The sequence below is a fragment of the Pinus tabuliformis genome, chromosome 5_2 (genome assembly GCF_031772625.1).
Source record: "Pinus tabuliformis cultivar Carrire ecotype Pingquan chromosome 5_2, CPIR1, whole genome shotgun sequence".
In the NCBI taxonomy this organism is placed as follows: domain Eukaryota; kingdom Viridiplantae; phylum Streptophyta; class Pinopsida; order Pinales; family Pinaceae; genus Pinus; species Pinus tabuliformis.
The window spans coordinates 224,784,467-224,856,555 of record NC_142306.1 but is presented as its reverse complement, the minus strand read 5'-3'; the positions used below and the strand labels follow the sequence as shown (position 1 = coordinate 224,856,555).

The window sequence follows — 72,089 nt, the reverse complement described above, 5'->3', positions numbered from 1 at the left end:
GATACCACTGCCTTGGAGCCTGTTTTAAACCATACAAGCTCTTCTTCAACCTGCACACAAGTTTCTCCTTCCCTTTCACCTCATATCCTTGTGGTTGCTGCATATATATCTCTTCCTCCAAATCCCCATGGAGAAAAGCTGTCTTTACATCTAACTGCTCAAGATGCAAATCTTCAGCTGCTACAAGACTTAAAATAGTTCTGATTGAAGTCATTTTAACAACAGGAGAAAATATTTCATCAAAATCAATACCTTTCTTCTGTGCAAACCCCTTCACCACAAGTCTAGCTTTGTACCTTTGCTTTCCTCCATCTTCTTCCTTCAGCCTGTAAACCCATTTATTCTTCAATGTAGTTTTTCCTGCAGGCAACCTGACTAAATCCCAAGTCTGGTTATGCATTAAGGAGTCCATCTCTTCTTCCATGGCTACCTCCCACTTCTTCTTGTTTTCAACCTGCATTGCTTCTTCATAACATTCAGGTTCACCGGAATCAGTCAACAATAAATAATATAATGAAGGAGAGTATCGTTCAAGAGGTCTACCTATCCTGGTAGATCTTCTAACACCACTTTCAGGTGTTTGGGGTGCCTGTTGCTGTTGTGGTGGTTGTTGTTGTTGTGGTTGTTGATTATTATTATTTTCAGGCACCTTTACTTTTTCAGTGATTTCATCAAGGACTGCGTATTCCTTGTTTTCCTTTTCCTGTTTCTTTTCCTGCAACTGATTCTTATACAAGACCTTTTCATTGAATATTACATCTCTGCTCCTAATGATTTTGTGATTTTCGTAATCATATAAGCGATAGCCAAAATCATTAACACCATATCCAATAAAGGTACATTTCTTTGACTTTGCCTCAAGCTTTGTTCTATTTTCTTTATCAATATGGACAAAGGCCTCACAACCAAAAGGCTTTAAAATAGAGTAGTTTACCTTTTTACGTGTCCATGCTTCCTCTGGAACACCACCATCCAAGGAACTTGAAGGCCCTATGTTTATTAGATAAACAGCAGTATCTACAGCATCTGCCCAAAACTGTAAAGGCAATCCTGCATGCAATCTCATGCACCTTGCACGCTCCATGATTGTTCTATTCATCCTTTCTGACACACCATTTTCTTGTGGTGTTCTTGGAACTGTCTTCTCTCTGCGAATTCCATGCTCTGAACAGTACCTATCAAACTCTTTGCTGCAATATTCACCTCCATTGTCTGATCTAAGACACTTCAATTTCTTTCCTGTCTCAATCTCAACCAAAGCTTTCCATTTCTTGAAAGTATCAAATACATCAGATTTATTCTTAATACAATAAATCCAAGTTTTTCTAGTTGCATCATCGATAAAAGTAACATAATAACGAGAGCCACCAAGAGATGATACCTGAGCAGGTCCCCATACGTCTGTATGCACAAGCTCTAATTTTTCGTTCATCTTTTCTTTCCCAACTCTGAGAAATCTGACTCTCTTCTGTTTTCCATAAATGCAGTTCTCACAGAAGTCCAAATCAACATTCTTCAAACCCGGCAACAAATTCCTTGAGTGAAGAATCTTCATCCCCTTTTCACTCATGTGTCCGAGCCTATGATGCCATAATGCTGCATCTGCTCCTCTGGAAGTTAAAGCATTAACAGAGTTAGAAATACCATTGCATAAATACAATGTACCAACTTTTTCACCTTTTGCTATTACCAGGGCTCCTTTTGTGACCTTCCAAGCTTTATCTGTGAAAGTTGTCACACAACCTTCACTGCCTAACTGCCCTGTTGAAATCAGATTTTTCTTTAGATCTGGAACATGCCTTACCTCCTTTAGTAGCCATTGGTTTCCATTCTGCTGTTTTACAAGAACCTTACCCATTCCAACAGTTTTACAGGGTTTGTCATCACCCAGACGAACTTGTCCAAAATCTCCTTGAACATAGTCATAAAAGTATTTCTTTTCAGGTGTGGCATGGAATGAAGCCCCTGAATCTACCACCCAGGAATCAGTAATATTTTCAAAAGAAATAATCAAAGCATCTTGTAACACCTCACCTGTCACATTTGCTTCATGATTGTTTTCTTGCTGTGCATCTCCTTCTTTTCCCTTCCGAGATCTACAGTCTTTCTTTAGGTGTCCTTTCTTTCCACATTTCCAGCACACTATCCCCTATCTGGACTTGGATCTGCCTTTCCTTGATTTACTGCGATATCCTGAGCTCTTTCCTCTTTCCATTTTTCTTCCTCTAGACTCTGCACTCAAAGCATTTCCCGATGTCTCACCGGAGCTTTTCCGTCGCATTTCCTCGCTAAGGATAGCACCGACAACATCATCAAACTTTAAAGTACTAGATCCAGAAACGGAGTTACTAATGGCCATTACCAAACCATTCCAGCTTTCTGGTAACGAGCATAAGAATAACAGAGCTCTAACTTCATCATCAAAGTTTACCCCTACAAAACTTAACTGAGTTGTAACTGTATTAAAATCATTTAAATGGTTTGCAACAGATCCACCTTCCGACATATTCATATTAAATAACCGTTTCATAAGAAATACCTTGTTCGAGGCTGAGGGTTTTTCATATAGTTTCGACAACGTCTGCATCAAACCCTCTGTCGTGGTTTCCTTCGAAATGTTGAAGGCCACTGACGCAGCAAGGCACAACCGTATTGTTCCGAGTGCCTTTCTACCGAGAAGGTTCCATTCTTCGTCTTTCATACCCGTCGGCATCTTTGTTTTTCCGCCCAATGGTAGGTATAGATCTTTCTGATATAGATAATCTTCCATCTGCATCTTCCACAGCGAGAAGTTTTGGCCGTTAAATTTCTCGACCCTAAACTTACCATCTTCCGCCATTGCTCCCACTCGAACTAGGAACCCTTCTTTCCTGCGAGTTTATCAGCCAAATAGACCTTCGGCTCTGATACCAGTTGTTAGAAAATTATATATTACGGAGCAATGGAACACATGAAAATATTACAGAAATATAAACACAGAAAACGCACAAAACAAGAGAGACACAGATATACGTGGTTCACCCAGTTTGGGCTACGTCCACCCCGAACAGCCAGTCCTTCCTTTTTATTATCCCGCAAAATGAAGAGATACAACCTACAGCAAAACCGCTGTAATATCCTCTGTTTTCTCTCACAGTCTCACCTCTATGTTTCTCGCTCACCGAATACACATCTATATCACAGCCTCAAATACAATGCCCTCATATAAAGAGAGGGGTTGCCTTCTAGGGCAAAAAACCCTAAACTAAACATAAGTTCTATCGTCAGATCATCCACCTAATGAACGGCCCAGATTGACTAGAAATTACTATACTTTTACAAGGCAATTTTACAGCTGCTTTTAGCTTCGGGGGCGCTGCCCCGAAACCCCCCCCTGGACCCCCCACGGCAGCGATCATTTTACGGGCGGCGCTGCCGTCCCATTTTGAACTGGGGTCCAATATGTCGGTACTATAGAAGATAATCAGGCTCCACACCCAACAAGTAGTCTAGAACGTGTACATACATCGGAGTTTGCTGTTCCATTTGAGTTTGCTGTTCCATTTGAGTTTGTTGTTCCAATTTATACGATTGACGTTTCCTGTTTATGATAGTTTGCTGTTCCATTTAATTACTTCTGTTCCATTTGATTACTGCAGTTCCATTTCAGAATTGCTGTTCCATTTTACTTTCGCTCATCTGCCTTTATTGCTTTTGCGTGATAGTAGGCCTAAGGCTGTCGTGAGCCCAGCAAGACGCTGCCTAGCTCCCAGACCTATAAGTCCATGCTTTGGTTTTCTTTCTTTATCACTTTCTAAAGGGAAGGGTTATTGTTTCCGTACCCTTGACTGATCAACTGCTTTGTGTGATTTTATCTTTTGAGTTGGTTTAGTTACAGCTTAGTGTTTGTTTCCTTTCAAATCATTAGAACGCTATACTACCGAGCATTACTTGGACAAAACAGCCTCGGATTGAGTTACTCCTTGAAAGAACAAAACGATCCCGGATTGACTTAATAATGTGGAATAATTGGTGGTGTGAGAGACCCTAGTTATCGCTCTACATCAATCTCTTATTTCATGGCTTGCTCCCAGTTCTTCCTGGTTTCTACCTGCACTACTTCTTCATAACATTTTGGTTCACCAGAATCAGTCAATAATACATAATATAATGAAGGAGAGTATCGTTCAAGGGGTCTAGTTATCCTAGTAGATCTTCTAACACCACTTTCAGGTGTTTGAGGTGCTTGTTGCTGTTGTGGTTGTTGTTCTAGGTGTTGATCATTATGATTTTCAGGCACCATCACTTTTCTTGTGCTATCGTCAAGCACTATGTATTCTATATTTTCTTTTTCCTATTTCTTTTCCTGCAACTGATTCTTATACAAGACCTTTTCATTAAATATTACATCTATGCTCCTAATGATTTTGTGATTTTCATAATCATATAAGAAATAACCAAAATCATTAACACCATATCGAATAAAGGTACATTTTTTTTTATTTTTCCTCAAGATTTGTTCTATTTTCTTTATTAATGTGGATAAAGGCTTCACAACCAAGGAACTTGAAGGTCCTCTGTTTATTAGATAAATAGTAGTGTCTACAACATCTGCCCAAAATTGTAAATGCAATCCTGCATGCAATCTCATTCACCTTGCATGCTCCACGATTGTCCTCTTCATCCTTTCTGACACACCATTTTCTTGTGGTGTTACTGGAACTGTCTTCTCTCTTCAAATTCCATTCTCTAAGTAGTACTAATCAAACTCTTTGCTGCAATATTCACCTCCATTGTCTGATCTGAGACACTTCAACCGTTTACCTGTTTCATTTTCAACCAAAGCTTTCCATTTCTTGAAAGTATCAAATACATTAGACTTATTTTGAATACAATAAATCTAGGTTTTTTTGGTTGCATCATCAATAAAAGTGACATAATAACGAGAGCCACCAAGAGATGATACATGAGCAGGTCCCCATACATCTATATTCACAAGCTCTAAGTTTTCGCTCTTCTTTTCTTTCCCGACACTAAGGAATCTAACTCTCTTATGTTTTCCATAAACACAATTTTCACAGAATTTTAAATCAACATGCTTCAAACCTAGCAACAAATTTCTTGAGTGAAGAATCTACATCCCCTTCTCACTCATGCATCCTAGCTTATGATGCCACAATGTCGTATCTTCTCTTATAGAGGCTAAAGCATTAACAGAGTTAGAAATACCATTGCATAAATACAATGTACCAACCTTTCCTCCTTTCGCTATTACCAGGGATCCTTTAGTGACCTTCCAGGTTTTGTCTGTAAAAGTAGTTACAGAACCTTCACCTCCCAACTGCCTTGTTGAAATCAGATTTTTCTTCAGATCTAGAACATGCCTTACCTCCTTGAATAGCCATTGATTCCCATTTTGTTGTTTTATGAAAATTGTACCCATTCTAATGATTTTACAGGGTTTATCATCACCCAATCGAACCTGTCCAAAATCTCTTTGAACATAGTCATGAAAATGTTTCTTATCAGGTGTGACATGGAATGAGGCCCTTGAATCTACAACCAGGCATCAATAATATTTTCTAATGAAAGAATCAATGCATCTTGCAGCACATCACCTGTTACATTTGCTTCATGATTGTTTTCTTGTTGCGCATCTCCTTCTTTTCCCTTCCGAGACTTGCAATCTTTCTTCAAGTGTCCTTTCTTCCCGCATTTCCAGCACACTATACCCAATCTAGACTTGGATCTGCCTTTTCTTGCCTTACTGCGATATCCAGAGATCTTTCCTCTTTCCATTTTTCTCTTCCCCTAGTCTCTGTAGTCAAGGCATTACCTGATGTCTCACAGGATCTTTTCCGTCGCATTTCCTCGCTAAGGATTGCACCGACAACATCATCAAACTTTAAAGTACTAGATCCAGAGACAGAGTTACTAATGGCCAGAGCTAAATCATTCCAACTTTTTGGCAATGAGCATAGAAATAACAGAGCCCTAACTTCATCATTAAAATTTACTCCTACAAAAATTAACTGACTTGTAATTGTATTAAAATCATTTAAATGGTTTGCAACAAATCCACCGTTTGACATCTTCATATTAAGTAAACGCTTCATAAGAAATACCTTATTTGAGGACGAGGGTTTTTCATATAGTTTAGCCAATACCGAAATTAAACCCCTTGTTGTCATTTCCTTTGAAATATTAAATGCTACCGACACCACTAGGCATAGGTGTATTGTTCCAAGTGCCTTTTTGTTAAGAAGATCCCATTGTGTGTCTGTCATACTACTCAAATTCTTTGTCTTTCCACTCAATGGTAGGTATAGATCTCCCTGATACAGATAATCTTCCATCTGCATCGTCCATAGCTGGTAGTTTTGGCCATTCAATTTTTTGACCCTAAACTTACCATCTTCTGCCATTGCTCCCACTCGAACTAGGAACCCTTCTCTCCTACGAGTTTATCAGCCAAATAGACCTTCAACTTTGACACCAGTTGTTAGAAAATTATATATTACGGAGCAATGGAACACATAAAATATTGCAGAAATATAAATACAGAAAACTCATAAAACAAGAGAGACATAGATATACGTGGTTCATCCAGTTTGGGCTATGTCCACGGAGAAACAACCAGTCCTTCTTTTATTATATTATCTAGCAAACTAAAGAGATACAACCTACAGCAGATCCGCTGTAACACCCTCTTCACTCTCAGTCTCCTCTCTCTTCCTCACTCAGAATACAGATATTCAAATATACATAAACGTAATACAATTACCTCATATATAGCAAGGGGTTGCCTTCTAGGGCAAAAAACCCTAAATTAAACATAACCTCTACCGTCAGATCATCTGCCTAATGAGCGGCCCAGATTGACTAGAAATTACTATACTATTACAAGGCAATTTTACATCTATTTTTAGCTTCGGGGGCACTGCCCTCGAGCCCCCGCCGGGGGACTGCAGACCCCCAACCCCCTAGCCAGGGGGGATCACCCCCCCCGGACCCCTGTGGGGGGGACAAGTCCCCCCCGCACCCTACCAACATGGAGGGGTGTACAATGTTCCTGGGGTATACATCTGACTGAAATCTTTGAATACAGAAGATAAATGACGCTCCACACCCAACATAAGCCTCCTAGTCCAAAGCTGGCCCCAAGGCTTGCACCCAACTCAGACCTCATCTACCCCAACCAGGCATCCTGTATGGTACTCAATGACTTCAGGCATCTCGCAAGGTTGGCCCACTCCCTCCATAACTCACTAAGGTGCACAACCCCAGGCATCAATGTCCTTACATCCCCACTAGACTTCGGCATCCCAATCCAATAACAGGCACCTAGCTTAGAACATCAGGCACTTGGCCTCCTCAAGATGGTCCCATAGCCATTCAATAGCTCTCCATCAAGAGCTACACAAGACAAAGGAACCACTGGCATATGTAGTGTTGATTGAGTTTGTCCCCAACACATATGGTGTTTCTTATTCTCCCTCGTGCTTATGGGCTCGCACGAGATCATCAAAGAAACTATCCCTCTCAGCCCATTTGTGGAGTCCTATCAATCATCACACCTCAACATGCAACCAATGGATTAGCTATACCATCATAGTATCATAGAAAATAATCCACATGCCAAGTCTTGCATGTCATCATGAGAACATTCATCATTGTTAATCGCAACATTATGAATAATAATGAACTGCATGCTCATGCATGTCATAAATGTGTACACAACTATCACATGCTTCACCTCATGAAATACCATCATAAGTTATAACATCAACATATTTGCATCAAGGACATATCATGACTTCACATAATAAATGAACCACATCTCAATAAACCTCATATTATAACATCATAATTCCTATGCCAAGTTATGCATATCATATCCATCATGAGTATTCAACATTAAATACCTATCATCACGTAGCAAATGAATATGTCAATATACCTCGACATAACATCCTAATGCCTATCCATATCATCATCATCATAAGGATACATAATCACTATTGTAACAATTATAAGAACCACATGTGCATCGTTATCCTCATACCATCATATCATGAAACCTCATCCAACATTATACTCAACAACATTATTTTGACATAATAGTTAAACAAAACCTTAACTGAAATCATAGTGTATGATTTAGATGTATCAATAAAATTTAAACAATAAAACGTGATTTAGACATTTCACAAAAGTATCTATCTAAGCTAAGTTATACAATCCTTTGATTCACCACACAATTTAATAAAAAGGATAAGGAAAATCACGATGAATAGCATATCCATCCTCCATCTTCCGAGGTAGCTGACCTAGGGCTATATTGGTCCCATTGAACCTTGATTAGTTTAGCATATTATCAATTTAGTATGTTCCTTCATATTAGATGGTCTCTTCTTTTATCTTTAGTATACATTCAAACTTCCAATTAGATTCTATCAATAACTACATACATTCCAAATATTATTACTAACTATATTCAAGATGTCACTCAATGATTATAAATCAACCATGAAATTCATAAAATTCACAAGTTCACAATTTGTCAACTATCAATAATCAATGTATATAAAATATTCCAAAAATAATTTATCAAATTTCTCTTTACAATCATATATTTAATTAACTCACTTATAATATCACATAAAATAATTTAAATTTTGTATCAACCATTTTATTAATCCAGAATTATATGTAGCCATATATAATATTTATTAATATAAAATAATTTCTTATTTTTATATGCCTATTTCAAAAAAAATAATAGTAAAATAGACTAAACTCAACACATTTACATATATTATAAAAACTAACACTTTCAGCCTCATGGGTAGGCACTATCTTGGATATCACCCCTGGAATCGTCAAATCCTAGAGAAATTGAGAGGCAACCAATTTGTCCTTTTATGAACATGTCTGATGTTAGGAAAATTTTGTCTGATGTGAGACCATATTTATATAGAACAATTACTCTGGATTTAGAGTGAAAGGTAGAGATTGTACCAGCTAATAAGAGTGACTAATTCACATTTTGAACGTATTCTTAAATTGAAAATAACAGTGAATCCTATCCGTGGTGATGCCATTTCTTGCATGCGAAAGGTAAAGTTGTAGGGTAACCAATTGAATAGTCCATATCAAAGGCATAATTGACGATAGAACGTAACTAGGAACAATATCGCTACAAAAAAGAGCAAAAAGTTTTTGAAAAAAATAAATAAATATTTTTCTTATTTGGACTCCAAAAGTTGCCTTAAAGTTTTACAATATTATATCAAAGCTACAGGTTTAACATAATGGAACTTGTTTCTCCTTCCCAAAACCTTGACTCCAATGCGATTCTTCCATCATTGAGTGCAACATTACATGCAGAAAGGTATGAAAGGAAGTAGGTAGGTGACTTGATCAGGTTTTACATTATTTGCCTTGTAACATGGCAAATATTTAGCAATAAAGATAGGTAAGAAGAGATAACATTTCTGGTCTTAATGAAATGTGAAGAAACTACTAGCAAAGACCATTGTACCCATATTTTTTTATACAATGTTTTTCAAAAACAGATCATTGCTGAATTTTCCTAGTCTTTTCAGAAGGAGCTAAGTTAAGGAATCACACCATTGACAAACAGTGCCTTGGTATTCACCACTTTTAGCAATATGGACTAAATTTTCAGAAGCAACTCAGCCAACCTGAAAATTAGATACTTTCTCAGGCTAAGAGATTGAATATGCTTGTGGAATAGATGTAAGTTGAAAAGAAAACCCAGAAATGCCAACAACAAATTTATTTCCTGGTGGAACATTACACTGCCCACCGGGGTTTCATTCTCGATGCGGTCTGGCCCACCTAAATGCCATGAGTTTCAAAGGGATGAGATCAGAAGTCCAACTCCCAGGCAATTGGCAGAATGGCTGCCCCACTTAAATGGCATGAATTTCTAAAAGATGAGACCAGACATGCAAGTTCCGGGCAATTTCCGCACAACGGCAACCCAGAGACCTGGCACCTATGCCAAATCAACACCACACTCGTGTCATGCAGTCCCTCGGGACAAATTTCTAGAATCAAATATACCCTCATATGAAAACAAGATCAGGGAAACTCCTAGAGCTCAGCTATGGGAAAATTTGTAGCGCAACTTGTAGAGCCACATTATGTGAGTGATAAGTCACAACTAGAGTCAAAAGCTTCAAATCATAGCCACACTAGAAAGTTTTCTTTGTCACAGACCAGTGATGAAACAATTAGGATAGAATCATTAGGATGTGACTGTAATTTATTTATTTTAGTTAAATCATTTAGATCGAAGTTTTCTACATTAAAATATAGGGCCTAAGAGTTGAACATAGGCTCTGATACCATATGTAACAACCCAGAAATAAAAACATATAATTAACTAGATTAATCATGCGTTTTATAGTTAACACACAATTTATTAACTAATTAACATCAAATTTGAGAAGTATGAGTAGAGACAACTTACTTGTGGCGAAGATGTTTCTCATTTGTGATTGCTAGTTGAATTCTGCTAACTACAACAAACTCTTGGGGACGACTGTCCACCCAACTGTAGGCTCAATTGCACAAAATCTTGCTACCACTGGCTACCCTCGAGCCCTCAATCAACATACTACTGCCAGAGAAACCTTTATCTCATAACACTATTCTCCCAAGAGAATGGATGATGGAATCATGGGATGATGGAATCCTCTCATCTTCCTTACCATCTATTAAATATAGCAAACCTTCGAAGGGGAACCACATATACACACTCCATGTGTCAACATGCAACTTTATTTCTTTCTTGTTTTATTCTTTTGTTTTTGCTTTTTGATAACTTTACTAATTTTTACTGCTTTCTTTTTTTATTTCTATTTTTATTTATTTAGAGCGTTAGTATTGTTATTTATTATTTTATTATTACTTATTATTTATTTACTATTACTAAATTTTATTTTATTGTTTATTATTTATTTTCTTGTATTTTAATATTATATTATATTATTTATTATTTATTATTAAGGGACATTACAATCTCAAGTTACATTAAGCATGGACTAATGATACTGATAAAAAAAAACATATCACCATCCTTGAACACATCCATTTTGAAGAGCAACTTGTAGAAGCATTGTTGGCAAAAGTAAAATTTCACAGATCACAAATTGCAGTGCTCAATATATATGCATCAAGACATGCCAATTTGACCAATATTTTGAATGTCATTGCAAAAGCTTTATGCCACTTAGATCTAAATGATATCATAATTATATTGGGGGACTTCAATATTGATATGGTACATTGCAATCTTAAAACAAAAGAGCTAGAAAGCTACATGAAGAACTACAATCTTCATTTTCTTATTATCAAAACTAATAACATGCATATATCATTCATTGACCATGTCTGGGAAAATCTAACTAATATAAAATATACAATTTCATATTAGATACATATTGGTCTAATCATGACACAATATCTCTTGTCCTTCATCTATGATATACACATGAAACACTTTACAAATTTGCAAACTTTGATACTTTTGAAATATGTCATTATCTTTGCCATTTCTGTTTTACTAAAGCATATTGGCATCTTTTATCTGTAATAAACCAAATAATAAGACCATATATATTATGCATCCTATTGTACATTTACATATATGACTTCATATATTCTTGAATGCAGATTGTCCCAATGAAACCCTTTTCAATTAAACAAAACAAGCACCCTATTGTAAAATTTATACATATGACTTCATATATTCTTGAATGCAGATTGTACCAATAAAACCCTTTTCAATTAAACAAAATGGACGAGAAAAAAGAACAAAAACATGGAACATGAAGCAAGAAAGTATATTCTTCTTTCTTTTTCTTTTATATGGTTTTTATGTTCTTGTTCACCTTTTACTTTTATATGTTTTTTTAAATTGAACTAAATATATGCTATTATTATATAGCATAGCATAACTCCTGAAAAAGGAAACGAGAAAACAAGTCAAGAAGAATAAAAATTGTTTGACGACACCAAAGAATAGGCCGAGAAAGAACCTACCGAAGAGTATGCCCATAAGTATCTCCATCATTTCTTTTATTTCAATTTTACTTGTCACAAATTACTTACACTGATCGAGTTAAAATATTTTGTATAACTAATTAGATACAAATAATTTTTAAACGTGACATATGTTTTCGTATTTGGAAAATCAAACTTGAAATAGGTTCATGTTCTGTAATTGCAATAGGATAGAAATGACTGAAGAGATAGATAGCATAAGCCAAATAGAAAATTCAAGCCAACCACTTGTTTTAAAAAGGTATGTCTACGAAAACTATATATATATATATATATATGGTAATTTGTATTTACAATATTAATGCTTATTATATATGCATTCTGTTTTTACATATGTATAATTAAATGTATATAAACTAGAAAATGTTGGAGAAATGAAGAAAGCACCACTAGTCAGTCCTCTGAGACAACACAACAACAAGATATGTACAAGAATATTTTGTATAACTAATTAGATACAAATAGTTTTTAAACATTACATATGTTTTTGTATTTGGAAAATCAAACTCAAAATATGTTCGTATTTTGTAATTTCAACAGGATAGAAACGACTAAAGAGATAGAAAGCATAAGCCAAATAGACAATGCAAGCCAATCACTTTTTTTAGAAAGGTATGTCTATGAAAACTATACAGATATGCTAATTTGTATTTACAATATTAATGCTTACTATATATGCATTTTGTTTTTACATATGTAGAATTAAATGTATATAAATTAGAAAATGTTGGAGAATTGAAGAAAGCACTAGTAGTAAGTCCTCTGAGACAACCCAGCAACAATATATGTACAAGTTAGTTATCATAAAATAATATCCAGATCATATTGAAATACACAATTACTTTTTTTAGTTCAACTGAAACAAAAACAATGAAAGTTGATTCACAATTATCTGAAATGATACATTAAAAAGTTATGCATATGAAATGCAACATTGTAATCTATTTATAATTATACAGTTTATAGAAAAACATAGCATTGTAGAAATGTTTATAGAAGTATCTAACTAAGCATTTTTTATAGGTAAATGTAGATACTCCTAGTTAAAGTATCAATTGAAGACTTGAACAGTCATAGAATTGGACAGTTATTTGTTGGAGACATAATGGTTGTGTATAGGACATTTGTGGATAAAGTAAACAAAGTGGGTCAAATAGTATGTGCCGATTTGACAGATGCTAAAGGAATGATTCCTATAACATTAACTGTACCTGCACATTTAGTTAAGTGACATGAACAAAAAAATTTGCAAGACAACAGCATATCAATTACAAATTTCATAATATTGCCTAAAACTATTTATGATCGTGGTGACTGTGACAAAATAATTTTGCTCAATGAATCAAGCATCATAGAAACTTTGCCTAATGTTTGCATAGAATATTCTTTCATGCTAGATACAACCATTAAGAATTTTGCAAACAAAAAATAAATGTACCCAATTGGTACAATTTATGAAGCCATTACACTTGGCAAACGGGTTGGATTGCATTACATATTCCATATCAAAGATGGAGATTCTGAAAATGACAATGAAACACTATGCATTTGCATATTACTTATTCATAATTTTTAATAGATAACATGCATTACTTCATTATATAATTATTGTAATTTGTCTCTTGCAGTTGCAATTGCTCGACACATATGAACAATATTTTATTTCAATGGAACAACAATTGCAATAAGGAGAGTTCCCCCTATTCTTTTCAAGAATATAACAAAAATGACAGATGCAAAAGAAAAAATATTTAGAACAACAAAGTCAACATTCACAACTGAACTTAATACAGATGCATTAAAGAATCTCAGACAACTAACTACATCTATTTATGGTGTAAGTATAACAATCATGATCTTTTTACTAACTTTGTATTTCATATGTAATAATGTACATTAACATTTGAATAAACAAGTTGAAGTTATCGTGATGGCAGCAAATTCATATTCAACTCCTTTTGAACCTGTTTGTGCTGTTGTTAACTCTCCAATCAGTTCATCCATACTGGTACAATCTATTGCTCACAATGTAATAATGATTACCCTTTAGTTTATAAGCATTTTATAAATGCTCTAATAGAATCTATTACAAATAACATTGTGCATTGCATTATCACACAACCTTTACTACATGAGTTACTTCCTCCTTTAAAACCAATGTCGTATGAATCATATATAGAACGAGAAGTTGCCACTATATACATGTTAAGTGACGTCAAAATTCACAACAAGTTCAATTAAATGTCGGCTACAAACAGAAGGTACATGAACATATGCCTTAACATCTTTTCTTTCTTCAATTCATAATGTTATCATTTTTTTAATTAATTATTTGTTACAAAGATCACAAAAACTAGCAACATGGCAACTATTAGAATCCAATAGCTTGTTCAATGCCATTGATTGCCTTCACGTACACAACAAATGCAAAATTCATGTGAATATATTTCTTCATATTATGGTCTTATTCTAATAGAACCATTTAACTTGCATTTTCCACTCATTTACGAGGAAAATGTACTTATGGCACAATACCCTTTTACAATTTTTTTTGATTATCATAATGTTCCATAATTTCTGCTGATTATCTAAAAGAATCTGTTTTATTGTTGTCCTACTTCTGCCCATAATTTTTAAAAAGTCTCTCTAACATTATGAAATTCATTGCTCTGGTTTTGAGCATTTAGTGCTCCTTTCTCAGTGTGAAATCCTATATGTTATGAATACTTCTCTTTTATTTCCAAGGATAACAGGATATGCCACTCATGGTGCAATACCAATGGCTTTTGATTATACTATGGCTGCAAGTATCAATGCATGGGCAGCTGCTATATCTATGTATGCAGAAAACCTTATTTGCAACAATCCATTGTATGTCCAACTGAAATGAGAAGCAACCTTGTAATGTTATCTTGTTTCTTGAATATTTGATTTCCTATGAGGCTTTACATTCGTAACATGTCTGGAAAATGTCCAACTAATGTGAGAAGCAACCTTGTAATGTTATCTTATTTCATGAATATTTGATTTCTTATCTTGTAATAGCTGATTCTCTATTCTCAGAGATATCATGCTTCATAATTGAAATTGGTTCTGTGATAAAAGGAGACCCTCATCTTGTTGCTGCTAGTATTTCCATTTGCTTCATGATGTTTATTTTTCATCTTATAATTTATTATCTGCGTTTTATGGGAATTTGTAACTCATGAACTCAGGAGTTCTATGCTATTAGAAATTACTGCCCTATACCCAAGTCAGTGGACACACAGGGTTTCCATTTTGCATTGTCATTTTCATTCAACAAAATCTCCCTCACTTCTCTATTACAGGAAAAATCTGTAAACAACTTCATTGGTATTAGTATTCTCGATTTCTATATGTACATAGGCAATTATGGCTTGGACTTTGAATTGAGAGACTGGAAATCTCTATGGTCCTAGAGATAAGACAATATTTTATTAGTGAGCCGGTAGTTATCATCTTCATTCAGAGGTTTGTAATCTAAACCTTAAAATGATCTTGGTTTGGAAAAAAAATCACTTTAATTGGCATGATACCAACAAGTCTAATAATTTTGAAAGATTATTTAAAATTGTCTCCAAGATATACCAGAAAATCCAGATAGGCTTTTGCCCACAGGATGTGCAACATAACTGCTTTCTAGATTTTCAGTTGAATATCGTTGTGAAGGTAAGTCTTTTATAATGATTTTATGCTTTTGCATTTCTCTCATAATCTATAAATTTCCTTGGTCATGAATTATTTTTTATTTCAGGCAATGCAAGATGCACATATAATTTTAGGTTTATGGGTTTTCAATTGGAAGTGGCACGCTCTACCAAAGGTTGATCAAACTGGTTTATCCCACATCGCTGAGAATGAGTGATAGTGGAGAACATTTGACTCTTCTTGGTTGCTAGTGCCTTGTTAGGATTAACACCTTTTCTTGGTTCCTTAGCAAAAAATTCAGCAACTAATTGTTGAACCTTAGGCACCCTAGTCATTACATCCACCAATAATACTTCATCCAACTTCCTACGAGTCATACCGGCATCCTTCATACAATCCTTACAAGGATGCCTTGTTCTTTGGATCAAATGATTCACAAGCATTTCAATCGACTGAGTCAACTGAATATTTAAATGTTTTGCACCAGAGGCATCTGATGTGATGAAAGGAAGATCCTTCATACAATCCTTACAAGGATGCCTTGTTCTTTGGATCAAATGATTCACAAGCATTTCAATCGACTGAGTCAACTGAATATTTAAATGTTTTGCACCAGAGGCATCTGATGTGATGAAAGGAAGATTAATATCTGTCAAGGTGGTTGAATAAAGCTCAATCTCAGCTTTCTCAGCCACTTCTCGCAACTTCTGCACAACAAGACAATATTTCATTAAATCGCTGCCTTTACCTGCAAGATAGTAAAAGGACTTGAAAAAAGAGACATGTAATTACAAGTTTGGGACCGAAATCAGCATGTGACAATTGAACTACTGCAAAATATTTCATCGTATCTATCTGATTACCTCCCAAACACACCTTTCATCGTATCTATCTTATTACCTCCAAATTGAACTACTGCAAAACCTTTCATCGTTCATCGTATCTATTTCTATGGAATCTACAATTTCCATCTTCTTGTCTGTATAGTGGGTTGAAAGAATCACCTCATTTTTATGGAATCTATAATTTTCATCCTGGAATTTTAGTTATCTGTATAGAAAGTTTACTAACACATGTTTTGGTGTAGTGGTAAAATTTTTCATGATACCAGAGTCCGAAGTTTGATTCCCCCAAGCTACATGTGAGGGGGGTAAAACTGGGTTAATCTATGGGAGTTGGGATATGTACTTCTATATCATCTAAACATATGATTCCTACACCTACCATGAGAATTTCTACATCTGGGAACATGTTGGGAGAATCAAATGTTGCTTCTATCCATGTTGGGGGAAATGATGTTATTGGCAGTACCTATCTTCTTTGGAGTAGTTTTATGTTTGGAGGAAGCCTTTCCCTCGACATTACTTTTCCTTTTGGGGGATAGTATTCCTATAGGAAACCCCCCTATTAGTACCACTATGCCACTGGTGGAATTAATTAAATTTTGGTGCAAGACCTTTGGCATAAAGCCTTTAAGGCTCCTAGATCATTGAAGTAGAACAAAATGTCTTTGACCCAAGACCTGGTGTCTCTGGACAAAGAGCTTTTGTTCATCCTATTGCAGTTTCTAAATGAAAAAAACTACACAGAGGCAGCCCACATGTGAGTCTCTGCATGCTGGCCTTAAATATTTTCTTTCAATCTATTAATCACTTTTGCAAATATTGCGTGTGAATAATGGCCTAATTTTCCTTGGCATGCATAACCTAGGTTGGAGAAAGAAAGAATCCAGTATTTACTTGAACTTGGATTTCTTTAAAAAGGTTTTGATAACCGGAAACTTCGATGAGGTTGTAGCTCATGAACGAGAGCAGAGCAGCACAAGGAAGAACCCTAGGAACGGGGGAGAAAGAATAGAGACATAAAAGTTGGGCTTGGTAAATTTCCGAGCTAGCTGGGTTACTGAGAAATGAACTTAAAATGTTCAAAATTATTAGTGCAAAAGTCTACATAAAGCTTGCAGTTTCATTGATATTAGTATTCTTGATTTCTATCTGTACATACTCAATTGTGGCTTGGACTTTGAATTGAGAGACTCACAAGCTCTATGGTCCTAGAGACAAGACAATATTTTATTAATGAGTGGGTAGTTAGCATCTTCATTCAGAGATTTGTAATCTAAACCTTAAAACAAACTTGGTTTGGAAAAAAAAATCACTTTAATTGGCGAGATACCCTGTCAAGTAATGATTTTGAAAGTTTAATTAAAATTTTCTCTAAGATATACTAGAAAATCCAGATAGGCTTTTTCCCATAGGATGTGCAACATAACTGCTTTCTAGATTTTCAATCGAATATCATTGTGAGGTAAGTCTTTTATAATGATCTATTACTTTTGCATTTTTCTCATAATCTATCAATTTCCTTGGTCGTGAATTCTTTTTGATTTCAGGCAATGCAAGATGCACATATAATTTTAGGTTTTCAAGATATGTAGCACATTGTTTCTAACGACAAATTTGATCCAAAGGCTATCAGCCTTTAGGAAATGCCTCCTTATAGTTTATTTGGGATGTGTCTTTGAGATGAACTGTTTTAATTTGTAACTATGTTATTGTTTTCTCTATATTATAATTTGTTGTAGCATTTCACTACAATTAATATGTATTTTCAATTTTGATCATTATGGTGGCATGTATCTTGGACAATCGTAGACTACAACGTTATATGATTTATTGATATGATCATCTTTCTTCTCTTTTTAAGTTTGACATTTAGGTTTTTCAATTGCATTTTTCAAATTATGCAAAAGCATTATTTAGAGGTCTTGTGCTATTCCTAATTATATTAGACAACACTTTATCATCATTTCCAGGGTCTTATTACTCTGAAACCATTTAGTAATGTATACTGAAAATTATAAAAGTGCTATGATTTATTGATATGATCATATCTAACATGTGTATTTAAATTCTACTTAAGGTTTTTACCTCACATTTTTCAAATTATGTGAAAGCATTTATAAAGGTCTTGTGCTATTGCTGATAATAATAGAAAAGCATTGATCTTCATTTCCAGGAAGTTGTTCTGTAATCATTTAGTTATCAGGCAAGAGACGTGCTGGATGACTTTTGGCCAGAGACATTGTTATCTATTATGAACATTTTGCAAATCCTTTGATTGCCTTGATGGCCATAAATAAATAAATATGAACATTTTACAAATGCTTTGATTGCCTTGATTTCCATAAATAAATAAATATGATTGCCTTGATTGCCATAAAGAAATAAATATTCATTCGCTATAGTGAATGTAAAATGTACTTACTTTCAAATCGGGGGAACTAACCCTGGGTCTCTATGAAGAAAGCTTTATTTTGTTGTCATTTTCATTCAACAGAATCTCCCTCACTTCTCTATTATAGGAAAAAATTGTAAATAGTTTCATTGATATTAGTATTCTCGATTTAGGTCTATACATACGCAATTGTGACTTGGAATTTGAATTGAGAGACTAGCAAGCTCTATGGTCCTGAAGATAAGACAGTATTTTATTAGTGAGGACGTAGTTAGCGTCTTCATTCAGAGGTTTGTAATATAAACCTTAAAATGAACTTGGTTTGGAAAAAAATCACTTTAATTGGCATGATACCCACAAGTGTAATGTTTTTGAAAGTTTAATTAAAATTGTCTCCAAGATATACTAGAAAATCTAGATATACTTTTGTCCACAGGGTGTGCAACATAATTGCTTTCTAGATTTTCAAACGAATATCGTTATGAAGGTAAGTCTTTTATAATGATCTATTGCTTTTGCGTTTCTCTCATAATCTATCAATTTCCTTTGTCATGAATTCTTTTTTATTTCAAGCAATGCAAGATGCACATATAATTTTACGTTTTCAAGATATGTAGCACATTGTTTCTAATGACAAATTTGATCCAAAGGTTGTCATTGTTTAGGAAATGCCTCCTTATATTTTATTTGGGGTGTGTCTTCGAGCTGAATTTGCAGTTTTGATCAGTATGGTGGCATGTATGTTGGACAGGAAAAGAATACGAAGTTATATGATTTATTGATATGATCATCCTTCTTCTCTATTTAAATTTGACATTTAGGGTTTTCCTTGACATTTTTCAAATTATGAGAAAGCATTATTTAGAAGTCTTATGTTATTCCTAATTATATTAGACAACAGTTTATCATCATTTCCAGGGTCACGTTGCTCTACAACCAAACAAGCGAAGGAAAATTTGGTAGGTTGGTTAGGTCTCGTCTTATGAGAAAAATTCAAGTACATAGTAGCTATTTTCTTTCAAAGAAAAGGAAAGGTTCCTTCCTCAAACATAAGGTTTACGGTGTTCTGTGATCTGCACAAAAATAACTTGATTTTAAGAGAATTTCAATGCTTAAAAATCAAATTGCAAAACAATGGCCCGATTCCATGAGTTTCAGTGCTCAGCCAGGGAGTTTACTGGTAGGTACTCAGAGGTTTTGGTTGTTATATTACATATATATTTTTTTCACAAAGTTGACTGACACTTTGGCCTTGGCTTGTCTGGTTTAACAGTTAACAAGGAAGAATTGAAGCACTGGCAGTAGTGCTCTTCCAGGTAATTTTCCCTTTTAGTGTTTCTTTTGTCATTATTATTATTTTGTTAGACTATCAGCTGTTGCCTATTTTCTAGGGCCTTCTCAACATTTCAGTCCTCTATCAGATATACTAAGAATTTTACTTGAACTGCTTTTCCTTGGTAGCTTTACCTTGCTTTCTTTGCATATGGCCCTGAGCCTAGCAAGCCCCAAAAGGGCTCCTTCCACTAGGTTCTACAAACTACAAAAACCATAGAAAAACTAAAGTTTTTGACACCTTTGCTAATTGTCAAAATTTCATCATGCTTTTTGCTAGCTAAGCCATTTTTACATAAAGACATCCATTACCCACTATCTTTCAATCTTTTCAACTAATTTCTTCTTGGTTACAATTAAATCTTCCCAAAAACTCAATTCCATTCACACATAAAACCAATTTGCAAACACCTTGAACTTTTCTATAAATTGGCAAAAGCAATGCCTTGCTTTTCACTTTCCTAGAAGACATCAGTTCCTTCAGCACCTATATATTCACATACATCCCTCTACTTCATATAACATAGCCTCAATCTGAATACCATTTCTGATCAATGTAGTAACAAGCTACATGGAATCCATTAGCATAACCCAAATTACTCAACTCGTAATGTTGTTTCTTTTAGCACTTGTTCTCATGACTCTTATGATTATGGACATCCTAAAAGTAGAAGGACAAAGGAAAAGGAAACCAAGAAATAACCACTAAAAATAACATATCAAACAGTAACCACAACTATCAATCATGGGCAGCATAGGAATCTACAACAAGTCCTCAGCTATTAGACTATCCATCTAGTGCTTCTGCCTCTAAGAGCATCCATTCTAGGTAATAGAAATCCTCAGAAAATTTCTACATAGTCATCAAATTTTACCTTAACACAAGTAATTATCATGCATTGCACATGGGGGCCAGAACTACCAGAAAATCATGTAGAATTAGCTAAAGAGTCTGTAGGTTGGAGATGTTATTACTGTTGGATTTGGTGTAGTTTATGCTGGTCCAAAATTTGTTATTACTTTAATGAATATTGCCTTGAAGCCTATTAAGAAAAATAGTGCATATCCAACTGTTAATCATATGATGTTGTCCACTACAACATCTGATTGAACTTATATCACAATCAACTTAACAATTGCAAGGTTGAACTGTTGCATTTGGTGTACTTTATGTTGCTCAACTTTTAATTGATCTTATATCACAATCAACTTAAGAATGGCCAGGCTGAAAAAAACATGGATCAGATTGTTTACTACAATAGAACTAAGAATTTGAAGCCTATTGGACGCAGCTACTAAACTTGACAATCGATGTCCTTTACTGTTTTTCGGAGCAGTTAATTGGATAGATGAAAGTTAGTGAAGGTAGTTGTAACTTTGAAAAAACATCTAATCTAGTCATTTATGATTGGCAACCAATGAAATTGCAATATAACACCAGGATTTTATTCGCAATTTTCTTCTAATGTCAGATAGGTCATTTTATTTGTGAATTGCTTGGATTGCTGACATTCCAAAATTTTGCCAGTTTGCATATCGAGTTCCGCAAATCTTATCTAAAATAATAGTCATTTGTGATTAGAGGCCAATGCAGCTTAGTTTTGTCAGTCAGCAATTTACATCCCCAATTCTGCAAATCAGATCTAAAGAAACAGTCATGTATGCCCTAAATCGACATCTCCCAACTTCTAAGATAAAACCACCCCCAATATGACATACCAGTTGGTGGATGTCCCTAGACCTTTTTAGCTTTTCAAGAAAGCGTATGGTAGGTCTTCTGATCTGTCTCTAGAATTAAATTTTGTTTCCTTTTTCTATTTGCATCTATACTGATGTTCAAATTGAATTTTGTATGACTCAGGTTTTCTAATCTCTTACAGATTTATGACAATATATAACAAGCTTTTATAAACATAACCCCTTCACGGAGTTCGTTGAAGCAACATCACTTTGCTGAAGCAGTAGCACTCCGTCCATTGTATCGGACAAGGCTCATCATACGCTTACATCTCTGCTTTCCTCCTTTATCAATATGTCCATGAGAACGAAAATTCTACTTTGCAATGAAGAGTCCGATCTTCAGGTACATTTTCTTCCAAGATAATTGTCTTTATCTCACATTATATGTTTAGAAAAATGTAATGCAATGCATGCATGTTCATTGTATATTTCTTGCACTAAACATCTGTCACTAAAATATTTTGTCTTGTGGTATAGCAGTTCCATTACCTGGAATAGAAGCTCTCTCATCAACCCATAAGCAAAACATGGACTGAAACAAAGAACAAGTGAACTATCTTCAAATCTCATGGAGCATCATTGTTGTACGGAGGAAGGAATATGTAGCACTTAAGGATACTCTAAATCTCTTTTTTCTTCTGGTACATGGACTACTTATACTATTTTCTAGTGTAGGTGGAGAAGGTTCATACCTCCCGATATTATGAAAGACAAATCTAAACTATTGCATATGTAAACCATGTGTTTTTGGATTATTGTACAAATTATATTTTTTTTTTTTTTGTATATTCATTGTCATTGATTTTCATTGAATTAACCACTAGCTCAAATTACTAGGCAATACTATTCACTTCAACCTAAATTCCTATATGGCACTGTTCATTAATCAGGCCTTAAAGTTCTTAATTCATGTTTCTAGCACCTCTACTGGCAAGGGCTACCGCTACAAACAGTCACTCCCTTATTTAATATAATGAAAAGTACATCCCTTTGTAATTGGCATTGTGTGGGCGACAAATATTCCAGCATTGGTCGTGATCTTCTAATTACTTTAGAATCTGGTGGTCTCTGTAACAAATTGGATATTATTATGGGTTTGTAAAATCCACGCACCATATATAACACAACAACTTGGAAATTGTTATCAGTTAATATCTATATTGATATTGAGTATGAAGATTGAATGACGAAAAAAATTGATCATAAATTTATTATTTTTATTAGTTTATATATTTATGGATATTTAATGATGAACTATTACTTTTGTAAATATTAATAAATTTATATTTGTATGGAAAAGTGACAATTACATTTGTAATATTGTTATTAGTTTAATTATGCTAGTAAAAACAGAAAAGAAATTTGATCTTACCAATAAGCACATGATAATCATTCTATATCTGTATGGAAAAGTGACAATTACATCTGTAATATTGTTATTATCTTAATTATGTTGGTACAAACAGAAAAGAAAGTTGATCTCATCAATAAGCACACTATTTAAAAACTCGATGAATTGTTTATTGGGAATTTTTCAAATTAATTAAAATATTTGGCAAACCTTTAAAATGTTTCAAAAATTAAATTAAAATAATTTTTATTTCTTTTAAATTAATTTGATATTTTGTAAAATTTATTAATGCTAAAATTAATAAAGTTATTATATGCAAATTTAAATTCTTTAAAATTTCTTAACATTAAATTTAATAAATTAATTAAATTTTTAATTAAAATGTATGTCCATTGTGGGGGTTAATAGTTATTGCTTTTATTATAATATAGTATCTATAAGTAATGTCAATAGTTAATAGTTATTGTTTTTAGTATAACATAGTATCTATAAGTAATTTAATTTAGGCTGATGATATAGAGTATTTACTATTTATAGTAATATATAAATTAATGTTTGATATTTATTTTCAAAAAAATATGTTTTTTCGTTTTAATTAAATTAATTAATTGAAAAAATTGACATATGAAATGAGTTATGATCTTTTAACATATGATATGATATGCCACAATATTAGCCTATGGCATTGCAACACATTTTATTTATAGATTAGCAATTTGTGTGGTAAACTGGGGTTGAATATTCATGGTTAAGAATCTGGATTTTTGAATGCATCAATAGATTCAACACCGTAAAACACCATAAGGTACTTTAAATTTGCAAATTAAACAATTTAAGCTTATGTGTCACATTCCCAACCCATATATTAAACATAAAAAAAAAAATTTATGGTAAGGCTACAACACCATTGTCGTTATAGCTCTTGGTATTAAATTACATTCGCGGCTGATGTTGTTTATATATGTTATAATGTTTAAACCTTATGTATTGCCCCTCTCCATATGTGAAACCCATATCGCATAGTCTAAGTGCTGTGGCATTGGGCATATCGAGAAAGCTCTGACTGCCAGCTTCGCTGGCACCATCCGCAGTGGACATATGGACACGGCAATAAATTTCGCCGGCCTGATCACGTGAAGGGGTGTGTGGTTCAAGGTGAAGAACTCCCGCTTGTTTTCTTTCGTGTTGCCGCCTCAACCGACGGTAGGGATGCTCTGGGTTGAATCGGAGGGTGGAGATGCCCCCTCGACTCCTCTTCTGTAAGTGATGCTATATAAGACTACCCCTTCCCGACTCTTCGGGCTTTCCAGCATAACTCAGCGATTCTGCGGCTCTCTGCTCCACCCCGCCACAGTTGGTGGGATTGTTCGACGATTTTGCGCCGAGTGAACTCCTACCCTCTCGGCCAGCGCGCATCCTCATCACTGAGCTTCCGTCCTGTATTATAAATTTCCTAAATGACCCGGTGAGTGTTACAGTCACCTCTAAATGGATTTAGTTCCTTAGAGTTTATCATTTTTTTTATTCTTTGGTTTTCCTTCTTAAGAAAGCAGGACTAACGATTTCCTCTGCCATTTTATTGCTTAACGTAGATCTTCGCCTCTGAGATTGACTCGGCAAGGAGGTCTTCCTCAGGGTTATCGCATGCCGACCATTACTACAGGTACGACCCTTCGGCTCTCTTCTTGTTGTATGTGTTTTAATCCGGTTAAATGTGCCTTCGTTTTGTTCATCCATCTGTCGGCAGAGGGTTACCCCTGCGCCTGATCGAAGCCCCAACCTTACTCTTCCATGGTTGGACGCAGATGGCGACGGGAGGTTCTACATTGTCCTGCTCCAATTTGTCTTGGTTTCGTGATATGGGTTCTGAAGTAACCCTAACGCTTCCAACGGTTCTGGGTTGGAAAGCTTTCAGTTTATGAGACTGTAGTTCCATCTTTGATGTATTGTAGTTAAAACTGTATATTGTATTTAATCTTTGAATTAAACTTCGCACGTGACTCTTCTGGTTATATATGTTGGGTTTCTAGGCCCATTTGTTCTGGAACAGGACTGTTATAGCCTTGCGGCCGTTTCTATTTGACTTATATTCTATGTTTATATTCTCATATCAATTGCGAGTATCTTACTCTGTTTTAAAAGGGTTTATATGGATGTTGTAGTTCGAACGCTGCCAGATTTGCAATGTAGATCTCCGTTCTGGAATGTAATAACTGTTCTTCTGGTGTTAAGATAAGGGTTTACCTATGTTCTGAATCGCTTGTTTAATAGGTCTTTTGTGACATGCCTGTAAGTGTTTACGCATGCATCTCGGTATAATAGATGTTTTGGTCGTCTTGACCTTGTGCCTTCTGTATGCAAGAGAATGATTGGTCCTTTATGTTTCTACCAGCAAGTCTGGGTGTTAAATCGGTCTCCTAACTTGGTAAATACATATATACATTTCACTGCAACTCGTTATATATATGCTTCACTGTAAATCGTTTATATATATATATATCACGGCACTCGTTATTTTATGTCACTGTTTCTTTTAAAGAGATGGCTTTTGTGTATCAGTTTCGCTTTAAAGGAGTTAGTTCCTTGTGTAAACAGTTTAGTGGTTGTTCGGTTCTCTTTTAAATGACTTGAAAGATAACTCGTTAAGCTTCGATTCCTGCTCTTGAGTTTTTGTTTGGTTTTCCGGGTGTGCGGTCCCATTTGCAGGTGTACTTCACCCATTCGGGTATTCGCCATGCATATAATGAATGCGGCGCTCATTCCATACTGCGGGAGCTTACCCGGCTCTGAGGGTTAAGTTTTATTCTTTTTCTTGACCTCTCTTATTTCCTGAGCTCGGTACAGTTCTCGGAAAGATACTATTTTTGTGTTATAAGTTTGGGTCATGGTTATTGTCGTCATTCCACTTCGCTAATCTAGTGTTGGTAACCTCTCTTAATATTGACAAACCCTCATTTCTTAAAAACTACCCATGATAGGTGGTTTTCTACCATCCTGTTCACAGTCGGGGTTTTACCCTTATCTCTGTTTTCTGAATGCGTTACTAATCGTGGCCGTTACCTCTGTAGCCAGGTTTTCTATTCCACACCGTTCTTACTTTTTCTGTTCCGAGTACTAGTGTTACAGTTTATTGTACCCAGACCATAGTCATTGCAGACCTCTTAGTACAGCAATAAGAACATTTGCATTTGCAGAGAAACAATGTCCTATATAACACAGATAACTTCAGATGCTTAAGGTTTAGTGTACTTACCTGGTTACCGCCAGTACTTTAATCTCTTAGTAAATCATTTGCAGATTCTATGCATAGCTTGTTTAACCGCCCATCCATGAGGCCTGTCCTCGGGGACCAGGGTCTCCCCCCAAGCTTCCTCTTGCCGGATCTCTATCCACAGCAAGGCTGCACTTTTGTGCTCGACTATCTGATCCTTACCAGACTTAGTCTATTCGGGTTTTCTTTTTCCCTCTTTTCTCTCTCTCTGCCTGTCTCTACAGCCCAGAGTTTTGCCAACCCTTCCCCTTTTCCCTGGAGACCCTTCCAGTTAGGGAAGGTGGTTATTTGTAGTTTTGATAACTGACTTTCTTTTTCCAAATCCTTCCAGGGAGTTGCCAATACTATCATAAGTATTTTCTTTATTGGAATAGTTATTCTTTTAGTGCACATGTAAAATAGAAAGAAATACTACTAAGGTTTAAAAAAAAAAAAAAACAAACAATCTTCCATCGTTAACTTAATTCTGTCTTTTACCGGAGTAAGATTTAAATATTTACACTTTTCTCGGGGTCATCACATCTCCCCCGCCTGAGATTTGACATCGTCCCGATGTCTGATGTTCTCAAATAGCCTTGGATACGCTTTCTTAAGAAATTCTTCATCTTCCCAAGCGGCCTCGTCAGGCCTATAGTGCTGCCACTGCACTTTAACTTGGGTAATAACTCGCTTCCGCAGCTGTACTTCTCTCCGGTCAAGAATGCTCAACGGCTCGACCAGGACCTCTCCTTGCGGTTCGACCTGCAACCATCAACAGTACCAGTCATTTACCTTCAAAACACATTTCCAACTAGCAAATCTGAAATCAGTTCTTACCCTTATGTCTTGCCATTTGATCACATGCTTAGGGTCGTAAATGTATTTTTTAAGCACGGAAACATGGAAGACATTATGAATTCTAATGTGGCTTGGCAGGGCGAGCTAGTAGGCTACCGGCCCGACTCTTGCCAAGACCTGGAATGGTCCAAAATAACGGGGTGCAAGTTTGGCGCAACTGCTCCACTGCAGGGTACTTTTCCTGGCTTGAATTCTTACATAAACATGGTCGCCGACCTGGTACTCTTTAAACCTTCTTTTCCGATCTGCGAAGCTCTTTTGGCGGTCTTGGGAAGCCTTTAAATTAGTCTGCAGTCTTTTTACCATGTCCTCCATTTCTTTGAGCATTTCTGGCCCCAATCTCAATTTGTCCTCTGGCCCACTCCAACTTGAGGGTGTACGACACTTCCGTCTGTACAAGACCTCAAAGGGAGTCATTTTCAATGATGTGTGATATCCATTGTTATAAGCGAATTCAACCAAATGTAAATATTCTTCCCATTGAGTCGGTTTCTGCATCACGCATGCTCTCAACATGTCTTCCACTATTTGGTTCACTCGTTCAGTCTGCCCATCGGTCTGGGGATGATAGGCTGTACTGAAATTCAGCTGTGTACCCAGTTCGGTAAATAATGCTTTCCAGAATGTTGATGTGAATTTTACATCTCGATCGGAAATTATTGTCTTCGGAAGCCCATGCAGTTTGAACACATTCTGCATAAAAATGTGTGCAATTTGCACAGCTCTATAGGTAGATTGCACTGGTATAAAGTGCGATGCCTTACTTAATTTTTCTACTACGACCATGATAGAATCATTGTGCTTCTTTGTCCTAGGCAGCCTGGTTATGAAATCCATGGATATGATTTCCCATTTCCATTCAGGAATGGGCATAGGTTGTAATAACCCTGCCGGGTGTAAATGTTCTGCTTTGATCTGCTGACACTCCAAACACCGCGCTAAATATTCAGCTACATTCTTTTTCATTCCAGGCCAATAGTATTCTTTCCGAAGTGCAGTAAGCATCTTCTGGTATCCAGGATGACCTGCGTAGTGGCTGATATGAAACTCATCCAAAACCAGATTTTTAAGACTGTCTTCATTAGGTATATACAACCTCTTTTTATAGAGCAGTATCCCATCCTCACCTATCTCATACCCCTGCTGATTTTCTTCGCTGGAAAGTTGTAACTGCTGTTTTATTTGCTGGTATTCAGCATCTTGATCTGCGGCTGTTTTTATCATTTCTTGCAAGGGATCCCTCCATTTCTGGGATGAAATTTCGTATAAACATTGCACCTTCCGACTCAGTGCGTCAGCCACGCGGTTTTCCTTTCCCTTCAAATGCTTAATATCAAAGTCAAATCCACTTAAGAAGTCTGCCCAACGGGCTTGCCTTGAATTCAGGGTGGGCTGACTGAAGTAGTTTGTCAAACTGTGATGATCTGTTAACAACAAAAATTTTCTTCCCAGAAGGTAATGCCGCCACATTTTCAGTGCATGTATGACAGCTGCTAATTCTAAATCGTAGGCAGAATATTTCTGCTCATGCTCCTTTAACTTTCTTGATTCATAGGCGATCACTTTCCCCTCCTGCATTAACACACCACCCACACCTTCTCGGCTTGCATCGGTACATACCACGTAATCCTTATTAGGATCTGATATACTCAAAATGGGAGCAGAGATGAGCAAACGCTTAAGTTGCTCAAAGCTTTGCTCACATTCTGAAGTCCATTTGAAAGCCCTTCCTTTCTTTTGTAAGGAGGTAATAGGATAGGCTACTCTTGAGAAGCCCTCCACAAATCTTCTATAATAACCGGCCAATCCCATGAAAGACCTGATATCTGCCACATCCTTAGGTATGGGCCATTCCATTATGGTCCTTATTTTTTCAGGATCTATTGCAATCCCTTCCTTTGTGATTACATCACCTAAGTACTGTATTTCCTCTTTGAAGAAATCACAGTTGCTGAATTTAGCATACAGTTGGTGCTCTCGTAGAGTTTGCAGTACCGACCTGAGATGTTCCTCATGCTCCTCCTTAGTACGGGAGTAAATCAGAATATCATCGATAAATATCAGTACAAATTTATCCAGAAATTTATGGAATACACTATTCATTAAACACATGAAAGTGGCAGGTGCATTAGTCAGTCCGAAAGGTAGCACTACAAACTCGTAGTGTCCATATCGTGTTCTGAAAGCTGTTTTTGCAATGTCCTCCTCCTTGATTCTAATCTGATGGTAACCTGATCGCAAGTCGATCTTAGAAAACACTGTGGCACCCTTGACTTGATCAAAAAGTTCATCAATCCGAGGTAGGGGATATTTGTTTTTGATCGTGAGCTTGTTTAGCTGTCGGTAATCTATACACATTCGAAGGGTTCCATCTTTCTTCCTGACAAATAACACCGGGGCCCCCCATGGAGATACACTGGGTCGGATATAATTTTTGTCTAGTAATTCCTGTAGTTGCATCTTTAACTCAGTCAACTCGGGTACACTCATTCTGTAAGGTGCCCGCGATACTGGTGCTGCCCCTGGAACCAATTCAATAGTGAAGTCTATATCCCTTTTTGGGGGTAGCCCAGGTATCTCTTCTGGAAATACATCTGCAAATTCCTTTATCACCGGAAGGTTGTCCAGTGTAACCGTTTTATCCTTGGTTTCTGCATATCCTACCTGAATGGCATAAATCTGGCATCCTCTTCTGATACACTTAGCTAGCTGTGATGCAGTGATTGGCCGGACCTGCACGGGTCGTTTTATCCCTTGCATCACCTGTTCCCTTCCATGGTCATCTTTGTAGCAAATGGTTTTCGTCTTGCAGTTTACTAATGCCCAGTGCTTCTCCAACCAGTCCATGCCAATCAGAACATCGTATGAGCCAAGTGGAAGCACATTTAGTTCTGCTACCACTGGTTGTCCCGCTAACGTTAGAGGACAGCTATTAATCTTTGCCAACACTCGTCTTTTAGCCCCTGTAGCTAGCTGTACCAGCCATGAATTCTTGAATTTTTCAGGTTGTAGCTTACATTGTTCTGCTATTTTTGGGCTAATATAACTTAAAGTAGCTCCTGGATCAATTAGAACAGCTATAGAAAGGTTTGAAATTTTACCTTCAAATTCCACCATGGTGGGCTGGTATTCCACCTGATGGTCGTCTAGAGCTGCATTAATCCTAGACACGCTGCGTCCCACATCACCAACGGTTGATGCCTCATGAATCTGGGATATTTGATCGGTTCTCTTCCATTGCGGGCAGTTTTTGATGTAGTGCGGTCCTCCACAACCCCAGCACGGTACTGGAGGTTTGGTTATTCCTTCGCTTTCCAGCTTGACAGGTTGTTCGCTCATTCTGGATTCGCCGGTTGTCTTGGACCTGAACGATCCTCTTGGTACATTCCGGCTGCTTTGCCCTTTACTTCCACCCTTAACTCCACCGCTGCGACTTCCTTTACTGTTTCCAACAGTTTTATTACTCCTTTTCTCATTCCATTTCCTATTTGAAGCATCCCCTTTCTGTTTGTTCTGTTGAAAACAGATTTTGGCCTTGCAAATCACTTCATCCATCGTCCTGGGATTGTCAAACTCAATCCTTTCTCGTATATACATGGGTAAACTACTAACAAATGTTTGCACCTTGGCTTTTTCTTCCTTAAGGTAAGGCACATAACGAAGCATGGAGGTGAAACGATTAATAAACTCGTCCATAGTCTGCTGTCCCAGCTGCAAATCATGGAACTCCTTTGCCTTCTCATCATAAAAGCGCTCGGTCAAATATCTTTCTTTGAAGTATTTCTGAAACTTTTCCCATGTGATGGTTCGTTCGCTTACCCCCTTAACGATTTTGACCTCCTCCCACCACAGAGTTTCTTTCCCTTGTAATTGAAAGATGGCTAATCGTGCCTTCAGGTTAATTAGACATGCTTCCGCCGCTTCCTCTTGTTCCCCATCAAAGTGTGGGGGTTTAATCTTCCGAAATTCTCCCTGTAGCTCCACTCTTTGACGTTTTGAGGTCTGTTGTTCTGATGCATTATCAGATTGATCCTCTCTTTCTTCCGATTTTTCAGGTTCTGCTTGGTAATGTTGCTCCTCCGTCATTCTCTATTGTTCGGCACTGGGATTGACTAATGGCAGGTTCTGCTTTTCAGACAAACTTTTTAAGATTCTTTCTTGCTCCATAGTCAATCGTGCATTATCCTCTCGCAACCGAGCCATCTCATTTTTCAGTTCTTGAACTATTTCTAATATGGCTAAATTTGTGCTCCGTGTCTCTTCGCCAAGATGTACCCACAGCTCTGGATTACTCCTAGGATTTGTTGCAGGTTCCTGGCTTGCTATCGTTCTGTGCAGAGCACTGCTAGCTCTTTGCATAAGTACTGCCACTTGCCTAGCGTCTCATTGTTGTTCTTTTATTTTTTATTTTTTTGCCAAAAATAGAGTCAGTAAATATTCAACACTATTAGTTATTTGTACATCTTAGTAACCAAAAGGGAAGAAAGAAAAAGAACAAATCGCTGTGTTTCCTTCCACAATTTAACATGTTAAAGCTCATCCCAGAGGTCATAGTATGAAAACCTCTGCTCTGATACCAATTGTCACATTCCCAACCCATATATTAAACATAATTATGGTAAGGCTACAACACCATTGTCGTTATAGCTCTTGGTATTAATTACATTCGCGGCTGATGCTGTTCATATATGTTATAATGTTTAAACCTTATGTATTGCCCCTCTCCATATGTGAAACCCATATCGCATAGTCTAAGCGCTGCGACATTGGGCATATCGAGAAAGCTCTCACTGCCAGCTTCGCTGGCACCATCCGCAGTGGACATATGGACACAGTAATAAATTTCGCCGGCCTGATCACGTGAAGGGGTGTGTGGTTCAAGGTGAAGAACTCCTGCTTGTTTTCTTTCGTGTTGCCGCCTCAACCGACGGTAGGGATGCTCTGGGTTGAATCGGAGGGTGGAGATGCCCCCTCGACTTCTCTTCTGTAAGTGATGCTATATAAGACTACCCCTTCCCGACTCTTCGGGCTTTCCGGCATAACTCAGCGATTCTGCGGCTCTCTGCTCCACCCCGCCACAGTTGGTGGGATTGTTCGACGATTTTGCGCCGAGTGAACTCCTACCCTCTCCGCCAGCGCGCATCCTCATCGCCGAGCTTCCGTCCTGTATTATAAATTTCCTAAATGACCTGGTGAGTGTTACAGTCGCCTGTAAATGGATTTAGTTCCTTAGAGTTTATCGTTTTTTTTTATTCTTTGGTTTTCCTTCTTAAGAAAGCAGGACTAACGATTTCCTCTGCCATTTTATTGCTTAATGTAGATATCCGCCTCTGAGATTGACTCGGCAAGGAGGTCTTCCTCAGGGTTATCGCATGCCGACCATTACTACAGGTACGACCCTTCGGCTCTCTGCTTGTTGTATGTGTTTTAATCCGGTTAAATGTGCCTTCGTTTTGTTCATCCATCTGTCGGCAGAGGGTTACCCCTGCGCCTGATCGAAGCCCCAACCTTACTCTTCCATGGTTGGACGCAGATGGCGACGGGAGGTTCTACATTGTTGTGCTCCAATTTGTCTTAGTTTCGTGATATGGGTTCTGAAGTAACCCTAACGCTTCCAACGGTTCTGGGTTGGAAAGCTTTCAGTTTATGAGACTATAGTTCCATCTTTGATGTATTGTAGTTAAAACTGTATATTGTATTTAATCTTTGAATTAAACTTCGCACGTGACTCTTCTGGTTATATATGTTGGGTTTCTAGACCCATTTGTTTTGGAACAGGACTGTTATAGCCTTGCGGCCGTTTCTATTTGACTTATATTCTATATTTATATTCTCATATCAATGCGAGTATCTTACTCTGTTTTAAAAGGGTTTATATGGATATTGTAGTTCGAACGCTGCCAGATTTGCTAAGTAGATTTCCGTTCTGGAATGTAATGACTGTTCTTCTGGTGTTAAGATAAGGGTTTACCTATGTTCTGAATCGCTTGTTTAATAGGTCTTTTGTGACATGCCTGTAAGTGTTTACGCATGCGTTTCGGTATAATAGATGTTTTGGTCGTCTCGACCTCGTGCCTTCTGTATGCAAAAGAATGATTAGTCTTTTATGTTTCTACCAGCAAGTCTGGGTGTTAAATCGGTCTCCTATCTTGGTAAATGCATATATACATTTCACTGCAACTCGTTATATATATGCTTCACTGTAAATCGTTTATATATATATATATATATCACAGCACTCGTGATTTTATGTCACTGTTTCTCTAAAGGGATGGCTTTTGTGTATCAGTTCCGCTTAAAAGGAGTTAGTTCCTTGTGTAAACAATTTAATGGTTGTTCGGTTCTCTTTAAAATGACTTGAAAGATATCTTGTTAAGCTTCGATTCCTGCTTTGAGTTTTTGTTTGGTTTTCCGGGTGTGCGGTCCCATTTGCAGGTGTACTTCACCCATTCGGGTATTCGCCATGCATATAATGAATGCAGCGCTCATTCCATATTGCGGGAGCTTACGTGGCTCTGAGGGTTAAGTTTTATTCTTTTTCTTGACCTCTCTTATTTCCTGAGCTCGGTATAGTTCTCGGAAAGATACTATTTTTGTGTTATAAGTTTGGGTCATGGTTATTGTCGTCATTCCACTTCGCTAATCTAGTGTTGGTAACCTCTCTTAATATTGACAAACCCTCCTTTCTTAAAACTACCCATGAAAGGTGGTTTTCTCCATCCTGTTCACAGTCGGGGTTTTAACCTTATCTCTGTTTTCTGAATGCGTTACTAATCGTGGCCGTTACCTCTACAGCCAGGTTTTCTGTCCCGCACTGTTCTTACTTTTTCTGTTCCGAGTACTAGTGTTACAGTTTATTGTACCCAGACCATAGTCATTGCAGACCTCTTAGTACAGCAATAATAACATTTGCATTTTCAGAGAAACAATGTCCTATATAACACAGATAACTTCAGATGCTTAAGGTTTAGTGTACTTACCTGGTTACCGCCAGTACTTTAATCTCTTAGTAAATCATTTGCAGATTCTATGCATAGCTTGTTTAACCGCCCATCCATGAGACCTGTCCTCCGGGACCAGGGTCTCCCCCCAAGCTTCCTCTTGCCGGATCTCTATCCACAGCAAGGCTGCACTTTTGTGCTCGACTATCTGATCCTTACCAGACTTAGTCTATTCGGGTTTTCTTTTTCCCTCTTTTCTCTCTCTCTGCCTGTCTCTACAGCCCAGAGTTTTGCCAACCCCTCCCCTTTTCCCTGGAGACCCTTCCAGTTAGGGAAGGTGGTTATTTGCAGTTTTGATAACTGACTTTCTTTTTCCAAATCCCTCTCGGGAGTTGCCAATACTATCATAAGTATTTTCTTTATTGGAATAGTTATTCTTTTAGTGCACATGTAAAATAGCAAGAAATACTACTAAGGTTTTTAAAAAAAAAAAAAAACAAACAATCTTCCATCGTTAACTTAATTCTGTCTTTTACCGCAGTAAGATTTAAATATTTACACTTTTCCCGGGGTCATCACATTATGATTCTTAAATATCTCTACTTTTATTATCAAAGTCTACAAGAAGAAATGCTAAAAAAAAATGCCTTTTTTTATTAGTTAAAGTACATTTTTCTTTATATATTATTTTTCTAATTTTTTAATAATAATAATAATTTAAAATAATTTTTTAACTTAGCTTGTTTTATGATTTTTTAAATTTTAACCGTGTGAAATGTATCATGTAACAAGTTTTTTGATGATTTTTAAAGTGTAATTTTTTATAATTTTTCTGGAACATGTAAAATGTATCATATAACAAGTATTTTGATGCTTTTTCAAACTTGTGATTCCTATCACCCAAACCACCCCAATATTTTAGCATTTTAGAATATGTATTAACTATTTCCAATTAAATAATTATATTAATAATTATATCAAATTAAAATTGAAATTAAATGATTTTGTTAATAACTATATAAATTGATAATATAAATTTAATATAAATATTTAACTAATGTTTATATATAGTGTGCACTACATAGTAGTAGTGCATGAGTTATTATATTGCCTTATATGGTTATAATTTACGACTTAAAAATTATCTTTGTTTTATATCATGTATTTCATTTATAAGTTAGAGTATATATAACTTATATATATAAAATAAATATTATTAAAATATATATATATATTTTAAATTACTAGGGGAAATTGGATTTTTATGAATTTTACAATTACTTTTATAACACTAAATAAATAAAATATAAAAAATTATTTTTAATTATGTAAAATAGATTGAGTTTAAGGTATATGACTCTTCAAATATAAAAATATCTGAGACTATGAAAACCACTTTGAATATGCAGAGAAGCTGGAGAGAGATTTACACCGATGGACTTCGAATCATAGGAATATTCATTCGGAGCCTACGCGGTGAAGGAAGCGACTTTGAATGACGCGGTGAAGGAAGCGACTTTGAATGATTCTCCTCCATTAGTGTGAACTAAATGTGTGCGAGCGATTTGCATTAAACGCTTAACTGAAATTCTGGTTGGGGTTCTTTTTCAATTTATTAATTGATATGGTGCAACATCAAATATTTTCGTGGCAGCCCTTTTCTCTATCCCATCAGATGTTTGTGGAATTTCTACACAGACATATTTATCTAGGCCCACATTTTTTTAGCTTAAAATGATGAGAACTTGAGCTCCCTCGAGAGCGGACGCCGGAACGAAACCATAGCCGAGGGGGACGACTGAACCCTAGCCACCCTGGCCCATGGTTCATGCCTCCTCTTGCTCATTTTCAGCCACGATTTTTCCATTTGCACGTGTTGCACCTATTCGTGGGTCCCTTTTTGTGGAGTTCTGTGCTTGGTGGTCTTCACCAGGGACTGCGGGTTTCTCTACTTGGAGGCCTGATGCTGGGTTTGCACTGCCAGCAGTGCCTCTCTGCCGCTGATTTCAGGCCCCATGTTTTTTCTGCATTCTCCGATACTGGCGAGGACGTGGGCAGTTGAGGGCTTTGCGCCCTATTTTTGGCTGCCGAGGGACTGCTTTCACTGGTGTGTGTGCCGGGGTTGGGGTTAATGCCGCTGGCTTCGAGGGGCTTCTCTGCCCTGGTTTTTTTAATGAAAGGGCCAGTTCTAAGCACTTGCCATTCGCCGCCGCTATCGGTGGCTTTTGGTGCAGCGAATTTTTATAATTCACATTGCGTCAGCCAGAGCTCCTTTGGGCATTTGGCCCTGTTTTTTTGGCGGCCTTGTCTTTGGGTTGATTGTTTGGGATTTCCTGGGTGGTCTGTGTCCACTGCCTAATTTAGACGCCTGTTGTAGCATCCTCAGTCGTTCCCGTCTTGTCAGAGTATCTTCTTATGATACTGTCCAGTGAAAATATTTTTGGTTTTATTTGGAGTTGTTTTGAGTGCGATTTTAAATTGGTATCTTGATTTGTGTTATTTAAACTGGTTTTTTAGTATATATATATGGATTTATTACTCTGAAAAACCCTAGGGCACTTAGATTATGTAGGGCTTACTCATCACACTTGTGATTTCAATAAATTCCTGCAAGATTTTAGAGAAATTAGATGTAAAAAACCCACCAAAAAATTTTCCAAAAAATCAAATTGAAAACCACTTGATTTTATTTTACTTTTGTATCCGAATATCTTCGGGGTTTTATTTCAGGGTGGTCAAAGTATTCTCTGGTGTTGATCAAGATAGTTGTCGGAGCATCTTCAAGCGCCTCTAAGCCGGTAGTCTAAGCTGGTCAGACCATCTTTAGGCTGTTATTTTGTTGGTGGGTCTTGCTCCCTTTTTCTTTTCATATTTACGCTCGGTAGGTAGATCGACAACACAATGATGGGCTAGTTTAAGCTCATCAGACCAGACCATCTTTCGGCTGTTATTTTGTTTGTTGAGCCATATTTGATCTTCTATATGTATTAGTTTATATCTTAATCTAATTTATAGAAAAAATGATGGTTTGTATTTTCTTTTTTCAGAAAAAAAAAAACTTTAAAGCTTTGAATTTAAGTTATTTATTTTATAAAATTTGGTGACTTATGGAATTTCAGGGTGTTAAATTCATTTTTTCATTTAAAAATTAGCTTATTTTAAAAATTAGATTAAACAACTTAATATCATAATATTACGTCAAATTGTATCATCGGATTTCAGTGGAAAATACCATTTAACTTAGCTTATTAATTACTTTTATATATTTTTAATTATAATATTTTTTATTATAATTAATTTAAAGATATTTTTATTTAGAATTTATTAAATATTAAAGGGTAAAATATTTTATTGAGTTTTTTTATTTAAAACATCGTTTGCATATTGAAAGATTCATTCCTTCTCAAAATTTGGTAATTTCTTAATTGAAATAAATTAATGTGAGAATAAAATTTTTGGAACAACTATATGTGACATTTGTCTCTATTTAGGTTCATTGATTAGTGTTATCATAAGAAATATAAGTGGTAACATAGGTACTAATCCATGGGTGCAAATCCAAGTGTGGACTATACTTTCTTTGTAAACTTAATGTTTGAGGATGGTGGAATTCAATATTTTGGCTAGGAGATATGTAATGGAGAGAAAGGAATAATTAAAATAGTTTGAAATTTTTCTAGCGAGTATGGCACTAAGGAGATGGATAACTTGTACATTTTAATTTTGTATGATAAATCATGGGATATTGATCAAATCATAGAGATTTAGGAGATCAAATGGCTTATTATGGTTGGTTGTTTTAGTGAGTATATGGATAAGTTTTTCTGACATATGGATCAATGCCAAGTATTTAAGGAAATGCTTGGATGATAATTCTTTAATGAAATTCTTTCCCATTAACTGTTTGATGAAATGCTTCCTTATCAAGTATTTGATAAAAATTCTACTATCTATAGCATTAATGGGATAGGCTTAATTTGGGAAGGCTTTGTTAAATGGTTGATGATTTTCCCTGAGATTACACTAGCAAAAAATATGTGTGTGATTGTGTGAAGAGTGTTCAACTATTATTGAGGTTATATGAAGGAAATACTATCACTTTGTAGGTTCAATTATTAGCACGTAATGCATCCATTAAGTAAAAAGCACAGAAAAAAGTGAACATCTTGGAGTTCTAGTAGCAACTTCTATATGTTGGTAAGTAATGCGATGTTCATTATTTCCTTTTTAAATTACAATAATGGCACGGATTCAACGCTATTGCCAGATCTCTATCTTTGTTGAGAGGGAGGATATAAGGAGATACCCTCATGACCTAGAGGTTTCTCTTTTAACGATGCTGCCAAGAACACTTTCACATTTAATCTTATTGATCAAGTTTTCCTACATAGCTATGAGATGATGTAAATTATTTTGCATGATATAGATATTTCGAATAATGACACTTATAGGGTTTATTATGTTAAAAAATAACTTCTAGTCTAATAACAATCCTATTATATCTAAATATTCATGAAAATAATAACTTTATAACCAATATTTACGCTACTATAATGAAATTGAAATAGTATATAATGAATGTATAGTACAATCAACTAACTACTATATAATAAAATTTATAACGATAATTCAAATATAACATTTTTTTCGTCATTAAGTTTGTTATATCTAATAAATATATGAAATCTACATACTATCTTTTGATCTAAAAACCACCCTCAAGAGAAAAAATTATTATTCATAATACTCATATGATATTTATAACGATAATTCAAATATAGCATTTTTTTCCTCATTAAATCTGTTATAAGATATAACAGATATATGAAATATACATACTATCTTTTGATCTAAAAACCAAACTCAAAAGAAAAAATTATTATTCATAATACTCATATGATCTACCTAATCAAGAAAATCACTATGACAAATAAATGTAAATGCTAGTAAAGAAAGTAAATACAAGAATATAAATTGGCCACTCTAGTACTTCAGAATGGCCCGTTGAGATTGGGTTCCAACTGCATAAAAACTATATTAACAATGCTATAACACACTCAATTTGTATAAAATATCACTCCTTTCTTTTAAAAAATTAAAGTGTTTTACCACTCGTTCACTCCACACTCGTTAGCTACAAAGTTGACCTTATCATAATATATTTAAGAGTTGGGAGCCCAGCCACATTTTGAATAATAAACTAACCATCATAAAAATAAATAAATGTTGGGTTTAGTTTTTGGTGAAAAATAGTCATCAGAGTAAACATTATTTAAATAAAAATAAACATACTATTCGACAATTTTACCCTATTTTGTCTTTCTTTCTTTCTTTCTTTTTTTTTTACAAATAAGGCTAATCAAAAGTGAATTTTATCATTTTATTTTATTTTTTTAATTTTGGAAAACTTTTATGCATTTTAAAATTGTTTTTACTGAATTTTGCAAGAAAAAAAATGTGTTCTAGTAATTTATGTTTAATTGAGATAATATAATGAAAACATGAATGATGTTCCTTCATTTCCTTAGATGGATCTTGTCAAATATTTTATTGCAAATGCTTCTATGGTTTATTTTTATTTTTATATTTATATATGCGAAATGATTATTGTTTATATTCATCATAAACTCTTTGATTTTATTCTATCTATTGCACACTTTCCATTTGCTACTATGTTTTTTATTTATGTGCAACTTTAGTGTTTTTTCATGGTATTTTAATTGTTGTAGTCTTGAAGAACCTTATATTCCTTTAAATAGAAGTGATGTTTCTTAAGTTTAATGTTGCTTGATTAAGTAAAAGGTTGAGAAGCCTATAAAAGTATAGTTGGAAGTCTTTAAGCCACTTGAAGGAGTGAGATAGACACTACAACTATAACTCCTACTGGCAGGGACACCAGTGTATGTCTCATAAACCAATTAAACTTGAATAATCTATGTTTTTCATGTTGTAGAGTAGCTTTTCAGTCCTCGCATGTTTGCGTAGAATTTATTATTTTGTTAATAACCTACATAAGTGAAAGGAGCATTTTTATTTAGGCCTTTCTCAAGGATTAGATTCTCATGCTATGTTTTTCTTCTGGTGTAAGCTTTTGTAATCTACACCAAAGGAGATTAGTTCCTTTCATATTGAATTAATTAATCATAAGTTTTCTTTAAGATTACAATTTAGAGTTTGAATTATTCCAATACACTGAATTAGCTTTCATTTAGTTTTTCATGTGATATTACTATACATCTCATTTCCAAATTGAATATTTATTCAAATAATAATAGCTACAACTTGATATTTCTTTAGCATATAGTATAAGAAATGTCATCCTTTAAACACTAAGTGAAAGTGAAGTAAATATAAGTGTAATTCTTCATATATAATGTTATGCTCATAAGCATATGGACTCCTAGGTTGATATTTTAATATCCTAATTTATGCAAAATAATTTAGCCAACATTTTGGTGGCGTTGTCAGAGATGTGCAACATGAGTTAGATTTAGATCTAAAATCTCTCTTGATTTTCTACATTTAATACACGCATTTAAGATAAGGAGTGAAAGAAATATAATAAGAGGTAAAAACCTACGCATTCACTTTAGCAAGTCTCCACATCCCTTTGCCATGTATGTACCACATATTGATATTAATAAAAAAGTAGGACTAGGTTTATTAAAAGGATAAAAGGAGTAATTTTAGCTTGTCTAGCTATTTCAATAAGAGGTGTTGTAAGAACCCTAAACCAAAGATCCATTTTAAGGTAGTGCCTCTTTATTAGAAAGAAAAAAGGTCAAAGATGCTAAAGAATTTATTTAGTAATGTAAGGCAAGCCACCATAAGGATATTCTCAAATCCTTGTCCATAATTCAAAAATATTACCAAGGATGAGTCTACATCTCAAGAGATAGTATAAGAGAAAGGGATCCATGAAGATCGTGTACAAGAGGAGCATATAGAAGTTTCTTTTATTTATTGTTGTCAACTTATTAAAAGATAGAGTCATGGGCCACATCCCATGAAGACTAAACACTAAAGAAAAAGATTTAAGAATTTCTTACCTGTTTATCATAAGATCTATTGTGCGTTTAAGAATGTGAATTTTTTTTTAGAGTAAATTTATGGTATGAAAACTATAAAGAGCTAAGGAGACACATGTTACATTGTTACATGTTTCTAAATAATTAGCATGCCACAATAACATTACATTTTTTTGACATTTATCAACATCAATCTGTATGAGAAGTTAATATCTCATGTATTAGCATTCACTGAGGTATATTTCTCAAATTTGAATATGAGCCTAGTTATGATGTTGTTATGTAGATGGATGCATTCCAATTTATTCTATAGTTGAAGTAATTGTTTGTTTTATCAAACTAAGTAGGATAGTATAGAGGAATAAATGAATAAATAAAATAATAAAGGCAAATAAATATAATTATCACTAGTACAAAATGGATAATTAGTTACTAAAAAAATGACTAAAATTTTCATATAAATTACCACTTTTTAGTCGATGACTAATAGCGGCTAGTTTAGAGTATCTTATAACATGACCAAATTTTAGTCTTTTTTAGCTTAGTCATTAATTGGTTGTCTCAATTTTATCATCTAATAGTATATTTAGCCATAAATTTGGTCATTAATTTACTCATTGATTTAGTAATTAGTTTCCACAATTAATGACCAAATATACAACAATATATAATATGATCACTTGAGAAAACCAATTAATGACCAAAATGTTGGTCGCATTATAAGATACTATAAATTAGCTACTAATAGTCATATATGGAAATTTTAGTCACCGTTTGAAACCAATTAATGACCAGAGAAATATGACTAAATTTTGGTCGTTTTATAAGGTACTATAAATTAGCTAGTAATAGTCGTATTTATGCAAAATTTAGTCGTCATTTTAATCATAAGTTTAGCATTTACAGTAGTCATTTTTTCTTTTTGGTAGTTTCATATTCATTATATAAACAACTAATTTAGTAGTTTATATTGATTTCATTTACTTTCATTAATAATCATTACAAATGACTAATTTAGTCGTATAGTCATTTTATCTGTGTTCATTGTTAATCAATATACATTACTAATTTAGTAGTTTTAGATTGATTTTATGTGTTCATTATTAATCAACACAAATTAATTAGTATGATTTTGTGATTAAATTAAAGAAAAATGGCATACGATGTGCATGTTTATCTAATATGTAAACGCAACATTACACCTCATAATTCCAATACTAAATAATATCAAGTACAATTATAAATAATTTCAACCACATAAATTATATTATATGAAATTTTGAATATTACAATATGAATTTCCAATTTAACATTGGTTGGATTATACATAAATTATGGTTTCATCACTTCAAAACATTATCATTGTGTTTCCAAGGTATTGTAGGTGAATTCACCAACTCTAAATACATGACCATCAGTCTCTATGTGTGTGTCTCCTACGGTATATTGGCTTTAAGGGTATCACTAGACTCGTTCTCTTCTCTCTTTCTTTTTGCATTTGTTGCTCCAGTGTTATTGTTCTCCTCTTTCTTCATTTCCTTATTCTTACCATCAATACTGAGTTCCTCTTCTGAAAACGAAAGAAGATACAATATAGAGTATAAGACATGAAAGATGATGAAAAATAGAATATAAAATGAAGTAGACTATAAAGGAGTTATACGACAAATACCTCCACATTAGCAATGCCAATGCAAATTTCCCCCAAAAAAGAAAGAAACTTGAACAAGTTTTCTTCAGTTGGGTGATAGTGGCCACTTTGTGGCCAAATAACCTATACAAGCAAAAAAAATAAAATGTCACCATAGAAAATAACTCGTTAATAACTTAGTTTTCAACCTTTAGGGAAAACTCCACACAATAATGCCAACTAAGTTACATGCTAAAAAATTCAAGCTATAGATAACTTGTGAAAACAAATAATCTAAGGCATCATGTCTAATCGTTGTCATTTTATTCTCAAAAACATTCATTTTCTAACACACGAACTGGGTCAAGTATATAGTCAACTTTTACTCAAATAAAAACATGAAAGTAAACTTTTCTAATAGTCATGAAAACCTTTTAACACAAAACAACTAAGAGGATTTCAATCAATACCAAGAAATACTATTTTCATATTTAAGATTTGGATGTTGTTTAAATGGACATGATATCAAGTATTTTCAATTCCATAGTTAAAAGAGAAAACAAAATCAAAGGAAACATTCAAAATAAAATCAAACAATAAAGAGAGAATATCATGTAACATTGCAATTATAAAAAAATTGTTTACCTATCCACCGATGTCTAACATTCCTAAAACATTTTCTTGCCCAAAATAACCATGAGGTGAAAGAATCATAGCATTAAAAACCATAGAAATCATTACTAGAAACATTTCCAAATTCGATGGACCAGGTACTTGAAGGATGTCAAAAAACAAATGAATCATATCCAAGACATGTTCTGCATTGTCTCCCCATCGTTTTTCCAATCCTATTCCTTGTAACCTGCCACCACTAGAGTCAAGTAACACTGAAACGAAGGGATTAACATTTGTTTTTATCTTTTTATATCTATAAACTTTGAATTTGATTTATTTCAAGAATATATTAATTCATATTTAAATCCTTCCTATCATGAGAAAGTATCAATCAAGTAAGACATCACAAAAATGGACCTCATTGAGGTCCTCAAGCAATTCCTACAATAACAATACTTTTTTGTTGCAATCACTTTTTTAGAAGAAAAGAATATATCTGCAAAATAAAAATCCATATATATATGTCTTTAAGTTGTTCCTCTACATTTACCAAAGAAAACTATAGCTTAGTTAAACTTTGTAACCTTTCATTCAACATTAATTTATGCAAAATAAATGTCGCACATTATTATTTCCCATTTCTCAACATGCTATAAATAATAAATTGAAGGTCACATAAAAGTAAGAGCAAACTTTTTTCCATCCAACAAAAAAATAAGTGCCTCTGATAAAATTGCGCACCTCATAAATTAATATGCCACATGCTTAGGCTAAAGGTGAGATTCTTTGAATCATATTTAGGTCATACTTAATGGGATATTTGTATGTTTATTGTGATCTCAATTTGGTGTTAGAAGTAATATGTAAATCTAGGTTATTATCAGTGAAATTCAAGTATAATTAAGAAAAATGACATTGCAAGGTAGTGGAGAGAAAAAGATATTCATAATTAGGATTCTCTACTTTAGTTTGATTTGAGGTGAGTTTGTATTTTAATATATATTTTTCTCTAAAGAAATGAAATTGAAATAGCCCTGCGAAGTTTTAATTAATTCTTATTATATATCTCTAAAATAGCTAGACCTTCCTTCTCTCCCACTTGATAGAGATTTATTATGGACAGAGGAATAATCGCTGAAATATCAAACAAAATGATGCAATATATTAACCAAGGAAAGAAAAATGGTACGATTGTGGTATTTGTGTGCTCGAAGGAAATCAAACAATGGAAACATGCTTTCTTTATAATGAAATAGTGCTGAAGACAAATGTGGGTCCAAAAATTGAACTCCATTACTAATGGAAGATGGTTGTGTTGGGCGAGGAAAGGATGCATTGAAGGGCTCAGGGTCTAGCTCCATTACGTAGTTATCCTTTCCACTCCAAAATACAAATTTGTCATCATCTTCTTATCCAGGTAAAAATAAGAGTGAGTTAGTATTTGTGCACTTGTGAGATTATATGGAAAAGGGAGTGCTAGTGTACCCTAGAGCACCATATCTCTCTCCTCCACAAATACAATTGTACTCTCAACACTATTGTAGAAACCATTGAAGGATGTCATTTATTATTATACTTAACACTATTGTACAATGTTCTAACTATATCCCTCTGAAAGGAAGAGAAATGTGGTTGGAACACTATCCAAACTACATGGATAAACTAACACTAAAGACATGAAAAAAACAACACCTTCAAAAGTCATACAAAACTTTCTAAGGTAGTTGAAAATTGCATCACATACGAAAAAAACTATCCTACGGTTACCCGTACATGTGGGTGGGTAACATGCCCCAATTGTTGGCATTATGTTCTCTGGTATGGCTATATGTTACAGATGTTGTACTTGATGGCAACTCCCATGACAAGGCTCTCAATTTATTGAAAAATAAGAAGGACGCGGGAAATCAGTTCAGAAGGTGCGTACCCGCAGGTACACCTTGCAGGGACCGCGTCCAGAGACGCAGGCCAGCCATTCAGGAGGTGCGTCCACCCAGTGCACACATTTCAAGGCAGAGAAAACCTCACGTGGGGGTTTCTTGTGTTTTACTCTTGGTATCTAGCCGACGGTATTGTGTTATTATGGTGTCGGCTCGTGGTATTGTTCCATGATTTGAGGAGGAGCTTGCCTATATAAAGCAAAGGAGATCATTTGGTTTGGGTAAGTCTTTGGTTGAATATCTTATGAGGCTAGATCTGGTCTAGACTTAAAAAGGCGAATCTTCTGAAAGACTGAGATCTCTTTGGCGCATGATCAGATCTGTAGATCTGACTGTTTGGGTTACTCTTAAAGTCTTGAAATCATTCATACCCGAAGGTACGCAGGTTCAGTGAAAGGCAAGTGCACCGGGACGCAGTGCAGTTAGAAGAGACCTGCATGGGGACGCAGGGCAGAGTAAGATTCAGGTGCGTCCGGGACGCAGTACAGTAACAGGCGCACTGCGTGGGGACGCGGAGCATAATAAGGATCAGGTGCGTCTCTGAGCAAAAAGACGCGGTGGGATAGTATTTCTGGGTGCGTCCCTGCAGCAACAGGACGTAGTGCAGTTGAAGGAACAGTGCGTGGGCACGCAGCGCAGCAGAAGGATCTCTGCGTGTGGACGCAGGGGAGCAGAAGGTTAACTGCGTCTGGTCGCAGGCCACAGAAGGGAAAGTTGCGTCTCTGTCTTAAGATGTTCTGTTGATTGAATTTCTCTGTTGATAAGGTGTTCTGGGTTAGTTCTGTTATTACTGATCTGATAACTGTAGTGGACTGTAACTGTTATGTACTTGATGATCATTTGATGCTTTATGAAAAGAAGTAGGGGGTTGTATCTCCCTTCCAGGAGAAGACTGGAAAACGAGAGAGAGTTGTAGCTCTCTGCAGGTTGCAGCCTGCGTACTGGTAAAGGACTGCACCAGTACAAAATCATTGTAAAAGGAGTTTCTAATTTGAAAGAAGATAGAGACATATTGCAGCAGGTGGTTTTCACCCATATTGGGTTTCCACCTTACATCTTGTGTTCTTTGGTGTGACTATCTATTGTCTTTGTTCATGCTCATTATTTTATGGTACTGACATGCAAAAATAATTCAAAGATCAAATAAGGAAGATTTATTAAATTGCTAGATAATACTGATTCACCCCCCCTCTCAGTATTATTTCCAACAATTGGTATCAGAGCAGGTCCTTCAGAGAAGCTTGATCGCTTGAAGGTAGATCGTTCATCATGAGCAACTACGAGAGAGAAGCATCAATCAGGCCACCGGTTTTTGATGGGACAAACTTCAATTATTGGAAGGTAAGAGTTACTGCATATCTTCAATCTCTTGGTACAGAAGTTTGGGACATTGTTGAAACAGGCTACGCTTTTCCTTCAGCTACTCCTACAGATCCAGCTGAGAAAAAGAAGTATGAAACAAATGCAAAAGCAGTCAGTACTCTGTTAGGATGTATATCCCAAACGGAATTCATGAAGGTAATGCACTACAAATCTGCAAAAGAGATATGGGACAAAATTGTCACAAGCTATGAAGGAGATGAACAGGTAAAGCGTGCTAAACTTCAAACTCTCAGGATTCAGTATGAGACTCTCAAGATGTATAATGATGAAAGTGTGGCTACTTATTTTCTTCGGGTAGATGAGATTGTTAATTGTATGAAAAATTTGGGTGAAGAAATAAGAGAGGCTATAGTGGTTGAAAAGGTTCTAATATCATTGTCCCCCAAGTTTGAATCTAAAGTATCTGCTATAGAAGAAAAGGAAAATCTACGAATTCTCACTATGTCTCAGCTACATGGAATTCTAACTGCTTATGAAATGAGAAAGGGAGGTCCATCAGACAGAAGAGAAGCTGCTTTCAAGGCATCAGGTAAAGAAGATTATTATGAAGCAATCCACGTCCCAGAAGAAGAGGAAGAAGAATCAAATTTTGTCAGAAAACTTCAAAGAGGTTCTGGAAGATTCAGAGGTAAGTTACCTTTTAAATGCTTTGCTTGTGGAAGAGTAGGTCATTATGCTGCAAAATGTCCTTATAAGGATAAAAGAAAGGAACCTGCTAGATGGAACAAGAAACAAAGTGCAAATAAGAAAAGCTACTACACCCATGAAGATAGTGATGGTCTATCGAACAGTGATGAAGATGAACGAGGTAATGAATATAAGTTGTTAATGGCATTTGAAGATGATGATTATATGGATGCTATAGATGTGGATAACCTTTATGATGAAATTACTAGACTCAAGAGATGTATAGAAGAAAAGAATGTGATCATTGATACTTTACAATTTCAAATTGATGAAAAGGAAAAACATCTTGAAAAACTAGAAGGAGAAATTGTTGGTCTTAGAAAAGAGATTGAGAAAATAAAAACTATTAATCTTAAGTTTGTCAAAGGATCTGAAACTTTGGATAAGATTATCAATGTGCAGCGATCTCCTCTAAACAAGACAGGTCTGGGCTACAATGGAGAAACCTCTCAAGCATCCACCTCTAAGAGTTATCTTGATGCAGCAAGAAGAAATGAGCAAAAGAACAATGAAGATCATCAGGTAAAGCAGGGACGAATTACAAACAGAAACTATCAGGGGCAATCCATCTTAAGGGTGAACCAGCCACAGGTAAAATCTTCTCAATTTGGTTCAAGAATAGATGAAAATAGAAATTACAATCAGTTGGCTGGTAGATTCGATAACCGCAGAAGTTTCTTCAATGGACAATGCTTTTCTTGTCATAACTTTGGTCACAAAGGAGCTCAATGTGTTGCATATAAAACAATCATGACTAGGGAAGCTCAAAAACAAAGAAGTATGACAGGGATTACAAAAAGGACCTATAACAACTTTTCGGTTCTTGAAAATGAAGTTGAATGTTCTATTTGCAATAATTTTGGGCATGAAGACTCTGAATGCAGGAGCAGGTTTCAACAGAAAAAGGAACAAGCCTCAAGCACCAAAACATGGAGAATAAAGGAACCTCAAACAGAAAGATGCGGGATAGCTTTTTATGCAGAGGGACAGGAAAATCTATGGTACATTGACAGTGGATGTTCGAAGCATATGATAGGTGATAAAGAAAAACTTGAATCTTATTCTGCTCTAGAAAAGGGAAAGAAAGTCTCTTTTGGAAATGATACTCCTGCAACTATAAAAGGAAAAGGCATTGCTCAGTTAAAAGAAAAGGTCAAGGCTGGAAATGTTATGTATGTAGATGGATTGAAGCATAATCTTCTAAGTGTCAGAGATGTGTGATCAAAGAACTGAGGTTATATTCAGATCGAATGGATGTCTTGTTCGTGATCTTGATACAGGTAAAAAAGTGCTCAAAGGCAAAAGAACTCCAAATAATCTGTACATATTTGAAGAAGGACAAAAACAATGCTATCTGAGCAAGGATGAAGAGCACTGGTTATGGCATCGAAGGTTGGGACATCTAAGCTTCTCACAAATAAGGAAAGCGTGCAAATATCAGGCAGTTCGCGATCTTCCAGATATCAAAATTCCTGACAACACCATATGCAAATCATGTCAGTTTGGAAAACAAACCAGAACTAACTTTCCAGAGAAAGAAGGATCAGCTAGCATGCCTCTTGAGCTAGTACATACAGATACATGCGGTCCCTTCAGGAAAAGAACACCTCGAGGAGAAGAATACTTGATATTATTCATTGACGATTTCTCCAGGTTTGTCTGGTTAGGACTTATGAAGCACAAAGATGAAGCATTCGAAAAATTCAAATCCTTCAAAGCCTTGGTGGAAAATGAATCAGGTCACAAAATTAAGTGCCTCAGATCCGACAGAGGTGGGGAATTTACGTCAAATGAATTTTTCGATTTCTATGAAGAACATGGGATAAGAAGAGAATTCTCTACAGCAAGAACTCCCCAGCAAAATGGAGTTGTGGAAAGAATGAACAGAACAATCCAACAAATGGCCCGTGCTATGCTTGATGAATCAGGAACTCCTGCTACTTTCTGGGGTGAAGCTGCACATGCTGCAGTTGTTATTCTCAACAAAACGAATGTCCGGGTGAACAGCACTCAAACTCCTCATGAGCTTTGGAATGGTAGGACTCCTTCGGTAAAGCACTTCAAAATCTTTGGGAGCAAATGCTATATCAAGAATACTGATGAGCAGCTTGGCAAACTTGAACCTAGAGCAGATGAAGGAATTCTTCTTGGTTATTCTCCATATAGCAAAGCATACAAATGCTACAATAAAAGACTTGGCAGAATTGTTGACATCATTGATGTAGTGGTTGATGAGAAGGGATACATTCCTAGGCAAGTACATCGTGAAGACATCGAAGAAGATGAAGGCTACCCTCAAAGACAAAATGATGAAGAAGAAGAATCTCAAGAAGAACCTCAAGAAGAACCAGAGGAGCAAACAAGAATAGAAGAAAAGACTCCATCCAGATATGTTCAGAAGAACCATCCAAAATTTCAGATTATGGGACAGAAAGAAGCAGGTGTACAAACTCGAAGAACAATTGCAGAAGCTTCAAGCTATTTAGCATTACTCTCCTCAACTGAACCACAAAATGTGAAAGAGGCATGCAAAGATGAATGTTGGGTGAAAGCAATGGATGAAGAACTTGAGCAGATCGAAAAGAACAACACTTGGGAGCTGGTTCCTAGACCAAAAGATAAGAATGTTATCGGGACAAAATGGGTCTTCAAAAACAAACTGAATGAAAATGGAGAAGTAATTAGAAATAAAGCCATACTTGTTTGTAAAGGGTATGCGCAGCAAGAAGGAATAGACTTTGAAGAAACCTTTGCTCCTTTTGCAAGACTTGAGGCCATCCGAATATTTCTTGCTCTCTCAAGTTTTCAAAACTTCAAAGTATTTCAAATGGACGTGAAATCAACCTTTCTGAATGGAGACTTGGAAGAAGAAGTATACATTGAACAGCCAGATGGGTTCATTCTTGGAAATAATCCAAACCTTGTATGTAGATTGAAAAAGGCCCTCTATGGTCTCAAACAAGCTCCAAGGGCTTGGTACTACCGCTTGGACAAATATCTTCATCAACAAGGTTTTTCAAAAGGTTCAGCAGATAGCAATCTTTATATAAAAGCTGAAAATGACAAATTGCTAATACTTGTTGTGTATGTAGATGACATTATTTTTGGCAGCAATGAAGAAGCTATGAGTCAAAGCTTTGCCTCGGTCATGCAGAAAGAATTTGAAATGTCCTTGCTAGGAGAACTGACATATTTCCTTGGTTTGCAAATCCAACAAAAGGAAGGAGGAATCTTTTTATCTCAAACCAAGTATCTGAAACAAATTTTGAAGAAATATGGCATGGAAGATGCAAAACCAGTATGTACACCCATGGTCACAGGATGTAGTCTCAGTACAAATGATGAATCTGCAACAGTACATCAACCAACCTACAGATCTATGATTGGAAGTTTACTTTATTTGACAGGTACCCGACCGGACATCATGCATGCAGTTGGAATAGTTGGAAGATTTCAGGCAAATCCGAAGGAGACTCATCTTCAGGCAGTGAAGAGAATTTTCAAATATCTTCAAGGGACTCAAAATTATGGCTTATGGTATCCTAGAGATATAGATCTTACTCTTCATGCTTATACAGATGCAGATTGGGCCGGAAGTGTGGATGACAGGAAAAGCACAAGTGGTGGTGCGTTCTTTATGGGTTCTAGACTGGTATCTTGGTTCAGGAAGAAACAGAGTTCAATTGCCTTGTCTACAGCTGAAGCGGAATATGTTGTTGCTGCATCTTGTTGCACCCAACTCCTTTGGATGATGCAGACTTTGCAGGATTTTCAAATCACTTGTACACCACCTATCCCCATCTTATGTGATAACACAAGTGCAATCAGCATCTCAAAGAATCTAGTTATGCATTCAAAAACCAAGCACATACCAATCAAGTATCATTTTCTCCGGGAACAAGTGCTTGAACAGAAGGTCAAGTTGGAGTATGTTCCTTCTAAGGAACAAGTTGCTGATATTCTCACCAAACCATTGCCCAGGGACACTTTTGAATACCTCAGGCAAAAGCTGGGGGTTGTTGATGCATCATCTTATTGTTGAATCTTTTCTGATTGATGGTACAGGTTCAGGGGGAGCATATAATGCATTGTTGGCATTATGGAGGATGGTCAGAAGGAGATCTTGGAAATAGCTGCAATATGTCTCTATCTCTTTCATGGTGGATTATGGTTCTTTGTTACAGATCTGGTTCTTTTTTCAGGGGGAGCATGATCTTAGGGGGAGCATACCCCTTTGCCCTTGATGTCAAAGGGGGAGAATGAAGCTGAAGATTGTAAGGTTGCCATCAAGTCCAAAGGGGGAGATTGTTGGCATTATGTTCTCTGGTATGGCTATATGTTACAGATGTTGTACTTGATGGCAACTCCCATGACAAGGCTCTCAATTTATTGAAAAATAAGAAGGACGCAGGAAATCAGTTCAGAAGGTGCGTACCCGCAGGTACACCTTGCAGGGACCACGTCCAGAGACGCAGGCCAGCCATTCAGGAGGTGCATCCACCCAGTGCACACATTTCAAGGTAGAGAAAAGCTCACGTGGGAGTTTCTTGTGTTTTACTCTTGGTATCTAGCCGACGGTATTGTGTTATTATGGTGTCGGCTCGTGGTATTGTTCCATGATTTGAGGAGGAGCTTGCCTATATAAAGCAAAGGAGATCATTTGGTTTGGGTAAGTCTTTGGTTGAATATCTTATGAGACTAGATCTGGTCTAGATCTAAAAAGGCGAATCTTCTGAAAGACTGAGATCTCTTTGGCGCATGATCAGATCTATAGATCTGACTGTTTGGGTTACTCTGAAAGTCTTGAAATCATTCATACCCGAAGGTACGCAGGTTCAGTGAAAGGCAAGTGCGCCGGGACGCAGTGCAGTAAGAAGAGACCTGCGTGGGGACGCAGGGCAGAGTAAGATTCAGGTGCGTCCGGGACGCAGTACAGTAACAGGCGCACTGCGTGGGGACGTGGAGCATAATAAGGATTAGGTGCGTCTCTGAGAAAAAAGACGCGGCACGATAGTATTTCTGGGTGCGTCCCTGCAGCAACAGGACGTAGTGCAGTTGAAGGAATAGTGCGTGGGCACGCAGCGCAGCAGAAGGATCTCTGACTGTGGACGCAGGGGAGCAGAAGGTTAACTGCGTCTGGTCGCAGGCCATAGAAGGGAAAACTACGTCTCTGTATTAAGATGTTCTGTTGATTGAATTTCTCTGTTGATAAGGTGTTCTGGGTTAGTTCTGTTATTACTGATCTGATAACTGTAGTGGACTATAACTATTATGTACTTGATGATCATTTGATGCTTTATGAAAAGAAGTAGGGGGTTGTAGCTCCCTTCCAGGAGAAGACTGGAAAACGAGAGAGAGTTGTAGCTCTCTGAAGGTTGCAGCCTGCGTACTGGTAAAGGACTGCACCAGTACAAAATCATTGTAAAAGGAGTTTCTAATTTGAAAGAAGATAGAGACATATTGCAGCAGGTGGTTTTCACCCACATTGGGTTTCCACCTTACATCTTGTGTTCTTTGGTGTGACTATCTGTTGTCTTTGTTCATGCTCATTATTTTATGGTACTGACATGCAAAAATAATTCAAAGATCAAATAAGGAAGATTTATTAAATTGCTAGATAATACTGATTCACCCCCCCTCTCAGTATTATTTCCAACACCAATATGCCATGATCCTTAGGTTCGAAAGGAAATAAACATCCTACTAACATAATGATTGATTGGTTGCATCTTGGCCTTGCCTCTCCTATGTGAGTCCAAAAAATAAAAATAAATCCATCCTTAACTAGTTGTGCCCCATAGTATCCTTTTTGTATTTTATATCCACATACCCACCAAAAATGTCAGATATGCCAAATAAATGGAATTTTGGAATTGTTTCTAGAACTATGTCATTTACACCCCTTTTCAGTGTATCTAACCAAATGCACCCACTTAATTTTGTTCATTCATATTCATTTATATGTGACCTATTCTTACTGTACTAAGGGGCCTCATAATTCATACTAATCACAGTATCATAAATAATTTTAGAATATTGATATAATTGGAAAAACTACTAGAAAAACATGGATATAATTTATACAACATTTTAGAAAAATATTTAATGCTTAATTATTTTTGGAATTTAAAGAATCCTTAGACAACATCCACAATTTTTATTATCACCGTATCAATAATTATAGTTATAATAGGTTAAAAGGTTACAGAGATTTGGAAAATAAATAAAAATGAAAATGAAAATTTTGATCCATAGCTACAGATGACAAGAATGTACCTTTCGTGTACAATTACAACCTATAGGGGATAGGCATGCACTAGAAGTAATATTGGTAGACTAATGTTTATTAATCAGAAAATATGTGGTTATAAGTAAACAAACCTTAGGAGAACTCTCAATGTGGTCACTTGAATCAACAGTAGAAACATTGTTATTTGTGGAAGAACAATCTGCTCCTACATCCTCAAAGAAGGATACAGAACACCCTTTAGATCCAACAGATATGTCTTCATAGTTTTCAAATGTGAGATCAACATCGGACATGTTATGATTTTTAGAACCAACAAATATGTCTTCATAGTTTTCAAATGGGAGATCAACATCGGACATGTTAAAATCATTGCAACAATCACCATCTTCACAAAGGCCAAGATATTGCATGTGTGGATCCCATTTTTGTAGATTAAAAGACCAATAACACTCAAACAACAACATCTCCAAAATAGAAAAAGGTTGAATAAACACACATAGAATAACAAATACTCATATGAATACACATTCACAAGCGTACTACAATGTTAATATATCAATAAGAGACATCAAATATAACCAGAGCTAAAAATATTACATTCATGTTGTACATTATTAAGATGTTAAACCCTACATCCATATGACTAAGCACAGTTTAAACTCTTTTACCATCCATAGGTAATGCAAGTAAGAGGAACAAAATACCTTTAATTTGAAAAATATTAGGACAATGTAAGCATGAGTAGTTAATATGGTTTAACTCAGGTAGGAGCAATTATTGCAATCCTTCCCACTCAGTTTCAATTCCTACAAGTGACATGATGAGTTTTGTTGTAATCACTTGGAGCTTTGTTGTTGAGTCTGAGTAGTGTTTTGAGGACAGAAACATGTAAATTTCTCATATGGAATATAAATATATTTCTCATGGAAGAAAAAATGTAACCACAGGTAGCTTAACTAAACATTCAAAAACATTTCCCTGTTCTCTTAGTTTCTTCAATAAGAAAAGTTGCTTCTTTTATAAGTAATGTTGAGTTGGTTACTTGATATTGTTGTGAAATTGTTGCTACAATGAATTATGATGTTAGATGGAAGCAAGGGTATTATTCACAAATCTCAACTATAAGAAAATTTGAAATCACCAAAACTATCTAAAATCACAAACAACAGGTTGATTTCCACCATTCTAAACAAAATTTTAAAACACAGGATAAACATTTTCCTTTTTACAGTTTTTTCCCAAGCATTGTAGACATGTACACACATGTCCATATGCATATACCCACGAGAAACAATTTTTCCAAGCATCCATTTAATGAAAACACACCTAACTCATTTCACTGGCATCATTACAGTGCCAGAAAGAGTCCCCTTGCATGAATTGTTTAATATTAGCACCAGACTCGCATTGTTGTGCCTCTAGTTGAAGTGGAGAAATAGATGATATTTTTTTAAAATAAGGTTTGTTTTTAATTTTTATTTTTAAATCATTTTTTATTTCTTTTTTAATTAATTAATTAATTTATTCATTTTTATAGTTTTTTTTATTTTTTTTCTTTTTATTTTATTTTTAAATGTTTTGATCATTTACAAGATAATTTGCTTTTTTACACATTTTTATGTTTTTTTTGTCTTTTTTTTATATATATATTTTTATATTTGTTTTTTTAAGTAATCAACATTTAAAAAAAGTGAAATAAGACAACCAAAAAATTTGTTATGTAATCAAAATTTAAAAAACATTTGGATATAAAAAAATTTAAAGTGTCAAAAATATGCTCCAAAAAACAAAATTGTAGTCTGAATCAATGTTTTTCAAAATCGGTTGATTTTTTTGCTACCTCAAGAAAATGGGTAATCGTATCAGTTTCTGTTTAAATTTTTGCATTGTTTAGTGTTACAACTCACACTATTGCAAATTCCTCTATAATTCGTGTTACAATTTTAGCCTCTACAATTTTAGTTGTATCGTCCCCTATTTGTGCTATAGCTACTCCTTTCTCTGGCATCACACTCTATCCTCTGTCTTCCAACTTTGATAGAAAACATACTCTAATTGATGCATGAAAACAGGTAACACATTGTACATTTGGACATTGATCAATACTATTTACTCAAAACTATAAATGAAAATAAATTTTGAAACTCAAAAGCTTAAAACAGGTTTGTGTCAGAGCATGAGAAATATAATGAAGAGGAAAATAGAACCTTTGTTGTGTTCCTTGCTACTAGCTCAAATGCTTCCAGTGCCTTTGTTGTGTGCCTTGTTTCCACCTCAAATTATTTCCTTGTCTCAGTTTCTCTTATCAAACCGAGGAGAGTATAAGCCCTAATTACAAAAATACCAATTGGAAGAAACCTGCATATATAGACACTATGAAAATTTGGCGCGCTCCTTTGTCCCCTTCTCCATAAAATAATTTTCAGCTAGTGTCCCTATGTCTTGCGCTCCATCAAATAATTTTCAGTTGGCCAGTTCACTCCATTATTGCACTGTAAATGAAAAAGTGGCTAGTTTGCTGGAGGAATGACTAGATGATAGTTATTTATGGGGAAGTCCTTATGGCCGAGCTAGGAGCTAGCTACTAGAGAAATGGGATAAGCATTGTACTCCATTGGCAAACCATTTTTATAGGATGATAGTTGTGTCGGTCGAGTGTCTTGCGCATAGGCCACTACATATCAAATTGTTTAACTATGAGCAAACTATCTAAAATAACTTGAGTGATGGTTGTCTTGCAATTTTAGACACTTTGTGAAAATATTGCGTTGATATTTTCTAAGATAAAACATTTTCTTGCAAAATCGCACTGATATTTTCTAAACTCTATCACAAAAGACATTCAAAGAGTACAATTTTAAACTAACGGATCATAACAAAAGGATGCTAGATATGATCTAATTTTAGGAGTCTGACAAAATTTATGGATCACATATCCGAGTCCCAGTTAGATTTTATTAGCAATTTCCAACATCTTTATTTGATTTTAACAAATATTTTTCTTCTTTATTTGTATTATAACCTCCATAACTTGATTCCAAAGGAGATAAAAGATCAATTCATAAGAGTAAAAGTAATACATCAACTTTAGATGCATTTTTTGGAGCTAAGATTTGGTGGCATTGGCTCCAATGATTCTAACACCTTTGGAAATGTATTTGTATGAAAATACATGCAAATGAAATTCCTATTAGGAATTTCAGAAGAATTCTCATCTCTAAAGAGGGCTCCTAGACTTATGATTTATAAATTCCTATGAAAATATATTCCAATGCTAGATTGAGGGAATTTATAGGAGGAATAACAAAACATAACTAAAAGGTTCTTATTATGTTTGCATGTAAAAAAACTAATTATAATGTGGGCATTCATTATAGTATCCCTTAGTATTCCCTTGATGGCTGGGGCATGGGATGTTAGGCTAAATATCTTGGAATCCATTGGTAAGAGAGAAGTTGAAGAAAAAGTACAACTAGGTGGATCATGTCATCAACATCCTAAAGAATAACTACAAATAATGTCAAAATTATATGAAGGTGATATGGTTCCCATCTCTTCTTATTTAGTTAGCGATGTCATAGGTCACTCTAGTGGGAGAGACCTCTTTTACTAGAAAGGTCATCTCATTCATGAGGAACTTTAAGTTATTTTCTAGAAATTAGTTGGGCAAGACATAGTCTCCATCCCTTTGAGAAATGTTTATAAATTGGGTTATAAAATATTGAAAGAGTATCATAGAGATAGTGAGTTCCATAGTAGGTCCATCAACCCTTGCTTAACTAGTCAAACATCTAGTTTGTTTTGGACACAACAGAAATGTATTGTTTCAACTCAGCTGACATCCATCCAAAATACTTATCATATCAACCATATGCACTTGAACTTTTTAATGAGCTAAATCAACAAACCAGCATAGCATTTTCTATTCTAGAGCTAATCCTCCTAACATTGATTCAGGCAATTCTCCCCATAAATAATGGTAAGTGGGAAGTTGAAAGGGAGTTAGAATTGTATACTATACATTACAAATTTGAATTGTGAAATTTAGTCAGACTAACTAAAAATAAGCTGACAGACTAGTAAAGATATCTAACCATTGATAGAGCACAAAATCTTGGAATAAACTAGATACAAGATATCATCTTAGAGGAGCCCAAGATTTTAAAAAAATTGTAAGAAATAACCAAAAAAGAGTTAGAAAAATTAGTTATGAAGGGTAATTCAACCCAATGCAAACTACGACAATGGATTTCATGGGCTCATCTAGCAAGTCTCAAATTTTAGAAGCAATTGGGAAGGTAAGGGAATTTTAATTGAGATTTCCATGTAGAAGATGTTGGGAGAACATGAAAAAGTAAAGTGACAAACTCAATAGGAGTAAGGTATGCGTTGATCACTAATGCTAATATGAGAATCACCAACAACAATTACTAAAGGGTAGTCAAGTCAAATAGAGAAAAAATGGATGGGACAATGACATGCACTAGTCGACTTGAAATCTAACTCCCCACTAATTGAAGGAATAAGAATAGAATAATAAATTAGTAAAAATAGTGCAGTAATGGATAGGGGGATTCAAACCTAGGATGTTTCATTAGAACATACATATTCATTTGATGTAGAAAATATATAATTAATAAATAAGAACTACATGATTCATATGCAATGAAGAACCTACCTCATGAATAACAATGATGGAAGCAACAATAGTCACAAAAAGTTAACCGAATGTTGTTCCACAACTTTCAGGACATTTTAACAAGTCCAATTAAAGGATAACATAAGAAAAAATAATAAAATACACAATTATAAATCAACGAAATTGAAGGGGAATTTTACCTCAACACAATAACTTAAATAGACTCAACTAGCATATGATTCAAAAGGTGTATTGGATATTTAGGTATTTCAACTATTTGATGTTGTCTCTGGAGAAAATTCTATTAGGAGGAAGAGAATGAGGAAGGAGATTATCATTCTATGAAAAAATAAAGAAAATGAAGTTGTATAGAATAATTGCATACGTTTAGTTATGGATAAAATACAACTAGCTTCCCTAAGCAAAAGCGAGGACATATTGGACTCAATGCAACAACTAGTTCATCAGCTTGTTGCTAAAAATGCTGAGATGAGAGAATAGGTAGAGAAGTCATAACAAAAAAATAATAAACCAAAGCCATATGAGCTATCCTCTATACTTGAGTAGGAAATTACCACGTCTAAAGAGATAAGGAATAAATTATGAGAACCGATGGATATGCTAGATACTCTTAATGTTCTCCTCAATAACTAGCTAATGAATTTGATAGCCGCCTGCAATGGATTTCAAATTCAAAAGGTACATAATAAGGAATTTTTTGGGAAGAGGAATTACGCATTTGATCCTTAGGAGGTGCCATTCATTGTACTTAGTTTTAGATTGGTTTCCTTCTATATTAGGTACTTATTGGTTTGGTCAATGACTATTGTATTGGTTTGATAAGCTAAGTGTGCAATGCCTTCCAGGTTTATAATAAACAATCCTTAAATGTGGATATATGTAATTTTCTATGAGTTCATCACCTCAAATTTTCTCTGTTATGATTGGCCCGCGTTATAATATGGCATGTTGTGATGCATTCTGGTAAGGTAGAAGTAGAGTGGAGTGTTGCACATGGGTGCTTCATTCAACTCCATATTAATTTAATTGATTGGGGCTTTGATACATGGTTAGGTGTGTCTTCACATTGGATTATGGGTTGGGTAACAATTCGAATGCATGCAATTTAGTGTAGTGTATCCATAGGAACCTCACTTTTATGACTTGGGATTTGATGATAAACTTTGTATAGTATATGGATTTTCAAAAATGGTATGAGCGATGGTCCTCTTGGATTGCGACATCCAACTTCCGGAAGAAAGTTATGGTGGTGGTATTTTTAGTTACCTACTATAACGATTTTGATCTAATCGTCATCATGCTTTTATTGAAAGGGGTATAGAGTTGATATAGGGTTGATGGTGGCTTGTACTATATTGTAAAAAAATTCAACCACTGGTTATTTCACATTGGGCCTATCCTTCCTATGAAGCAATTGAATTCTTTTGTCATGTTTGAAAGGACATTGGTAATCTATGAAACATAAGAATACACTTTTCAAAGGAATCGAGCTTTGATATGGGTTTATTCCAATAATGATAGACTAAAGCACGATAGCCCTTCCACCTTTGAGGGTTAAGGGGTCTGTATTTTACTGAATAGGAGCGAGGTGAAATGAATACGATGGAGAAGTTCGTGGATGACGGACATCCAGTGGTCGTGTAGGGCTCCATATCTCCACATTGAGAAACTCTGATAAAGATCATGTTGCAAGCCGAACAGGAGGTTTTAATAAAAAATTTGCAGGATCTAGGGAAAATCGATGGCAAGTATAATTTCACAGTAGATATAGAGGAATTAAATATGGCTCATAAGGGAAAAATAGTAACTAATTCAACTTTACAGAGATGAAAAAATAAGCATGTGAGGATTCCTATTAGTGTGATTAGAGGAGAGTCACCCTCGGTTTTGGGTGCGAGTTCCTTTTCAGACAATATTGAAAGGTTGTAACACAATGCTTTGATAGGAAGGTGGAATAATTTATAGATTATGGGGGAGCAGGTAAAGAAATGGGTGGGGGAATGGTGGCTCCTGGTTCTAAAATACAGGCTGAAAGTCAACGTATTATTCAACAGGTTGATTTATTTTCACTTTTTATGCATTGAGGACGTAGACAGGATACTGAGGGTTCCATGGGTTCAATGGAGGGGATTTCTCATCCTACACAAGTGGAAGTAAGGTTTTTACACCTTCAACAAGACCCCTTGGAGGAATCTGGCGTGGGATGAACTGCCTAGGCTTCCAGTGGAACTTTGGAATCAGTCAACCATCAAGGAAATCATGAATCATATTGGAAATTTCTATTATTGGTATGAAGGTAGCTTTAGTAAACTTGATAAACATATGGCATGGTTTTTTATTGAGGCTCAGATGGGAAGAGGGTTGATTTCCAAGCTAGACATACATTGTAGTAGTTATTATTTTAAGCTCTAAATCGACCACTGGGTAGTTCCCTATAAATGCCTTCACTTTCATGAAACCAAGCATCTAACTTCTATGTGTCAAAATAGATTCACCTAGAAGAAGGATTTCTGCTTCTCTTGCAGGGGAGGGCTGGTTTCGTCCAAGCTCTAAGTCGACCCTTCTTTTCATATGGTGTTCGACGGTCCAAACTTCATAGGTAATTCAGTTCCCTTTCTCAAATCTATGATGTAAGATAATTGTAAATCTGGGTTATATCACTTTGTTATAGTTGTGAGGTGCATGTCTCATCTTTGGAATGAGTCTACCATGAAGGAAATCACAAATCATATTGGAAATTTCTATTATTGGTACGAAGGTAGCTTCATCCAACTTGATAAATGTATAACATGGGTTTTGATTGAGGATGATATGGGAAGAGGGTTGATACGGAGCTAGACATACAGTGTAATAGTTATTCTTTCAAGCTCTACATCGACTATTAGGGAGTTACGTATAAGTTCCTTCACTGTCACGACACTGGGCATCTAATTTCCCTCTGCCAAAAAAATAGATTCACCTACTAGAATGATTTCCTCTTCTCTTGCACACAAAGGTTGGTGTCATCCAAGCTCCACGTTGAACCTTTTGTTCATATGGCATCCGACAGTCTAAACTTCACAAGTAATTTGGTTCCCTTTCTCAGATGGAAGATAATTGAAGATCTGGGTTATATAACTCTATTATGGTTGTGAAGTGTATGTCCGATATAACATTCTCAAGTCCATAGGATGATCAACTACTCTCTTCAAGTTTCCCAATTGGCTATGTCTGTGAGGCATTTGACCCCCTATCTTAGCCTACAGCTAAGCCCACCAATATTTCTAGCAAATTGTCCCTTGAAGGAGTGATTTCATTTCTGTTTCATTATCCCCATCTCTCTAATGATCTATCACATTAACCCCATCCCTCTGCGGAGTGAAAGAATCACTTCGGCCATGCTGTTCCTATACCTCAAACTCATTGTGTAGTGGAGTTCTCCCCTATTTCCAAAAATTCATCCTCTGTAGTTGGGTTTCCATTCTATCCTTTGGATATGGTTTTGTCCCCTAGTAAATTTCCCCTGACAAAGTATTGGAGGCTATTTGGTCCTCACCTAAGAATCTGGATCCCCTTTCTATTAAAAGATTTTTTTTTCATAATCATCTGGATTTTGTAGGCCATTTATATAAAAATGTCACACATAGGAAGAATAACCCCCCTAAATAAAAAGTTTTTAGCATGCAATAAGATTGAATGGCTTGCCTTCATAGTCTTTCAATGTATATAGAGGAATCAGACATGGTCGTACCATGTCTCCATGTCTCTTTCTCTTACTTATTGGATTTTTCAGTAGAAAAATGAGGGTGTCAAAGGATAGTAGAATTATTAAAGGGATGAGAGTAACCAAAAATATTTCCATCTCTCATTTAATGTTTGTAGATGATTTTTTACTTGGTTGGGAATCCACAGTGGGTGAGTGGAGAATAATTACATACCTCATTAAATCATTTGGAGTTGTGTCTAGGTTTTGTATGAATGAAGGAAAATAGATCTTGTTACATGATGGGAGTGAAGAGAATGTAACAAAGGCCATATGTGAATTGTTTGGGGTAGCATCATCAATCCTAGGTGATGGTTTTACCTACCTTGGGATTTAGATGAAACCAAAAGGATACTATAATCAGGATTGGGCATGGCTAATCGAAATATTTCACAAAAAATTGGAGAGTTGAAAGTACAGATGGTTGACGATGGGAGGAATGATGGTAATGTTGAAATCAATGCTACAAAAACTTTTAGTATATTCGATGCACCTTTATTTAATATCGGGGAGATTATTCATAAGATAGAATCTATCATGAGTCACTTCTTATGGGTTGGAACAAAATTACAAGACAAAATTCATATGGTATAATGGTCAACACTTGCGAGGCCAGTGGAGGAAGGAGGTTTGGGTTTCATAGATACACAAACTTTTAACATGGATTTGATTATAAAATACATGTGCAAGGAAGTGTCTAGAGATGGTGTGTGGCCTCATATCATTAAGGAAAAATATATGTTCGGCTAAGATTTCTCATGGATTGGAAGAAGTGCCAAGAATGAATTTTTTATATCACACATATGGAGAATTATGATGCACGATCTACACTTGATGTTGGAGTTTGTCCGTTGGGGGGTTGGAGATGGATCCAAGATCGGAATTGGATTATACAACATCATGAGGATGGCTGGAAATCATTCATTATCCTTCCAGCTATTCGAAATCCTTTAGAGGAAGGACATTATCCACTCGCAATAGATTTATCCGCCGGGGACTCAAAACATTGATCAATAGACTTGGAGAAGGGCCAAAGATCTTGGCATACGAGATACATATCATGAGGAATGGGGGTCATACATAGTGCAACATCGAACTATTGGCATCAATCTTGGTGATAAGTGTGACTATATGATATGGGGGGTAAAATGAAAAATAACAATCTAATCGTCCAAGGAATCTACTTGAAGTTTCCAAGGCCTCGAAGGATCAATTACTAAAATATGCATCTACATGATATGGGGAAATGGAATATCTTGAAAAAATTAATTTTTTTATTTTATTTTTTATTTATTTATTTTTTAATTTTTTAATTTTTTATTTAATTTTTTTTATTTTTATTTCTTTTATTTTTAGTTTTATTTTATTTTATTTTATTTTTATTTTTATTTATTTATTTTGTTTTATTTTATTTTATTTTGGCTAGTAGCACATGACCATCTATTGACATGGAACAATTTACAAAAGCATGGATTCATTGGTCCTAAAATATGCCCTATATGAATGAGGAGAGGCAGGGGGGAGGGGGGCAGGCTGTGGAGGGAAGATATAGATAATTTGTTGATCATATTCTCAAATGCCAGGGTGATTTGGGTTGGGTTATGGAGGAAATGAAAATTCCTTTCGGTGGCACTAATCAAACCTTGTTCAGATGTCTTCTATCATGGTTCACTTCAGAAATGAAGAACACGTCCCTCCCATTATATATCATATTTATTATATGACGAAGTACGAACGTTACCATTTTTATTAGAAAACTGAAATTGTTAGAGATGACATTATTGAGATAGTTTCTTTTTTCAATGAGATCGAGTAGGTGATGAAGTCTAACAAAAACAGGAAATAAAAATTCATTGACATTTGGAAAGAATATTTGGTTGGGTTTTTTTACGAGGGGAATAATAGGACGAAATGCGGATGTTGTGCAGTCATAGTTACTAAGCCTGGTAATTTCTTCCACTTCTTCTAGGAGGGAATAATGGGATCAAACAATAAAGTGGAGATTACAACATTATGGAGAGTCATTATGGCAGAAAAATGGCTAAGGTTAGACAAAATTCAGGTATATGGAGATGCAAATGGAATCATTGACTGGGTAAAAAAACATACTAATTTCAATCCCCCTGTACTTGCAAATTGGATGATGATGATTCCGAACCTGGTAAGGACTTTTAATCATAAACATTTCTAGCATATATACAGAGAAAAAAATTAGACAACGCTCATCCTATCTAAAGGAGGTATTTCAAAGGAAACATGTAAAAACAAATTCTTAGTCTTCAAGCAAGTTATCATCATGGTAAATGCAGGAAACATCAACTAATATTAGGAGAAATTTTAATGCAAACCTGATTTTGATGGAAGTTTTGTATCTTTAAACAATGGAAGTGTTCATTTATGAAAATCTAATGGTTCTAAGCTACAATTTGATGTTAAGAAATACACCTTTTGTAAAAAGGAAAATAGAAATGTATGGGCATAGGAATGATAGGAGAACTATGAAAGGATAATATAATGAACATAATTTGAATTATATACTATCCTTATATTCTAAAACAAAGATAGCATTTTTTTTATTTATGGAAAAAAATAGCATTCAATATAAATGAAACAATAAAAAAGCACATATTAAAACACAATCGATGGAGAACCCAAAAAGTACTCCATCTATGTTACTTCCTATCCATTTTTAGCAAAAGTGACTCCATCACTCCTCTCACGAAGGACACCACTGTTTTCGGCCTTCATCGCCCTAAATCCCATCAGTTGTTATTGACCTCCATTGCTCTGATCTCTTAACAACACATCAACAACGTAAAGACAGACACCTAATCATTTACTTTTACCTCTTCTACTAGTGCCTCGTATTGAAAATTTTAAGAAAATCTAAATTTTAAGGAAAAATATTTTTTTTGCCATAAAATCCCTCACTGTGTATTAGTGTCAAATACAACAATAGAAAAGTTGTCTCTAATCGTATCAATAGAGGTTGAGGGGACAACAGAGGAATTAATGTCCAAGATATCTTGCTAGGAATTTTTTTCGCATTCTTCAGAGTCGGCTACCCCCAGAAAATGTAGAGCCAACCAAATCATTGTCTTGATATAAGATAACGTGAATTTTAGTTGAAATAGAAACTTCGGTATAGGCACGGGATAGTAGTAGCTCGCAAGTTGGCGGAGCTAGGGTGCACTGTTTGCAGTCGTTAGATAACATTGTCTTAAATTGATATATTTTTGCCTTAATTGTTAATTGTCTTAAATGGGTTTAGTCTTAAATGACGATTGTCTTAAATATAAAATTTTGTCTTGAAATATGTTTGTCTCAAACTATTTTTGTCTTAAAGTAATTTTGTTTTAAACAATGTTTTTCTTAAATATAATGTTTTGTCTTAAAATATTTTTGTCTCAAATTGTTTCTCTTAAATATAATTTTTTGTCTCAAATTGTTTTTGTCTTAAATATAAAGTTTTGTCTCAAAATATTTTTGTCTTACTCTGTTTTTGTCTTAAATGTAATGTTTTGTCTTAAAATATTTTTTACCTTAAACTATTTTTATCTTAAATATAAAATTGTGTATTAATATTATCTTAAATATAAAATTGTGTATTAATATATATATTTTAAGACAATCATATTAAATTTTAAAGTAAAATAACTCAAATAAAATATTTTTATTTTTTTTTAAATTGTTTTTTTTTTTTAAATGTTTTTTTTTGTGGAGTGGTATGTGCTTCGTGTAAAATATACTGCACACAACCTTTTATAAATTTCGTTTCAGGGCCATTGTAGAGTTTGTCACAAGAATTTATTTTCAGAACTCATAATACATTTATGAGCCTTTTACGGTTTTAATTGGCTATTTAGATGGCCTTATTGTGTTAAGGAACTACCTCTATGCTCATGTATATCGGTTTGATTAATAAAATGAATAGTACATCAATTTGTAATCGGCATAGTGTGGGGGATAAATATTCCAGCATTGGTCGTGATCTAATTGCTTTAGAATCTGGTTGTCTATCTCTAACAAATTAGAAATTGTTATGGGTTCATAAAATCCACGCACCATATATAACATAACGACCTCGAAATTGTTATGAGTTAATATCTATATGGATATTGAGTATGAATATTGAATGATAAGAAAAATTAACATAAATTTATTATTTTTATTAGCTGTTTATATTTTTATGGATATTTAATGATGAACCATTAGTTTTGTAAATATTAATTAGTCTATATCTGTATGGATATTTAATGATGAGGAAAAGGGACCATTACATTTGTAATATTGTTATTATTTTAATTATGTTAGTAAAAACAGAAAAAATAGTTGATCTCGCCAAAAAGGCACACCATTTTAAAAACTGAATACTATTGTTTATTGGGGTTTTTTAAAATTAATTAAAATATTTCGCAAATAATTTTTTTGGAATATCGGGGTTTTTTAAAATTAATTAAAATATTTCGCAAATAATTTTTTGTAATATCGTTTTTTAATGTAATATTAAAATATTTGATTTTATAAAAAATTAATTAAAACTAATAAAAAAATAAATTAAAATAACTTTTTTTTTTATTAACTAGAAATTTTGTAAGATTTATTATTTTTAAAATTAATAAAATTTTTACAAGCCAATTTAAATACTCTAGAATTTCTTAACATTAAATTTAATAAATTTATGAAATTTTTAATTGAAAATATATGTCAATTGTGTATTAATAGTTATTTTTTTATGAAATTTTTAATTGAAAATATATGTCAATTGTGTATTAATAGTTATTTTTTTAGTATCACACAGTATCCATAAGTAATTAGGCTGATTATATAGAATATTCATAAGATATGTGATATTATTGCCCCATGGCATTGCAACACATTTTATTTCTAGATCAAGAATCTATGTTGTAAAGTGGAGCTAAATCTCCATGATTAAGAATTTGGATTTTTGAATGCATCAATAGATTCAACACCCTAGAAAAACCATAGGGTACTTTAACTTTGCAAATTAAACAATTTAAACTTATGATTCTTAAATATCTCTATTGATGTTAGCAAATTTCACAAGAGGAAATAGTTTGAAAAAATGCCATTTTGTTTATTAGTTAGAGTACATTTTCCTATCTATTATTTTTGTAATTCTTTAATAATAATAATAATAATTTAATATAAATGGAAGGAAATCTGTCCTCTCGAAAACTTAAGGATAAAAATTGAGAGGAGAACTACAGACCTGTAATTTTTGGTCGGCTTCTTTATAAAAATTTAAGGATCTAGGTTTATTTATACTTAGGTCGAAAGACTCTTCTCTCAAAGAACTATCATTCATATTCTATCAAATTTAGTCCTCATGATGGACCCCCTTTAGGGTCTGAAATGTCGACAGAATGAACACAATACTGTGGATAATCTGGATCATGTTACTCCAAAAAATTACCACAGAAGCTTAAAATCTAACATAACTTCCCTATATGGAGGGGATACATGGAAGGAGATCTGTCTTCTCGAAATCTTAAGGATAAAAATTGAGAGGAGAACTGCAAACCTACAATTTCTGGTTGGCTTCTTTACAAAAATTTAAGGATCTAGGTTTATTTATACTCAGGTTGAAAGACTCTTCTCTCAAAGAACTATCATCCATATTCTATCAAATTTAGTACTAATGATGGACCCCCTTTGGGGTTTGAAACATCGACAGAATGAACAAAATATTGTGGATAATCCGGATCATGTTACTCCAAAAAACAACCATAGAAGCTTAAAATCTAACAAAACTTTCTTGTACGGAGGGGATACATGGAAGGAGATCTCTCTTCTCGAAATCCTAACGATAAAAAATGAGAGAAGAACTGCAGACCTGCAATTTCTGGTCAGCTTCCTTATAAAAATTTAAGGATCTAGGTTTATTTATACTTAGGTCGAAAGACTCTTCTCTCAAAGAACTATCATTCATATTCTATCAAATTTAGCACTCATGATGGACCACTTTTGGGGTTTGAAACGTCGACAGAATGAACACAATACTGTGGATAATTCGGAGCATGTTACTCCAAAAAACTACCAAAGAAGCTTAAAATCTAACATAACTTCGTTGTACGGAGGGGATACATGGAAGGAGATCTGTCTTTTCGAAATCTTAAGGATAAAAATTGAGAGGAGAACTGCATACCTGCAATTTTTGGTCGGCTTCTTTATAAAAATTTAAGGATCTAGGTTTATTTATACTTAGGTTGAAAGACTCTTCTCTCAAAGAATTATCATTCATATTCTATCAAATTTAGTCCTCATGATGGACCCCCTTTAGGGTTTGAAACGTCGACAGAATGAACACAATACTGTGGATAATCTTGATCATGTTACTCCAAAAAACTACCACAGAAGCATAAAATCTAACCTAGCTTCCCTGTATGGAGGGGATACATGGAAGGATATATGTCTTCTCGAAATCTTAAGGATAAAAATTGAGAGGAGAACTGCAAACCTACAATTTCAGGTTGGCTTCTGTATAAAAATTTAAAGATCTAGGTTTATTTATACTCAGGTCGAAAGACTCTTCTCTCAAAGAACTATCATCCATATTCTCTCAAATTTAGTAGTGATGATGGACCCCCTTTGGTGTTTGAAACGTCGACAGAATGAACATAATACTGTGGATAATCTGGATCATGTTACTCCAAAAAAGTACCAAAGAAGCTTAAAATCTAACAGAACTTCCCTGTACGGAGGGGATACATGGAAGGAGATCTCTCTTCTCGAAATCCTAAGGATAAAAAATGAGAGAAGAACTACAGACCTGCAATTTCTGGTCGGCTTCCTTATAAAAATTTAAGGATCTAGGTTTATTTATACTCAGGTCGAAAGACTCTTCCCTCAAAGAACTATCATTCATATTCTATCAAATTTAGTCCTGATGATGGACCCCCTTTGGGGTTTTCAACGTCGACAAAATGAACACAATACTGTGGATAATTCGGATCATGTTACTCCAAAAAACTACCCAAGAAGCTTAAAATCTAACATAACTTTGTTTTACGGAGGGGATACATGGAAGGAGATCTGTCTTCTCGAAATCTTAAGGATAAGAATTGAGAGGAGAAATGCATACCTACAATTTCTGGTCGGCTTCTTTATAAAAATTTAAGGATCTAGGTTTATTTATACTTAGGTCGAAAGTCTTTTCTCTCAAAGAACTATCATTCATATTCTATCAAATTTAGTCCTGATGATGGTCCCCCTTTGGGGTTTTAAACGTTGAGAGAATGAACAAAATATTGTGGATAATCTGGATCATGTTACTCCAAAAAACTACCAAAGAAGCTTAAAATCTAACATAGCTTCCCTGTACGGAGGGGATATATGGAAGGAAATCTGTCTTCTTGAAATCTTAAGGATAAAAATTGAGAGGAGAACTCTGGACCTGCAATTTTTGGTAGGCTTCTTTATAAAATTTAAAGGATCTAGGTTTATTTATACTCAGGTCAAAAGACTCTTTTCTCAAAGAACTATCATTCATATTCTGTCAAATTTAGTCCTGATGATGTACCCCCTTTGGGGTTTGAAATGTCGATAGAATGAACACAATACTGTGGATAATCCGAATCATGTTACTCCAAAAAACTACCACAGAAGCTTAAAATCCAACATAATTTCCCTGTACGGAGGGGATACATGGAAGGAAATCTGTCTTCTCGAAATCTTAAGGATAGAAATTGAGAGGAGAACTGCAAACCTACGATTTCTAGTTGGCCTTTTTATAAAAATTTAAGGATCTAGGTTTATTTATACTCAGGTCGAAAGACTCTTCTCTCAAAGAACTATCATTCATATTCTATCAAATTTAGTCCTGATGATGGACCCCCTTTGGGGTTTGAAACATCGACAGAATGAAAACAATACTGTGGAAAATCCAGATCATGTTACTCCAAAATACTAACACAGAAGCTTAAAATCTAACAAAACTTCCCTCTACAAATGGGATACTTTGAAGGAGACCTCTCTTCTTGAAATCCTAAGGATAAAAAATGAGAGGAGCACTACAGACCTGCAATTTCTGGTCGGCTTCTTTATAAAAATTTAAGGATCTTGGTTTATTTATACTTAGGTCGAAAGACTCTTCTCTCAAAGAACTATTATTCATATTCTATCAAATTTAGTCCTCATGATGGACCCCCTTTGGTGTTTGAAACGTCGACAGAATGAACACAATACTGTGGATAATCCCGATCATGTTACTCCAAAAAACTACCAAAGAAGCTTAAAATCTAACATAACTTCCCTGTACAGAGGGGATACATGGAACGAGATCTGTCTTCTCGAAATCTTAAGGATAAAAATTGAGACGAGAACTGCAGACCTACAATTTCTGGTTGGCTTCTTTATAAAAATTTAAGGATCTAGGTTTATTTATACTCAGGTCGAAAGACTCTTCTCTCAAAGAACTATCATTGATATTCTATCAAATTTAGTCCTCATGATGGACCCCCTTTGGGGTTTGAAATGTCGACATAATGAACACAATAATGTGGATAATTTGGATCATGTTACTCCAAAAAACTACCACAGAAGCTTAAAATCTAACATAACTTCCCTGTACGGAGGGGATACATGGAAGGAGATCTATCTTCTCGAAATCTTAAGGATAAAAATTGAGATGAGAACTGTAGACCTACAATTTCTAGTCGGCTTCTTTATAAAAATTTAAGGATCTAGGTTTATTTATACTCAAGTCGAAAGACTCTTCTCTCAAAGAACTATCATTCCAATACTATCAAATTTAGTCCTGATGATGGACCCCCTTTGGCGTTTGAAACGTCGACAGAATGAACAAAATACTGTGGATAATCCGGATCATGTGACTCCAAAAAACTACCACAGAAGCTTAAAATCTAACATAACTTCCGTATACGGAGGGGATACATGGAAGGAGTTTTGTATTCTCGAAATCTTAAGGATAAACATTGAGAGAAGAACTGTAGACTTGGAATTTTTGGTCATCTTTTTTATAAAAATTTAAGGATCTAGCTTTATTTATATTCAGGTCGAAAGACTCTTCTTTCAAAGTACTATCATTCATATTCTATAAAATTTAGTCCTCATGATGGACCCCCTTTTGGGTTTGAAACGTCGATAGAATGAACATAATACTGTGGATAATCTGGATCATGTTACTCAAAAAAACTACCAAAGAAGTTTAAAATCTAACATAACTTCCCTGTACGGAGGGGATACATGGAAGGAGATTTGTCTTCCCGAAATCTTAAGGATAAAAATTGAGAGGAGAACTGCATACCTACAAGTTCTGGTCAGCTTCTTTATAAAAATTTAAGGATCTAGGTTTATTTATACTCTGGTCGAAAGACTCTTCTCTCAAATAACTATCATTCATATTCTATCAAATTTAGTCCTGATGATGGACCCCCTTTGGCGTTTGAAACTTCAACAGAATGAACAAAATACTGTGGATAATCCGGATAATGTTACTCCAAAAAACTACCACAGAAGCTTAAAATCTGACATAACTTCCCTGTACAGAGGGGATACATGGAAGGAGATAAGTCTTCTCGAAATCTTAAGGATAAAAATTGAGAGGAGAATTGTAGACATGCAATTTCTGGTCGGTTTCTTTATAAAAATTTAAGGATCTAGGTTTATTTATACTCAGGTCAAAAGACTCTTCTCTCAAAGAACTATCATTCATATTC

At 35.1% G+C, this 72,089-nt stretch overlaps 1 protein-coding gene across 1 annotated transcript; it reads right to left on the bottom strand.

Annotated features, from left to right (window-relative positions):
• Window positions 1-27,191: 27,191 nt before the first annotated feature.
• On the bottom strand, window positions 27,192-31,598 carry LOC149158355 (uncharacterized). Its single transcript, XM_089433960.1, has 7 exons — window positions 31,167-31,598; window positions 30,648-31,046; window positions 29,867-30,485; window positions 28,981-29,152; window positions 28,791-28,887; window positions 27,609-28,697; window positions 27,192-27,416 (listed from the first exon to the last, which is right to left on the bottom strand). Exons 1-7 carry the CDS (start codon window positions 31,596-31,598, stop codon window positions 27,192-27,194), a joined length of 3,033 nt encoding a protein of 1,010 aa, XP_089290086.1.
• Window positions 31,599-72,089: the final 40,491 nt, after the last annotated feature.

Excerpts from the sequence above, each read along its gene's own strand:
- LOC149158355 (XM_089433960.1), bottom strand. The coding sequence starts at position 31,598 with ATGACGGAGGAGCAACATTACCAAGCAGAACCTGAAAAATCGGAAGAA. Across the intron at positions 28,888-28,980 it reads GTCATACATGCACTGAAAAT|GCAAGCCCGTTGGGCAGACT; the intron begins GTGGCGGCATTA and ends CCTGAATTCAAG. Across the intron at positions 27,417-27,608 it reads TCTTGGCAAGAGTCGGGCCG|GTCGAACCGCAAGGAGAGGT; the intron begins GTAGCCTACTAG and ends TGATGGTTGCAG.